Consider the following 60,948-nt stretch of genomic DNA (forward strand, 5'->3'; position numbering starts at 1 on the left):
GTCCGCTATGTCCTCGTCACTCACGTTCCTCAAGTCGAAGCAGTTTATAACTCCTCGAGAGGAGTTCTTGGAGCGGTGTGGCTCCACCGTCAGCGGCAAAGAAACGAGCTTCCGACCGGAGGCACGTCCTTCCGAGTACACGAATCGAGTGGCAGTTAAGGCATTCGTCGCCTCTTCGCTCTTACGGAACTCCACCTCAAGTGCTCCGTCCCGCATGCGGTCGCAGCGGACGATGCTGCCAAACCGGTCACAACCGTCCTTTCGCTGGAAGGGCGACAAGGAGCTCAGCTCCCTGTCTGCGCTCCGGAAGATGAGGATTCTGGGATTTTTCGGTCTTGGAACGTGCAACGTTCGCCCGTCGGCCGAGGCCGGCGGCCGAGAATCGGCCGAAGCGGAGGGATTGGTGAGAGAGGGGGAGGAGGGGTTGGTCAAGGTATCCATGCGAGTCTGTTGGTCTCCGCCAGCTCGGCCGCCGACGCTCCGCAACGGCGCCGCTACAAGGCCTGGGACGGCCGAGCTGACTGTACGGGACTTGGCGGCACCTTCCGAGGGGGAGAGAGAGACTCACCACCCCCCACGGTCGGATACCGTCTCCTCCCTTGACGCCTAGCCGAGTCACCGCCAGGGGCAGCGACAGATCAGTCCCACCGACGGAGGACGAGCACAAATGCCCGAACCCCGCCGGCGACACCTCTCCGACACCACCCCCGGCGGCATCACGACTGGGAATGGCTCCTCAAGTGCGGCGCCCCACTGAGTGTCCCGCCCTTACAGAACTCAGGGCCAAAGAGGCGTGTTGCCCAGCCACCGCGACTGGCTCCGCACGGTGGGGGGCTCAACCTCCAGGATCCCGTTGTCCTGGGGTACGGGTCGGCTCGCCTAGCCTAGTAAAACCGGCTGGTACCCGAGGGGACGCCACTCCCCTTACATTAGCCCAACTCGGCTGTGTTCCTGCGGGTGTAAAAAACAACGAAAAAAGGGGGAAAGGAATCAGAAAGCTGTGATCGAACGAAACGCGGACATCCGGTGAAAAGCAAAGTAAAAGCAAACAAAGACCGCTCAAGAGAAACAAAACCACGGAAACCAAGAAAAGTCGGGCCGTACCATCTGTCCATCCAGTGATCAAAAGCAAATCGTAAGCAAGCATGGGTCAAGCTGGGGCCGAGGGGGCGCTACTCCCCTTGCTGGCCGAGGCCAGGGCCGCCGCGGGGCGAGGGCCCAAGGAGCCCAGTCCAACAGCGACCCACGCCACTGCCAACCCCCTGCGGGGCCAATCCTGCAGACAATCCATCCAGTAAGCAAGGCAAGTCCAGGTCAAACGCGCGTCAAGCTGGGGCCGAGGGGGCGCTACTCCCCTTACTGGCCGAAGTCACAGCCGCCGCACAGCCGGAGCCAGATGACCCCGGCTAAGCAGCAGCTCTGACCACGGTCAGCCCCCTGCGGGGATACTTCTGGCTTGATGCGATGCACAAAACCATGTTCTTCCACATACGCAGCAGTTCTTGCTTCAAAGACTTATATGCTGACGGTGCACGATAGGTATACCTTATACCTCATGCATTTACCACATCCATTCGAAAATATGCACTTGGAATTGTCTCCAGTCAATAGTAATAATTACATACTACGTGATGTAGGTACGTGACCGTAATAGATACTAATGATTCCAGAAACTTCCGAATGGATGTGGTGTATGCATTCATCGATTATATAACCCATCAGTATTTCGTTTCTTGTCAGCGCAAGCCTTTGAGCAATAACTGATGCCAGTCATGATTTTGTGCACCACTTCCAGCCAAAAAATGACCTGTCCGTATAGAAAATATTTCCTGAATCAGTATCGTGGCAATTGAAAACGAACGCGAATCGTAAGTTCTTAAGGTTATCAACGCAAACAAAGCGATTGTAAGGAAGAACAAGTTCGAACTGAGCGTTAGTACACTTACTTGTTGACAATTTGTAAACTAGCAATGCCCAGTCAAAGGCTAGTTCATCAACAAACCAGGGGTTGTTGAACCGACAAGGAAACGGCTATGCCTATCCAGAAGTTGGTAGGTTCACAAGGCCCAGACTAGTACTCAACAAGGTGACGCCTATGCGAATTGGAACCAAACTTGTAGACAAACTGTTAGTTTGTTGGCCAACACGCCTGGGGTTGGTGAATCGACAAGGTGACGCCTATGCGAATTGGAACCAAACTTGTAGACAAACTGTTAGTTTGTTGGCCAACAAGCCTGGGGCTGGTGAATCGACAAGGTGACGCCTATGCGAATTGGAACCAAACTTGTAGACAAACTGTTAGTTTGTTAGCCAACAAGCCTGGGGCTGGTGAATCGACAAGGTGACGCCTATGCGAATTGGAACCAAACTTGTAACAAGGAGCCAACTTGTAGATTTGGTTTACAGTGTATGTAGATCAGTTGGGAGCGGAACCACGAGGGGGTCATACCCGCACCTTCCCTCGACCTCGGTATATAGTTAACACACAGGTTTGGTGATGGTCGAAAAATGATATAAAAAAGACAGTCGTACAAAATAAAAAAGCACAAAGGTCGTGGATCCACATGGCGCGATGTAAATTGAGAAGCGATTGAAACGTAGAAGCTGCGTCTTTTATTCATATGTAAGATCATCACTTGCATGGGCATAGTTTATCAGAATTACTTCTGGAGTAGAAGAGGCACCTACCTAAAATTCACTGATGGGATCATCATTAGCACTAGGCAAACGTCAATGAAGGTAAAAGAATACATCGGCGTACATAACACAATACAAAAGGTCATGCAGCGGTAAGCACTACACGGTTGAGGTACACGCGTCACGCAACTCGTGAACACCTCGTGATTCGTGCACCATCATCGGTTAATGGACCACTGTTCACGAAAAAAGAACTCCTACCGACCCATACACTCAGTGTCCTGAAATTGATTTTTCGGAGTGTGATTGAAGCCGCAAGGACGTCACTATTTCAAAAGGACGTCGATATCGGTGCGGAGCATAAGCCACTGAAAATCCCTTACCTAAATCTCTTAAAATTAGCGATTTTCACTGGCAATGTTGACTAATAGCACCTCAAGGCATCTCAAATGATCATATATATGTAGACACAAAGTAATGCCAGTTTACCCCTAGTACAATACAAAATTAAATCATTCACCACAAACACCAAAACAACACTTTGAAGATGTCTAGTTCTTGTCCATGATCGTACACAACAGTCAACAACAAATATGCTTCAACAAAAATCAACCCAAGAGCCAGCGGCTATCACTAAATATTGACGTCATAAGAGGGACATTATATCGAGCAAGAGGACTGACGTAAAAAACAGACGTCCAAACAAAGAGGTGGAAAACAGTTCGGAAAATTAATTTCCATAGCTTCCTGTTATGAAATTCAATTAAGAAAACTCCAAGGTGGACGCTGAATTTTTCTTGGCTGGAAAAAATGTGAAATCATTGTGCACTTTTCAGTTTTGTACCGACGTCGATTAAATGGGAATGACAAGGTCAATCGACGTCCCCAACATTGCGTGTATTTTTTAAGCCAAGGACGACATACTTGAATTAATACTGTTGAAATTCGGTAACTTTATTTTAATTCAAACAAATAAACACTAAACTTTTTCCCCAACCACTATCAACATATGCAAAATTGACTACTTTTGAAGGACATGTTCCAGGGGCAGCGCTACCCCGTTACTGTGACCTTCTGAGGGGAAAAATAATTAAATATGTTACAGTAGTTTGATACAAAAGGTATGTTGCGTGCTGATAGATAAATGTCGAAGTAATATATTCGCATGCTAAATTTTTATCTATACATTCCACAGTTACTAAAACTGAAAAGTGGAAAACGATGTCCTCAGATCCCTCTATTTCGACATCTTTTCTCCTTCATATGGCAGCTATTACCTTCATATGGTAAAAGAAAAACCTATCCATATCTGACGCACAGAAAACGAACATAAAACCGCGTTGTTTACTGTTGCGGCAGTTGGCCAGCGGTGTAGGAAAGGGGAGTTGAGTGTAAGTGGGTTTGTGAGGACTTAGGATATATTTGTTGTCATTTTGCATAGCCGTGTTTTTAGGCTACAGAGGTGATATTTCTTTTTGTTAGTTTGCTTTTGGTGTTCGATATACCTGCCGACTTTTATCCCGATCCGTAAAAAAATGTCAGGGACGTCGTTTGGCTTTCCGGGACGTCACAAAGAGAATCTGTTAAGGTGTGGGTTTCCACCCAAATTCACGAAAATCAGGACACTGCATACACTTTCAATATCGTGCCGTCACACACGTATCACATCTTTCGATTACCGGTAGTCGCTATGTTGCAACCTCGCAGTGTCAGTCGGCGTCAAGACTGATATAGGAGTTTCGTGAGTTTGGCGGGCGTGGCCGTGGACTCTCCGACTCACGATGCTAACCCTGCGTCAGACTGAGTGAGCTGCAGGACAGCAGTGACGACTGGCCCCACCCAGACGGGGCACCGGACGCCGACTTCCGGAATGCTCACTACCGGTCAGGGTACAAAACTGCATCTTCCGCTCACGCTGCCCGGCCGAGCTGATATTTGAGGACGCCTGGTCGGGTGAGAAGCTAACGAAGGCAGAGTTCTTGCGACTTCACAAGCGGTTCACAAGTCCCGTAACGGTGTTGGCCAGTCTCCCAGCGACTGAATAATTTACAGCTTTACTACTTAAATCTGCCGCTCTAGCGACTGGATGATTTACAGCTTTACTACTTAAATCTGCCGCTCAATATCATCTATAGTTAATATCACCTAAATATCATCTTCATGAACTCGCGATGTCGCTTCGAGAATTGAGTCATCACTCGCTGCAGTTTTAACAAATAAGGAGCGCACCACGTTTGGCATTTGCACACGCATTTTATGCAGTATGCACGGGTTACTACTGGTCCCTGGATAGATCGTTACATGCATCACATGTCACCTGGCAATGTACGAAGGGGGCCGATGGTGACACTAAAAACGCCACAATATCGGCGGCTCCGAGAGCGCATAGGCTAAATCCTCGCCAACACATCGCTACATCAGCCACATCATATTGCTGCAGCAGCCACATCACACCACATCGTATCGAGTGGACACCACCGCTTTGGGGGCACCAGAATCACTACACCAGCCACATTAGCATCACACTATGGACACCGCTAGATGTCACCGGCGTCGCTAGCACGCGACATCCGCACACCGCACAGTGGCCCTTTTTCAGAATTAGCACGCATAAATTCAAAATATTTTTTCTCTTCTTTTGAGTAAAAAGCAGTCTAATCGTGTGCAAAACATTCCAAACTATCCGATGGTGCCATTTTTACCTCCGAAAAAATAATTACCTTTGGTAAAACTGACCGCAAAATCGAAGTTTGTCGAGAGGCGCGCGGACACCACCGGCGGACCCTAAAAAGTAGGGTGAGATGAACATCAATTTGTAAGACTTTCGATGAGAAAATATTAAAAATCAGTGGCATGGCTGTGAAGCTGAGTTTACGTAGAAGCCCTAGAAACCACTATTTTCATTGTATAAACTTAAATAGACCACTTTTGCCGAATATTGTGGACACAATAACAGGACAATTATTAATTGGAGATGGCGGCATACATATGAAGCTTTATGTTAACCCGCGCCCCACTGGGGGGGGGGGGGCTATTTATAGCCCCCCTCCCGTTTTTCTGCAATAACTTCCAAACCGCTTGACGGATCGACGCCAAACTTTCAGTACCTTCGGCTGCATCAATTTGACACCTTGTGTCAAAATTTGAACTTCGTACCTACCATAGGTCGGCCGGAAATGACGTCAGAGTGACGTCATGTTCGTCCGATTTCGACGCAAAACATTGAACCACGGCAATCGCTCCCAAGAGCTCAGTTTTTAAGCTAGATCCAATTTCTTTGCATGAAAAAAACTCAGAATTGACCGCGCTATCAAACTGCTATCTCGGATTTTCAAAATTTTGAAAATTTCGAAAATTTTATATAATAATATTCAAAATTTATATTTTTATATTTTTTCAAAAAGTTTTTGACTTTTCGAAAAAACCGGAATATATGTGACAGAACGCATGATTATGACTAACTCTAGCAAGTTTTAGCTAAATATCTTCAAAAATGGCCAAGTTATACGCATTATTGCAAAAAAATTCACAATTATTAATTTTTCAAATCAATTTTTCAGTACGTATTTGGCATCGTACACCAATATAAATGGCACCATCGTGTTCCTGAGCTCAAACTGCATCCAATAGACACCTTTTTTGTTGAAAAATTTCAACTTCAAAATTTGACCTTTTTTGACCTGAAAGTGACCTGACCTAAGCTAAATTCGACTCAAAATGACCTCGAATGACATAGACGACATCAAATTCGAAATCTATGGCCTAAATGGACCATAAAACATGTGTCACGTGACCGACGCATGATATAATATTTTCGTGACCTGTGATGACCTGACCCTGACCTGAAAATCAAAGTACAAGTTTGGTACCCGCAAGGTATCTAGAGCATCTGTTCACGAGTGTGGAAACCAAAAATGAGCCTGATCTGACTTGTAAGACGGCGGCCAGAGCCCAAAATGTGAACAAGCCAAAGTGCTAATAATTTTTACTTTGACCTGACCTGTGACGTCATCGGTGACCTCGAGGTCAATGAAATTAGGTTTCGCTCGACAGTTTTTCCGGGGCTATCAGACGCCGTTTGAATTTTGACGATCGGCCCAGTAGTTTCGGAGTTAGGAGGGGGGGCTATGAATAGCCCCCCCCCCCCCCCCAGTAGGGCGTGTTATACACAGACCCCAGTGGGGCGCGGGTTAAGTGGAACACTCTGGAACATGTCGTATTATACATCGTTCGAATCGCCGATCTCTTCTGACCATGTCCACCAAGGGGCATCGCGCCATTTTGCGCCATTTTGCTTCTACGGTGGATAACGTGAGCCAGTTCAGTCCGCGAGCGCCTGTGACTCCTGTTCGATACGACTAAGCTCATTGACCTGGCTCGAAGCTGGTGTCACCTGGTGTGCGCCTAAATGTGGCTTGGCTTTTGCCATAAGATGTGCTAATTGAAATGTCATGTAGGCATAACGCTGTGCCCAAGAAAAACTGTCCGATTTCTTGTCGCGTTTGATGTCCAAGCCGCACAAGTCCCGTGGTCGGCTTAAGATCTAACGTCAAAAGCGCCTATGTGTTTGTATTGTTCGCGTCGCGATGACCTTAGTTGCTGCCCGGCCGGGGCCGACTAACAGGGACTGGCAACAGCTGTAGATGCGGTCACGTGACGCCCTGGGGCGTCCTGGCGGTCAGTGCAGCGCGGTCGGCTGGCGGGCTCGCCACACTTGCGTTCGGAGCGGCCTGGGCCGGCGGGCGAGCCGTGCGAACGTGCGCCAAATCTTGGGCCGAGCGGCCTGTCGCTGTTGGGCCGAATCTCCTTGGGCAGTTCGTTTCTTTTCTTCTCTTTGCATTGGCAGGGAATACGCCCTTCATCACGTGGTGATGTCTTGCACCACTTTCAGGTAATGTGGGAATTAATGCGTGCTAATTCTGAAAAAGGGCCACTGTGCACCGGTGACTCCGTGCTTCGAAATATTCGTGCTCATAAAACCTTCTGTTTATTTAGAACGTTATAACTGCACCTGTATAGATTCATGTTTTACTCGCACGGCTTCGGAAGGGCTGGTTTGTTTGTTTGTTTATTGGGGCTTTAGGGCGCGTCGACTGCAAAGGTCATTTTGCGCCCACGGAAGGGCTGGATGACGTCTCATAAAGCTAACCAATAACCATGAAGCAGATAGTGCTGGGGCGGGCGTCCGACGGCTAGTAAGTGGCATTGTCGAGATAAAAAACTCGACCACATACACAGTTAGTTAACACACGCACTTCGCTGGCTGAACAGCTACACATAAATAAATACATCATCGAGCGCAAAAATAAGTCCGCTTCAAACAATCAGGAACACGTCGACATCAGCTGTTATCTTCATGTTATCTTGAGTGGCTGCTTGATTGCATGACCGCAAGTTAATCTTCAAAGGCCTTTCATTGGACGTCCTGTCGAGAATCGCACACACTGTACACAGGGTACACACTAGCGATGTCATTTTCCAAAAAATGTCTGACCGATACCGACCGAAACCAAAATTTGGGGAAAATTTCCGACCGAATACCGACCGATAACATCCCAAGCCAAAATTTGACCGAAATTTGACCGAAATTCTATTTGCTATTACTCTACCCCAAAATTAAAATAATTGGTAAATTCTGATGGAAAATAATGGGAAATGGCATTTCAGTCCAAATCAGTTAATTCCTAACCACTGCAAAATACATTTTGTGGTAGAAGTTACATTGCTAAGGGTAGACTAGGAGCACAATACACATTACACATGGACCTCAGCATTTCACAGATTTGGTTAATTAGAATTGTCAAGAATCTGCTGTGGTCTATGTAAGGAAGAATACTCATTCATGTTGCGAAAGCACGATCAATTAGTAAGTCTAATGGTTGGTAATAGGTATGCTCATGACAACATTCCCTAGGAGAAAAGGCAGAATCAAAACACCACAAAACACATCAACATCAACACTGCTTGGAAACCGGCCTTGAGTCTTGAGATGAGGTCTGAGATACTCTACGAAGAATTTAACACTGAAAATCCAGCTGAAAAGGCAGGTATTAGGTAGGTAGCTCTGAGCCTGAATTTCGTCCAAAAAATGAAATGAAAATTCATTAAACTGGCACCATAGGCAGCGGAACGGGGTGGGGGAGGGCACCGGGGCACCGTGCCCTCCTTTGATTTTGGCATTTTAACATTAGCCCTATGGGTGTTGCATGGAAAATATGGGACCAAAAGTAGGCAGTGCCCCCCTTTGATTGAAGGTGTTCCGCCGCTACTGACTGGCACTTTGTCTTATCTTTATAAGGAAACACAATATGCAGACAAAATTACTACAAAGTGGCGCAAAATAGTAGAACCCAAGTAGAACCAAGGATTGACTTTTAAGATTCTGTCTTCCCTTCCCTAACTAAAGAATGCAAGACGATGACGTAATATTTATTTATATGCCCTTTTGGTTGAATTATTGAAGTGAAATTATTTTCTTGCAGTGAATTACACTTACAATGTTGATTTCATTAGAATTCAATATCGTGTTGGACCATTTACATCAATAAAATCATTCACGAGGCAGCATGTAACAATCCAAAACCTTTTTTGCAGAAACTTAATCAGCTGGTTTAAAGTCTCTGTTATGGCGCATCTGTTTCGAAATCCCTTGTGTTTGGAGATGATGTGGAAGATTCCAGAAAGCGGACGTGGCCCTCTGTAGTTTTTATCAAGATTCCCATGTATTTATGCTTTGGTCATCTAGATTTCAAACATTTGGTTGGTACCTGCAATATTTAAGGAGAATGTGGAATAGTAGAACACCTGTGAAATGTAAATGTGATCACTGCTAAGTGCTTAGTGCTAACTGTCCAGTCTTCAGAAACACATTTCAGTAATTCAAGTTCTTTTTGTCCTTGCATTTTTGATGACTGTAGGTATAATGATTTTTGTAGGCAATACTTCTTTGATTACAGGTGATATCTTAACAGTTAGACTGGAATTGAGTTTCAAAATTGTGTGTACTTGTGGGGCCAACTGAGTCAAAATCAGCCTGCTTGTAGTTGTGGTTGCACAATGGGTGGCTGCTGCCTGCTGGGTGGGATGGGTACTGATTTGAAGTTGCCAAAATGTGGCATCTTTTGTAGCTTTTGGGGGAAATTTTGCAACTCTTTATCATTAACATCCCAATAAATTTCATTTTAACTAGGCAAAAATGGAATACTTTCTCTTTTTGAAAATGGTTTTACTGGCAGGGTGACCGAAAGTGTCCGATTTTTTGGGGGCCTGACCGACCGATTACCGAATCGGCCAGCATATCTTTTCGGTAACCGAAATTTTCGGTAACCGATTGACATCACTAGTACACACCACATACAGACACACGTTGCATCAAATTTACTGACGATCCATTGTCAGATCCCCATTGCGTTCCAGTACAAATCAGTGACTTCATAGAGGGATTCGATTGTCCCCTCCCTCCCTCCGTTTACAGACGGATATCACATTCACTAACGTCGATTCCTTCGTTCACGGGCTCGCTGCTGTCCACCGCCGGCGGCGCAGGCGAGCTAGGGAGGTCAGATGTGGCATTGGGAAAACCAGCCAAATTTCGGCAAGTGTCGAGTGACGACAAGTGTGGTAACCCTGTTCGGCGAGTGTGGTGTTGTTTTTGAAACGTCTAATGCCCAGCCTTCCGCCACTTACAAAGTTGAGGTGTCTGGTGCCGACTACTTTGGAGTGAAGAAAATAGACCCTTGTTAATGGGGTGTGGGGGGGGGGGCAAAATTACATTACTATTTAATGCGGTACACCGGGGACACGGGTAACATGATGATAAAATGAATCAACTTTCTACTATGTCTCGGAAAAAAGTAGTTCGAGGTTCATATAGCAATATTTCCATTCAGGGTAGAATCCAGTGAATCATCGGCTGCGATTAATTTAGGCCTGAAAGTTCCGCATAAGTATCACCAATCACGCCACATAAGTACCGCGGACGTGAAAATTATGAGTTAGGCCAGCTGATATTTTAACACACCGGCGGCTATTTTTCTTGTTCGCGTGGCTTGTGAAACTCGTCGCCGAATAGAAATCACCGCAGTCGGTGACTGCTGTTGGTGAAGCTGGCCTCTGATCTGTACGAGAAACATCTTAAATACTTGACCACTTATTTGAAAAAGGAAATTCGAAAAATGTGTCCCCAGGGCAGGTTTTCTCATGGGCAGAAATGTGTTCAGGGCGGTACGATTGCTGACAGTACTTACCTGAGCTTATGCACCACTGGGGTAAATAATTTGCTTGCGAGTCTGCGTAGCTGTCCGATGGTGTAGAGATATTTCGTGCTAGACTTATGATCATATGAGATCTGATGGTCAGGAGTTGCAAATAAAATGACTAAAATCTAAATTTTTTATCTATTTAAATCGTTTGTTAATTATCATCTTTGATTCGCTACCCTTGACCATCAAACTTCATAAACATGTCTAACAATGCTGAACTGATGAGCATTTGTGCTGGCGGAGGTATTTAATGATTTGGGTGGGGTGATTTTACGAGGGTTTCAGTCGTAAAATCACCCTGTAGTGATTCTGGGTGATTTTAATATTTTACGCTTTAAATTCCCCGGGCCGTGAGCGTTCCCCTCCCTCCACGACGAATAATTGCGATAGCCTCCGAACGCTCAAAGATAGCAGCACGCAACTTTCAGTACCTTTCTCCCATCAATGTTATATCTTCTGGAGTAATAAATTGAACCTAACCCCTTCATGATGTCACACGGTCAACATAAGCAAAAACTATTATATCACCTGCTGATTTTACGTTAAAATACTACTATGATTGCATATAAGATGTAACAATCCTATTGTACCACCTAAAACCTACACCGTAACTCATGTTCCCAGCTCGCTGGGGTAAGGGTCTTTGAAATACCCTAAAGAGGGATCGTAACTCGTAAGGAGCGCACAAGTATCAGCCCGCTGCTAATCAACTTACCCACCCCAGGGCACCTGACATGTACAGGCCACTTCTCACTGCGTGGCAGATCTTCACTTTTGTCCACTAAGCCGATAATATCTCGGATCAGTTTTGTCATCAGTCACTCGGAAATTATAAAGCGAAGACGTGATAGGCCTCAAAGCTAAAATTAGGTCCATCATTGACTACGTTTTCCACAAGTTTTGACAGCAATTAGAGACAACAATTTGTGCATAGCCAAAATACAAACTTTTACTTTTGTTGATGCACTAGATTGAGTTTACTTCGCGATAGACCCAAATGAGATTTAGGAAGTGTGGAGCATCGCGCATGTCTACGTAATGATTTCCGATCGTCTGATAACATTAACTTCCAAGCTATTATCGGCTTTGTTGAAAACAATGCCTATTATAGTACGGCAGTGAGACGAGGGCAGCCGGTATGAAAGGTGGAATTAGGTAGAATTTAGCCCCAGGTAAAAGGCCGTCAGCCACTACAAAAGTACCTAGAAACCTATATAGGAGCATCATTGAAGTACAATTGTGCAAACATCCCACCCCTTACAGGCAAAGGAATACTAGGAGACCTAGATGCGCGGTTTGAATGAACGAAAGCCATTGCATGACAGCGAGGCAGGAGGATCAAATGATTACCAAGCTCATAATCTTAACCTCAATGATGGGACATATTGGGACTTACGGATAGGGTTTTGCTTGTTCCCCAGCTTGGTAACCGTGTTCAGTGACTTGGCCGTAGCTTCGAGTGTTTCGGTCTTGGCCTTCTAGTGGCTTCAGGTCGATGACCTTGATTCTTATTTTTACATCTTCTTGTGATGTCTGAATGTTCTGAGTTTCTGAGTTTCTGATGCCATCCGAACCGCGCACACTTGGTTTTTCAACCCGGTCGAGTTACTTCTAACTTCCGTTTAAGGACTCGTCGATTTCCATCTTAAAAAGAACAGAACTGGTATTAGTGCCAATCTAAAAAGGCCTTTATTGTAACGCCTGAACATGATGAACTGCGCGGACCGAGCGTCGGTGGCCGGTGCCGGTGGGATGACCAGGTGCCGGCCCCGACCAGCCACCGACGCCCAGTGCACGCGCAAACCAAATGAACGTCCGCCGCCGTCCAGGCCCGGCAGACCGAAAACCAATGAGCACTCTCATACCCACAGCACGACACAACACAGTGATGCGGCCGCCCACGGGCGACGGCCGCGCCCCCGTCCCAGGCCACCGGTCCGGCCGCAGCACACTCACACACGCACTCACTCAGCCAGACGCTCGCTCCCACACAGTCAGTCAATAAGACCATTCATACAGCCAGACACACCGGCGACCGGACTGTGCAGTGCACCCCACAGACTGCAGAGCGCTGCAGACTCGCCCCAGTGAGCCGGACACGCAGGCACACACACAGTATGTGGACAGGAGGATCTTCGGGAGAGGCCGGAACGGAGGAGAAGCCGGTAGGTATGCATGTGTGTGTGTGCGAGGGGAGGGTGGCGCGCGGGAGAGAGGGCGCCGCCGTCAGCGGCCGCCGCTGGCTGGCCGCGCCGCGCTCAGTACCTGTACCGACCTGGAAGACGAGAGAGGACAGCACCGGTCAGGCCGGCCGGACCGCAGCGGACCGGCCGCGGCGTCCCACCACCACCGCCTCCAGCAGCGGCACAGACACAGTGACCGAGAGCCCGCCGCCGACGGGCCCAGGACACCGCCAGCCAGCCGAAACAATCAGCCAATGGTGTGCTGCGCTGTCCGTGTCACTCAGTAACAAATGCACCGAATATTTTCGGCACTGTACACACAGCCAAACCCCTTCCTCCCTTAACCCGCGCCCTGCTGGGGGGGAGGGGTGTTTGAACACCCCCCCCTTGTGGTTTTTCGCGAATATCTCAAAAACGGCGGCGCTCCGCGCCGCCGTTTTTGGTACACCTTATCATACATCAATTCTACACATGTTGTGAAAATTTCAGACCAAGGTCATTCAAGGTCAGGTCACCAGGTCACTTGAAGTGACCTCACCTCATAAAAAGTTTCAATGTCTGTCATAGCTACACCGAGTGACCGATCGCTTTGAAACTTTCAGCGATTGCTAAGAGCAATAGCATGTACAAAATGTATATCTCAGAATTTTGATATCGATGACCTAAGGTCAGGTCAATTTTGCGACCTCCCCATTATAGGTCAATGGGAGAAAGTTGAAATGCGCCTCTTTTGGACGAAAGACATTATAAACACTCCCAAACACTGAATTACAAGTGGTTTAGACACACTGAACATGAAAATGGTGTCCGTGACCCCTGTTTATGCCCTGAGGTCATCTTAGGTCACGAATGGTATCTAACAGTTTTTCGCAAATAACTTTTGATAGAGGCATGCTAGAGCGATGAAAACGCCTTAGATGTGTTCAGCTCGACGATACGGATCGACTGATATGCAACATGACCCTTTCCGGTCAGGTCATGACCTTGACCTGAGGTCAAATTTTCAAGTTGACCTTTCAAGGTCAAGTTATAGTTCATTCGATGCGTCTTGACGAGAGGAACACGATGCCGGTAACAGTAAGCTCGTACAAGGTTCGGGTCAAAAGTTATTGCAGAAAAACTGTTTCCGAAAAAAATCGGTTATTTTTGCAGTTTTTGCCCCCTGCAGGCAAAACCGTTGACGTTAGGTCAAATCTGAGACGATTACTCAGAAAGGGCGTTAATAGGGCTATCGATTGCGCTTTTCCGCGGCGCTGTAGCTCTATTGGTTCCCGAGTTATGCGTGGGCTTCTTGGAAATTGTCGACATTCGACCTGGAAATCGGCGAAATTTTGCCTTCAATGACCTCTGGTGACCTGACCTTTGACCTGACCAAAAAATTGACCGAAGTGATTTCGTCATTATTTTTGACGCTCTTTCGAACGCCGCCTTCCGCGTATCGCTACGTGGCCCAGGAGCCGAGTTAGAAGGGGGGGGGTGTTCAAACACCATCCCCCCCCCCAGCAGGGCGTGGAAATCCAGGACCCCCAGCCGGGCGCGGGTTAACTACAATAACATTTAATGGAGAGAAAATTAATCAGTCTTCGTAACAAATTGATCTTCAATTAACTTTTACTTTGGCTTCTTCAGATACACGGAAAATAGCAAACGTCAAAAGGAAAAAAATCAGCACACAAAAGAAATAGCACGACGGAGGCGTTTGCTATTCCACCACTGAGAAGGGACGAAAACTGTAAAGCCTACGGTAAAAACGAGTTGCCCACCTCCCCGAGCATGCAAACCTTCAACCGACACGAAACACATAGCGCACAGACACGGACGGAAGCAGATGAAGGAGATAATAGTTCGAACAGCATACATAGGGTTCTTGATAGGAGTTGCCTAACGATTTTAGACAACTCGCCGTAATTATGGACTCAGCTAACATGATTCGTACTTTTTCCAAGAGATGAAAGGAATGCGATCAATTACTGCAAAAATGCTTCTCATATCTCGAGACTTATATGATCGGGGTAAGGGCAGAATGTAGCATTTTAGGGGCAGGGGATAAGTAGCAAAACTTAAATAGGTAATTTAAACAAAAATTTGACTTCAATAGCTAACTGTCATCGCTAGCAACGGCTGGCAAGTCTTAATATAAAATCATTCTTTGGCACGTACTCACCTTGTTATGCAAGCGATTGTGCACGCTTCAACGATACCAAGACGCCACCTTTATAATTTGTCAGAGGTAGCAGAGTTAACTGCCTGTGCTCAGTTCTCACCTCCGTCATATTCACGGCGTGGCGAGTAGGAGCGGCTGCGCGAGCGGCGGTAGCGCCGGCCGCCTCCGTAGTAGGGCGACGGCGAACGCCGGTAGTCGTCCCGCCGGTAGTCGTCGCGCCGATAGTCGTCCCGGTAGTAGTCGTCACGCCGGTCGTAGCCGCCGCGCCGATCGTAGTCGCGCCGGTCGTCGTAGCGGTCGTAGCCGCCGTGGCCACCGCCGTAGCCACCGTAGCCGCGACGGCCCCGGGAGCGACGGGAGAACCTGGCCCAGTCAACAACCGTTAGAACAGAGTACACTTACACTTCGCAAGTGAACAGTTTTTTTTTTTACGCCAACTAATAAAGCAGGATTTCATGTCAGGATCTTGACAGGATCTATAAGAAAAGGATGTGGATTAGATGCATGAACTGTATTATGTAGCCTATTCGTTGAAAACTTTTTTCAAAGATGAAAAATGATACCATTTCTGATTTTTGGGATAAAAATATTTTTCCTTTAGGTGTGATCTTCCACCCAAAATTTTGAAAAATAAAAAGTGAGGGAGGGGAGAGAGCGAGAGCGAGAGCAAGAGCGAGAGCGAGAGCGAGAGCGAGAGCGAGAGCGAGAGCGAGAGCGAGAGCGAGAGAGAGAGAGAGAGAGAGAGAGAGAGAGAGAGAGAGAGAGAGAGAGAGAGAGAGAGAGAGAGAGAGAGAGAGAGAGAGAGAGATGTGCAGTGTACACACAACACTGTCACAAAGCACCATAATAAGGACTTACTGAGAGGGACGGCCCATGTAGATTCCGGGCGTCGGTGTGTGCGGCCGCTTGGTGATGGAGAAGTCCACGCGGATCTTGCGGTTATCGATCTCGATGCCGTTGCAGTCCTCCTTGGCACGCTTGGCATCCTCCAGATTCTCAAAGTAGACGAAGGCGAAGCCACGGGACCGGCCCGTCTGTCGGCGAAATATCGGACATGTTCTTTCTATTTGTTTGTTGCGGGTAAGGGGCGGATATGTTCTTTCTACGATAGGAATGTATTTACGTGATATAACATAAATAACATAGACTCTTAGACATAAGATCCCAGTAAGATCCCAGTGCTGAGTGGGCTAGCTGCGGTCATTTATATATAAGCCTTGGTTTCGTGCTGTGACGATACTCGCATTGAGGTGAGGCACCGGTTGCCACACGGATAAGAACGAACTGTGCCGGAGGTCGTCAACGGCGAAAAATGACCGAGCAGAAATTCCACAACCCCTCCAAGGGTTCGAGAAGTGATACGTTTATCAAATGAATTGACGACCAACGAACTTTGAAAAGCCCATTCAGTAGGCCGTTACGTTTGGTCATACCTAAAAAATCGCATTCCTTCATTCTTCCCAACACACGACAAAGCGTCATCTCAACGTGTCACTCTTCACATGGACAAATTTAGAAACAAATCGCTCACGAGCATTTAAATAAAACGCGAGTAACTGTCAAATGACTGCAGAAACCCACTTCCCACTACCTTGCCATATGACATAGCTAAGCACAGTTGAATCCAAGATGCTTCAGTAAGAAAGCAAGCCTTGACTGACCTGGGCATCGGTGACGATGGTGATCTCGTCGATGTTGCCGTACTTGGAGAAGACGTCACGCAGGTGCCGCGTCTGGGTGTACAGACTCAGTCCAAATACGCCCAGGCAGCGGGTGGCAGACGGATTTTCCTGTGGCACACCGACCAGCACCGTCAAACCGCATCGAGCTGCGACTGACCACACTCTGATGGTAGCATGATAGCACTCAGCAGCAGTATTCAGAGTTCACACGAAACATGGGAAGAAAGTAGAAACACGGTTTAAAATATTGAGGTATGTCTGACACAACTGGCAATCCCAGCCAGCCCTCGCTGACACTGCACTCACCCTGTCGCCGAGGTGGCGGCGTCGGTTGGAGCCCGGCGACCGGCTGCGCTGCCGGGTTCGCTTCGGCGAGTAGCTGCGTGACCGGTCCCGTTCCCGCGAGCCGGACTTGGACCTGAAACCGGGCACACATTTCAGAATTGTGATTATCGTTGGAGCTTAGGGGCACTGCATCATCTGTCGCACAACAGACAAGAAGCACCTTCGGTGACAGTAGTCACTATTGTAATGTGATAATATGACATTGTAACGGCGATACACTCACCGTGAGGCAGCCCGTTTGTTACGCCGTTCCGGGCTGTACGAGTCCGCTGAACCGTTTGGTGTTCCCTCCTTCACATTTCGCTCCGGTGAACTCTGAAAAAGGACATAATCAAAAGTGGGCTTCTCCAGCAACAAAGAAATTAGATGAGAGCATGTGATAACACACCAGTAAATACCACATCTCTGACAACACTTGGCTAGTGGGTGAAAATGTGCTGCACCCTGTGGTTTTTGCGAGCCCCACCGGCCAGTGTCTCCTTCCAGACAGTAATGTGATCCTCAGCCAAGCATCCGCCATCCCGTCACCTACGCAGACTTGTAAGCGATTCAACTCTGATTGAATCGATTCTCATGAATTGCTTGAAAATGCCGACTCACTGTGATTGAGTCGGTTGAATCACCTCTTGTCACCTCTTGTCACCATATGAATCCTGATTGAATCGGTCACACATGGCAACTGCAAGTGATTGAATCGGCAACTCATCGATTCAAGTTGATTGAATTAACAAAATGATTCAATCACCATGTGCTGAAAATTGAAGTTATGACCATATTTAGTACTATATTATGTACAAATATATGTGGCATTTGCGTCATAGTCACACACAATGCACTGCAAAATTTTTAGGTATTTTGTCAGTATTATAAATGCGCACAGCTATCATTATTGAAAAAAAAAACATAAAAATTTTGTTTTAAGTTTTTAATCAAACTGTAAACACAAATTATACATAAATGTCAGTGCATGTAGATGAAAAAATGAATGTAATGTTTCTTTCCATTGCCCTAAAATCAGTATAGTAATCAAGTTAACAGTAGCAGTAAGCAGGCGCACATTGCTCAACACACATGTTTTAGATATCATGTTAATCTTTATATTTTCAATACCCTGTTTCATCAGGACATTTGTGAGTAAGCAAAACATATTGATGAATACACAATGCATGTTTACATTATAATTTGGTAACCTTATACTGATTTGATTTTGGGGTAAGGGTCATAAATTGCTTGATCTAACCCATGGTCTTCTCACTCACTTTACATTTCCCAGCAGAATCAGCGTTTACCTATCACCGTAAATAATTGGAATACCTTGGCTTATGAGCGTTGATGGATCTGTCACATATTGCCGTGGTGGCTCCCAATTACACAAAAGTAGATACATACCCTACTAGGTATTAACCCGCGCCCTGCTGGGGGGGGGTGTTTGAACACCCCCCCTTGTGGTTTTTCGCGAATATCTCAAAAACGGCGGCGCGGAGCGCCGCCGTTTTTGGTACACCTTATTATACATCAATTCTACACATGTTGTGAAAATTTCAGACCAAGGTCATTCAAGGTCAGGTCACCAGGTCACTTGAAGTGACCTCACCTCATAAAAAGTTTCAATGTCTGTCATAGCCACACCGAGTGACCGATCGCTTTGAAACTTTCAGCGATTGCTAAGAGCAATAGCATGTACAAAATGTTTATCTCAGAATTTTGATATCGATGACCTAAGGTCAGGTCAATTTTGCGACCTCCCCGTTATAAGTCAATGGGAGAAAATTGAAATGCGCCTCTTTTGGACGAAAGACATTATAAACACTCCCAAACACTGAATTACAAGTGGTTTAGACACACTGGACATGAAAATGGTGTCCGTGACCCCTGTTTATGCCCTGAGGTCATCTTAGGTCACGAATGGTATCTAACAGTTTTTCGCAAATAACTTTTGATAGAGGCATGCTAGAGCGATGAAAACGCCATAGATGTGTTCAGCTCAACGATACGGATCGACTGATATGCAACATGACCCTTCCCGGTCAGGTCATGACCTTGACCTGAGGTCAAATTTTCAAGATGACCTTTCAAGGTCAAGTTATAGTTCATTCGATGCGTCTTGACGAGAGGAACACGATGCCGGTAAAAGTAAGCTCGTACAAGGCTTGGGTCAAAAGTTATTGCAGAAAAACTGTTTCCGAAAAAATCGGCTATTTTTGCAGTTTTTGCCCCCTGCAGGCAAAACCGTTGACGTTAGGTCAAATCTGAGAGAATTACTCAGAAAGGGCGTTAATGGGGCTATCGAATGCGCTTTTCCGCGGCGCTGTAGCTCTATTGGTTCCCGAGTTATGCGTTGGCTTCTTGGAAATTTTCGACATTCGACCTGGAAATCGGCGAAATTTTGCCTTCAATGACCTCTGGTGACCTGACCTTTGACCTGACCAAAAAATTGACTGAAGTGATTTCCTCATTATTTTTGACGCCCTTTCGAACGCCGCCTTCCGCGTATCGCTACGTGGCCCAGGAGCCGAGTTAGAAGGGGGGGTGTTCAAACACCCCCCCCCCCCAGCAGGGCGTGGAAATCCAGGACCCCCAGCAGGGCGCGGGTTAAAAAACAACCACCTTCCCATCACGTCCACCATCACCCAAAAACTATTGTTATCATAGATCAACAAACAATCTTTATCCGTTTGGTGTTCTTCACCTTCTAGTTTTGAGGACCGCTAACAGTTTTGCATTCGATGCTAAATTCGGATTAGAGATTTGCCAGACTGCTCGCAATATTTGCCACATGCAAACCACGCAAAATACGCTTTCATGTCGCAGTTGCGTCAATATACGCTGCAACTACCTAGTGCTGGGCTAAATGCATATTGCCAAACCAATTTAGATTTCTACTGTTGGATATTTTTTCTTTAATGAATTGGACAGGATAAAAAACTGTTTTACACGCATGCACAAATATGCTTAATTGAATCTAAAAATATAAACTATGTATTTTATCCATGGTTCTGCTGCTAAATTAAAGATGGCTGCCCACTTAGCGCATGCGTACTTCAGTACTAAAGGCCTGGCTACACTATGCGTGTTCTGCGTGCGTTTTTGCGAGCTTGCATGTTTTGCGTATATTATATAAACGTTAATAAAGCCTTTTATGATAATTTAATAATTAATTTTTTTATAAAGCAATACTCAGTCAATTGGTTCATTTAATAAACATATCGTTGAGTACTGGAACATTTCCTGAAAGTATGAAGATGGCTGTGGTGAAGCCATTATACAAATCTGGAAGTAAAAATATATTTAGCAACTATAGACCCATTAGTATCCTTCCCTATCTTTCCAAACTTCTAGAAAAGATTGTACACCAGAGAATCAATGCATACCTCATACAGAATGACATATTATGTAAGGATCAATTTGGCTTTCAAAAATCCTTATCAACATACATGCCTATAGTACTCCTGCAAGAACGAATAACAAAAAGCATGGAAAATGGGAAAATGTCCTCAGCGGTATTCATTGACCTTAAAAAAGCATTTGATACAGTGAACCACAACATACTCATCAGCAAATGTCGTAAATACGGATTTACTGGTCGTGCTCTTCGCTTTATCAAGTCATATCTCACAAACAGACAACAATGTGTAGAATTTAAAAGTACTAGATCCTCTTTTCAAAGTATTAAGCTAGGAGTGCCCCAAGGCTCTATCCTAGGCCCCTTACTCTTCCTTATATACATAAATGACTTGGTGAAAATACACAGGAACTACAAGAAAATATGAATAAAGAACTTGAAGCTGTATCCATTTGGCTTCAAGCAAACAAACTCACACTCAACGTACAAAAAACCATTTACCAAGTATACAACCAAATGGGTAATATCATTAATTTGAACATTATGATACATGGTGAAAAAATTGAAATAGCAGAAAAAGTAAAATATCTAGGCATCACTATTGACCCTGCCTTGAAGTGGAAATACCACATCGATAACATAGCAATCATTATCAGTAGAAATATTGGAATCTTGAGTAGAGCGAAGTACTTTCTTCCTGAAAAGTCATTACTCTTGCTCTACAACTCACTGATTCTTCCTTACTTAAACTATTGCTGCCTAATCTGGGGTTTCACATATCCAACTTATCTCCACAAAATCGAAGTATTACAAAAACGAGCAGTTCGAATTATAGTAAATGAACATCGTCTTGCACATACTATGCCCATATTTCGTAAGCTCAATGTTCTTAAAGTAAACGCACTAGCTAGACAACAACTTATCATGTTCATGTATCGAAAATTCGCTTCACATTTACCATCACAACTTAACCAATTGTTTGCTACAGTAGATCAGGATAATATAAGAACAAGAAATAGACAACATTTTCACGAACCCTTCTCGGCAAAACGTTATCGTGCACAAATAGCATCATGGATAGGACCGCGTGTCTGGAATAATGTCGTTGCATCCCAATTCTCTATAACAACCATTAACCCGCGCCCTGGTGTGGGTCTGAGCCACCTTCGCCCTGGTGGGGGGGGGCCAAAATGACCCCCCCCGTCTAACTCGAAAACGAAGAGGGCTAGGAAGACGCAGAAAAAAGCAAACGAAAGCCCATAACAAGTACGTTCGAAAGTATTTCGGTCATTTTTTCGCTAAGGTCAATATTGAGGTCGCTAGAGGTCATCATAGGTCAAATTTCAGTGTTTTCGGTGTTGCCGGACATATTCCGCTGTAGCTCGGAAACTAGAAGAGCTAGAGAGCCGCGGAAAAAAGCAATCGATAGCTCTTTTCAAGCTCTTTCGCCAAGGTTCGTCAGATTTGACCTCAGCTCAACGGTTTGGCCTACAGAGGTCATGCAAGGTCAACTTGGCAAATTTCGTTGAAAATGTTTTTAACTATAGCATGCATTCACGAGAAAATAGAGAAACGATTCATGCACCATCGTGCTTGGCTCGTCGAGACGCGTCGAATGATATATAGTTTGACCTCGAAAGGTCATTTTGAAAATTTGACCTCAGGTCAAGGTCATGACCTTACCGAAATAGGTCATGCTGCATATCATTCGATCCGCATTGACGAGACAAACACGATAAACGTCGAACGGAGTCTCTATCTCTATTCAATAACAAGTAAGTGCAGAAAAACCGCTGGTGACCTCTGGTGACCAGGGAGATGACCTAGCGTGACCTCAGCGAGGTCACAAGCAAATGGTTTCACATGGGCTGTGATTTGCTGACCCAAGACACTTCAATAACGAAATATAGGAACAATCACGCCCGATTTAGCTGAAAAACAACTACTTTTCGATTCTCCCATTGACTTATAATGGGGAGCAGCGATGACCTGACCTGACCTTAGGTCACATTTATAAAAAATCCGAGATAGCCATTTTGTAGAGCTGGGTGACATCTTCAAGTACTGTAAATTTTACATCGATCGGATAAAAGCTGTGCCTTTGAGAGAGCTTTGAACTTTTTTAGAGGTGGTGTCAGTTTTGGTGACCTTGTGACCTGACCTGACCTGACCCGAACCCCCCAAAAAAGGACATGATGTAAAAATGTTGAATAAACAGCTATACAAAGTTTCAGGGCGCTAACTCAAGTGGTTTCTGAGTTATCGCTGAAAAACCACAGGGGGGGGGCCAAAATGGCCCCCCCCCCACCAGGGCGAAGGTTAATCAGATGTCTAAATCTCAGCTAAAAAGACACGTCAAAGCATACTTCATACAAAATATGTAAGCTTTCTCGAGAATTTCCTCTTGAATTCTCGCTATCCTTTCATTGCAACTTAATTTCAAATGTACTTGCCTCAAAACTGCACTAATTGCAAGTAAATCACGTTTCATCGAAATTATTTTCATCATCGTCACCATGAATAACTCTGGCGCTGGAGCAAGGAGCCTGACCAGCAACAAGCTTCGCTTAGCTGGAAAGGCTTTTCTGCCCTCAGCATTGACCGGCCGAATTTTTGACCAGAGCGAATCCCCACGTATGTTTGCATGACGTGTGAATGAACGATTAGTTTTTTTCTACTCTAGATGAATGCATGCCCTTCTGAGTGAAAGTTGCTTTCGGTATCGTAGTAGAGAACAGTCATCTGTCTGGTTTCAGCAGTGGCTACTTTCGCATTCTGTTCTTGTCTCCGCCTAAACCCGCTACCCCTTCTCTCATTTGCTTTTTTAGTTTTATTTCCTTTCTTAGCACTTTAGCAGGGAGTGCCGCGACTTATCAGTTTATTTTATCTGGTGTTAACGTAAGGTTCTGCTAGTCGCTGGGTTTGAGGGCGGGGGCACTCCTGGTCACCTGATCATGGGTGGCGGAGTAGTTCGAAAAAAAAGATATAACAAAAACAAAACATAATATTGTTCCTTTCTAGAACCGTATTATGCAAATCACGCAAACTCGCAAAAGCAAAAAACGCACGCAGAAAACGCGTCCTGGTAGCCAGGCCTTTACGTGGGGCGGGCTTGGAATTGTTGTTTTGTCATTGAAAATATGGATGGTTGAGGTAGTTTTATCATGAGAGCATTCAGTTTATATTATGTAACTATTGAATAACTTCGTATGTGTCGATATTCCGTATTCTTGATAGTAAAGAAAACTTGTAGCACGCCGAAAATGTCTAGTCCTATGTAATGCTTTACTGGCTTTACCACTGCTTCATAAAGTATCAATCAATATTTTTTTTTTTTTTGAATGGCTGATCACCAGCTACTTAAGTTTGGTATCACAATTGATTTGCAAATTTTGTTCCTTTTCGATGATGCTGATAATATGTGGTAGTGTCCTGTGCAATTTTGCATGTTTCCTTTTGCAAGCGCCAAGCAGATAAATGAATTTTTATAAGTCTCTGGTAGCTTCATTTGTAACAGAGCTTGTCTTTTCTGTACTTAAATTATCATCTTTACACCGTATTTATATGAATATCTACAACTTTGTTGAGTTCAGTATAGATTTAGTACTTTTCTATGATTTTTGGTATTTTCTTAGTGTATTTGGTTGGTATCTGTTTGGTATCAGTTTCCAAAAATGACTTAAATTGATATCACATATGTATAAATTTTAGATAACAACTTGATTGAATCACGTTGAGTTAAATCATGAGTTGAGTCATTCCCTGAATCGCTGATAATGGGATGAGTCGTGATTGAGTTGAATCACAGGGTCCATGAGTCGTGATTGAATCGCTTGGAAAATCAGACTGTTTGATTGAGTTATGATTGAATCGGTCATTTCATCAAGTGAGTCGTGATTGAATTGATTGAATTTTTTTGAATCGTTTACAAGTCTGCACCTACGTGCTGCAAAAGTGGCTGCAGCTCCAAGCCAAGGTAGCCCCATGGAGCAAAAATAAATTTTACACAAACTCAGCATCCATCCCAGCTAGCTTATCCTCAGTAAAGTTCATCTGAAACCAGTTCGGGCGCAGCAAAGCACCGCGAGGACTTAGTTTCGGCTCCTGCAACGCTGTCTGCTGAACGTAATGCTTTCAGAGCCACACAGTCCCATTTCTACGCTCGACCTTACGATCCAGATCGTTGTCGAATACAATCCCTGCTGATGAAATATGATCCTTTCCCGTCGGAGAAGCACAGGACGGTTCCAGCGTAGATGGAAATACAGCTGTTTCACTGTGATATTTGAGACTTTCATCCCTACTGACGATGCAAGATATCATCCCTACTGACAATGCAAGATGTGGGCAAACATGTTGGTATTCAAATGTTTTGTATCACACACATTCTAGGAAGCAATTTGGAGTTACTGTTGGACTCAGCAAAGAGCAACGAGATAAGCTATACTTCAGCCTATTAGGTGCTCAACTACTCTACTTCTTTCAAGTCGATGATGATGATGAATTGGGGTTTTTGGGCGCCCGGACTACAGTGGTCATCTGCAGAGTTGGCCTGCGCTACGCTACGTTACGCACTACGTTACGCTACGTTTGCTTTTTTGGCCAAAACTACGATACCGAATTACGATACGTTATATATTGCTACGTTACTGAATTACGGTATTTGTTAATTAACGCAGCAAATTATTTTATCGTACTACGTTATGCAATATGTCATCATCCACTACCCAGTGGAAACGGTTAGTCTCTAGAAAGCCAAATACTGCGCACAATGATCGCCGGCTTTGCAGCATCGTCGGTGCGGCGGTGCCTACGCGCTACTCGCTAGATGCGCTGGACTTCCGAGTTCCGACAGGGAATTCCCTGGGACTCCCCAGTGGGAAATCCTCGGTGTCGGTCCGGCCGGAAGAAAGACTCAGTGGTATTCATATAGCAGGCGTCTCACATCCGTGTAAACGGCCGGAGGTCTGGTGACGATATGAGTAAACTGAAAAAAAATTATGTACCTTATACAAATACAGCTGACCTGTAATTGCTACGGAATCCATTTCGTAGTTCCTACGTTATTCTATTATTTTCCGTACTACGCTACCGAAACATCCCAATTACGCTACGAAACGGTACTGACAGCTACGGGTTACCGAAAACTTCAAAATAACGTAACGTAGGCCAACTCTGGTCATCTGCGCTTCTTTCAAGTCTTCCTAACAACTTTTAAAGTTGCAGAGAGCCAAGTGAATACCATACTATATCCTCAACAAAGTCCATTTTCTACCATTATTTTGATTTTTGATGGAGTGTGTGGGTCTTGGACCACCATCAGTGACAGTGTTTGTGCAGGCCTGAACAACCACTTACTATAAACTTCATTTCATTTTTTTGTGTGTCTAAAATGGGCTGAAGAGCTAAAATGAGCATGAGCTGAGTGGGCTAACTTCAACTTATGCCAACAGCAGTATCTTCTTAATTCTTATACAGTGAATATCTGTCTACCAGCAGCAGATTTGTGATAATACATCGATTTGCAGCCAGATTGACCAGCATAATGTTGTTCACAGTTTTGATAACAGACTCCTTCTAAAAAATAGCAACACATAAGCAATGTGATTTTGATATCAGCATCCATTAAAAAAAAAGAACAACACGTCACAAGAACAATGTGCAGGCACATTAGGTACCTAGGTATTTGATATCAGGGCCATGATATATCAGGGCCAGGACAACATACTTTTGATTGCATTGAAAGGGACACTCAGTACCATAATGATGGGTGGGCACCACATCACAATCACTTCCTCATTTAGGTGCAGTTATCCTGTAACCTTGCCAAGATTGCTTTTAAGCATTTTTTTAAAGACTTAGTTTAAAAGAAATCCTTCAAACTAGGTACTAGAAATGAGGCAACAAGGTCTTTGATAAACCAATACGAAATGAAAAATTTATTGAAAGATGATTTACAATAAAGTACCTAAAAATTTAACACTAGTTTGCTGCTGCTGCAGGGGGTTTCAAAATTGCCTATGTCTTCAAAACCATCCATGTCTTAGCATTAGTAACTTGCTCCTTTTTGTCACTAGAAAATGAATTGGGCTTTCTATTTACAACAAAAGTTGAACAATATATGTGAAGTACCATCAAAAATATCTAAGTGGAGTTAGTCATTTTTACATTTATGAGAACGGGAGGGTATCGGTAACCCTGGCGTCACCGGTAGCGTTTTCGTTCAAGGTTAAGGTTTCCTGTATTAGGCAGTATTAGGGCACCGTGCCAAGCCGAAGCATGTTGTGACGTCACTGGGGAAGAGAACGTACCACGCTATCAGTATCGACTGAGACTCAGATAGACTCAGAACGACTCAGGCAGACTCAAACTGACTCAGACCGACTCAACCGACTCAAATAGATTTCGATCGACTCAGACCGACTCAGAACGACCCAAACTGACTCAGACCGACTCAACCGACTCAAATCGATTCCGATCGACTCAGACCGACTCAGAACGACTCGACCGACTCAAAAAGATTCCGATCGACTCAGACCAACTCAGAACGACTCAAACTGACTCAGGACCGACTCAACCGACTCAACTTGATTCCGATCGACTCAAACAGACTCAGAACGACTCAGGCAGACTCTAACCGACTCAGGCAGACTCAAACTGACTCCACCGACTCAGAACGACTCAAACTGACTCAGACCGACTCAAACTGACTCAGACCGACTCAACCGACTCAAATCGATTCCGATCGACTCAGACCGACTCAGAACGACTCAAACTGACTCAGACCGACTCAACCGTCTCAAATCGATTCCGATCGACGCAGACAGACTCAGAACGACTCAGGCAGACTCTAACCGACTCAGGCAGACTCAAACTGACTCCACCGACTCAGAACGACTCAAACTGACTCAGACCGACTCAAACTGACTCAACCGACTCAAATCGATTCCGATCGACTCAGACCGACTCAGAACGACTCAAACTGACTCAGACCGACTCAACCGTCTCAAATCGATTCCGATCGACGCAGACAGACTCAGAACGACTCAGGCAAACTCAAACCGACTCAGGCAGACTCAAACTGACTCGATTTGAGTCAGTTGAGTCGGTTTGAATCCGCCTGAATCTGTCTGAGTCGTTCTGAGTCTTTCTGAGTCGCTCGAAATCGATCTGAATCAGTCTGAGTCTGCCTGAGTCGGTTTGAGTCTGCCTGAGTCTGCCTGAGTCGGTTTGAGTCTGCCTGAGTCTATCTGAATCGGCCCGAGATCTGCCTGAGTCGGTTCGAGTCTGCCTGAGTCGTTCTGAGTTTGTCTGAGTCGCTCGGAATCGATTTCAGTCGGTTTGAGTCTGCCTGAGTTGTTCTGAGTCTGCCTGAGTCATTCTGGGTCTGCCTGAGTCGCTCGGAATCGATTTGAGTCGGTTTGAGTCCGCCTGAGTGGTTCTGAGTCGGTCTGAGTCGATCGGAATCGATTTGAGTCGGTTGAGTCGGTCTGAGTCAGTTTGAGTCGGTCTGAGTCAGTTTGAGTCGTTCTGAGTCGGTCGAGTCAGTTTGAGTCTGCCTGAGTCGGTTTGAGTCTGCCTGAGTCGTTCTGAGTCTGTCTGAGTCTATCGTAATCGATCGGAATCTATTTGAGTCGGTTGAGTCGTTCTGAGTCGGTCTGAGTCGATCGGAATCGATTTGAGTCGGTTGAGTCGGTCTGAGTCATTTTGGGTCGTTCTGAGTCGATCTGAGTCGATCGGAATCTATTTGAGTCGGTTGAGTCGGTCTGAGTCAGTTTGAGTCTGCCTGAGTCAGTTTGAGTCTGCCTGAGTCGTTATGAGTCTATCTGAGTCTCAGTCGATACTGATGGCGTGGTACGTTCTCTTACCCAGTGACGTCACAGCATGCTACGGCATGGCACGGTGGCCTAATACTGCCTAATGCAGGAAACCTTGAACGAAAACGCTACCGGTGACGCCAGGGTTACCGATACCAACGGGAGTACCCCTTCAAAGAATCAGGAGTGACGTCACAGCATCCGCCTATGGTTTGCGGGCGAGTGACTGCACTGTACATATTGACAGCATTGCTTGATTTCTTTTCGGCATTACATGAGTGGATAATACACCATAGGTGAGTACCTATACCCTACTCGCCAGCCCCAACCAACAAACCAACAGGTATAGGTAACCAATGGACATTTATTTCATTACCGTACTAGCAAAATTCCAGAACAATCATCAAATATGATAACGGTTAGTTTATTTCTTTCGTCGAAAGGACGGTTAACAATAGAACTTCATTAAGATGACGGTGAATGATGCGCCAGGAATGCCGAAGTATTTCAAAGTATAATTAAAGACGACTTACAAAGAAACGAATTAGGGCACTTCAAGCGAACATATTCATCTCAACTAACCTCTCGGTCGCTCATCTTCAAATTTCACTACGAAACGCACTTCAAGAGAAAACGTGAACGCCGGGACAGCACACCACACCGACTCAAAATGGCGGCACGCGGAATTCTCAACAACGACGCCGACGCCGCATGGCGACGGTCGGACGCGACGGATCGCTAGATGGGGACACTGTACCAGCTGGCCTTGAACGTTTCCATTCATAAATGACGTCAGCTAAGAAACTATTCTCAAAACAAACCATACGATGGGCAAATTAGATTATTATTTCATCTTCTAAGGCTTTGAAGTATATTACTATACTGTCCTGATTTTTGCCTTCAGCTCTTTCAAAATAAAATGATAAGCTTTTCCTTGAAACACCAACTGTAAATGCTATGTGCTTCACTGAAGTATCATGTAGCTTTCAAGCAAGGTCATTTATTGGTTTGAAAGAAAATAGGTAGCTTTTTGCCTTTTACCACCATGAAAATCCTTCTGAATCGCTCCCTAGCCTTGAATAAATGTTTTTTCATTAAAAAGACGTCATCATAAAAAGAGCGTGGTGTTAAGAACACTACAGTATTTTGGGAAACCTTGCAAGGGAATGTATTTACGTTCGTGGCGCAATAGTTGCAAAACTCCTTGAAAAACATTTATAGGAATTTTGGAAAACATAACATAACTTAAATAGGCTTAAAAGTTAAAAGTTCATCGGTAACAAATCGGTAAGTAGATAGGAAGATGCTGGGTGTCGCCTTTCCTTTAAATACATGTGAATTTGATTATTATTCATTAGGTGGAGTGTCGGTAACAACTGACAATCAGAACAAGAACCTACCGCCCTGGCCCAGACCGGAAATTGGAAAACATACACCTTATGCTGAAAATGCCCGGCGTAGTGGCGTGATTGCGTCAAAAATTTCAGCACATTCCGGCGAAACTTCACATGCGTCAGCTTCAGCCTTCAGTGCATAGCAGCGGCTGAATTTTCTGGCGCAAGGTGGCTACATATTTTTTTTGCGAAAGTCGGTTACTGAATTTAGTGGGAGTGCTGGTCAATAAGGAGCAGAATCGCCCTGCGGGTGACTCTAGAGAGGTTTGGGGATGAGACATCCCCGCCCCGTTCCCAGACTGGAAAACATCTATACACTACTCCGGATGCCCATGAAACCCTCTTGCTTCGAAATATGGTGTAGGTGATTTTGCGCTGAAACTTCTGCATGATTTGCGCTGAAAATTGGGTGCATTTTTGTGCCTAAATTAAGCCAATTTATATGAAGCACATACACATATCTACCAATCAAGGCTATATCTAATCAACCAGACCAGACAGATTGTTTCGGGGCCTTGCCAGTCTGCAAAACGTGGCAGCCAGCTCGACGAGGTGTTTGGGGCAGCCGGAATCCTGCCCCAAATGGGGCAGTTAGCCTCCCGGGCAGTCGAATTTCTGCCCCAAATGGGGCATCTAATTGGGGCAGGTTAGATTATGCCCTAAATGTACTATATATAGCATAAAACTACATATCAATACATCACCCGCGCAAATTTAAGTCGGTCGCGGTAATGAGACTCGAACTTGACTCGAACAATTTTTTGAACGAAAGGATCTGATCATTGGTCAAGGTTATATTATATAGAGCGGCTAGTGTTCCGGTTAAAATGTGATGATGACGCAGTTGGGGTGCAAAACTGCCTCATGTTGCCATGGCAACGTCGAATCAATCGGCAGCGAGCCGCGAGGGGCGCATTTCGTTTTTGCAACCAAAGAGAGGCGCTACTCGGACAATGCCCCAATGCATCATTGAAAAACTGATATTACACCTCGTCTCGGCGATGATCAATGATCATCTAGTTGGTGGCTTAGTTTTAAGTGTGCAGAGTATGCTCGTCTCTTAATCTGTAGGTCGCGGGTTCGCAGCCGGTCAGTTAAGCGTTTTAGCACGCGTTCGTTTCTAAGTAGTAATGTGGATTATCATTTGGCCGGACGGCAATCATCGTGAGGGCTATACAGCACATTTACGAGTGTTCGATTAGGTCAGGTTTGGTCTGGTTCGGTTTGGTTTGATTTGGTTTGGTGAGGCTAGAAAGGAGTATCTCCGGGTAGCGCCTTTCCTTGGTTGCTAATACGAAACACGGCGTGTGAAACATTCATAGCCCCGATGAAGGGAAAACTCGAATATGGTAACAGTTACAAATGACAATTTCTGCGCTTCAGCGACGTTTGTAGCGCAGCTCACTTTTTCCAACTACGGACGCTTGAGCCCAACGAGGCTATGCGCCCTAACCCAACAAGTACAAGTAAGTCGCGCGTTTCAACAATACTCCGCTTCTTTATTTTCCACCGGTAGCGTGCACCCCGCCCCGGTCCGCCCCGACTCAGACCGCAAACGGTCTGCCCCGGAATTGCCGAACTCTGCCCCGATTTCTCAAAAGCTGCCCCGATATCTGCCCCCGCCCCACTGTGTCTGCCCCGACGAGATCTCGTCGAACCCTGCCACGTTTTGCAGACTGGGGGCCTTGGACGCTCTCCCATGTTTGAGCGTCCGAATAAGTTGTTAATTCCACCGAATCCCAATACTTCAATATGCTTAGCGCAATGTAGGGTCGCAATTTAGCGTCATGCCGTGAAACAAGGCCGGAGCCAGAATTTCCGGGGCCACAAAAATCAGCAGAGCAGTATGTTTGAGGCTGTTGGGAGCCAGCTATGGCCGGGCAACGGAGCAGCACGTGCTCCGGCACAACAACCTCTTCTCGGCACACGGCGCAGAGCGCCGCGGGGCACCTCTTGTCTGGGCACTGCTGACCAACTGCTGGCACACCGCAGACTGCAGAGTGGAGAGAGCCGATTCGGGGCACGTACTGGAGCGAGGGGCCCCAGTTGCCCGCCGGACGCCCTCATCTGGTGCACCGACACGGCGTCCTCTCGGTCCTCTCGTACTCTCGGGGGATAGGGAGCGGCGGCGTGCTCTCGAAGAGTGGCTGGAGTAGTGACTCGGACCAATTGTCGCGCCATTGATGCGAGGCCGCACAATGAACCACCCTGGTCAGCGAGCGGGCGTTTGAAGGCAGCGGAGGCCGGCCGCTTGTTTCACCAGGTCGCCCGCGCTCTCATTTCTCTCGATACTGCACTGGGTAGGAACCCATTGCAGTATTACTTTACGAGTTACGACGCTCGGCGATGTTCAACAAGGTCTTCCATGCCTATCTCCACGCCGAGGGTTGAGGCCTCACCTGGGCGGCCGCTTCTCCGCTGAGTACTCAGGGCGGCTCGCCAGTTCGAGCACGCGACGACCGGGACGGAGATGTCGGGCCGATGTCTCGTCCCGAAACCTCTCCAGAGCCGCCCGCAGGGCGAATCTGCTGCTAGATAGACCGGCGTGCCGACTAAATTTAGTGACCGTCTTTCGACAAAAAATTATGCGGCCGCCATGCGCCAAAAAGATCCGCCGCCGCCATGCGCTGAATTCGGCGCATGCGGAGTTACGCCGGACGTGCGCTGAAATTTTCGGCGCAATACCGCCACTACGCCGGACAAATTCGGCATAATAACGTGTATTTTTTCCAGTCTGGTCCCGGTCACTGCAGCTCGCCGTCCTGACTCACGAGTCTACTCTGTGCCCACTGCCCAGCGCCCAGCGGAAGAGCGGCCGCCCAGGTGAGGCCTCAAACCTCGGCGGGAAGATAGATACCAATGGAAGACCTTCTTGAACATCGCCTAGCATTGTTAACCCGCGCCCTGCTGGGGGGGGGGGGGGTGTTTGAACACCCCCCTTGTGGTTTTTCGCGAATATCTCAAAAAAGTTTTTCGCGAATATCTTTCGCGTTTTTGGTACACCTTATCATACATCAATTCTACACATGTTGTGAAAATTTCAGACCAAGGTCATTCAAGGTCAGGTCACCAGGTCAGTTGAAGTGACCTCACCTCATAAAAAAGTTTTAATGTCTGCCATAGCTACACCGAGTGACCGATCGCTTTGAAACTTTTAGCGATTGCTAAGAGCAATAGCATATACAAAATGTGTATCTCATAATTTTGATATCGATGACCTAAGGTCAGGTCAATTTTGCGACCTCCCCATTTTAAGTCAAAGGGAGAAAATTGAAATGCGCCTCTTTTGGACAAATGACATTATAAACACTCCCAAACACTGAATTACAAGTGGTTTAGACACACTGAACATGAAAATGGTGTCTGTGACCCCTGTTTATGCCCCTGAGGTCATCTTAGGTCACGAATGGTATCTAACAGTTTTTCGCAAATAACTTTTGATAGAGACACGCTAGAGCGATGAAAACGCCTTAGATGTGTTCAGCTCGACGATACGGATCGACTGATATGCAACATGACCCTTTCCGGTCAGGTCATGACCTTGACCTGAGGTCAAATTTTCAAGTTGACTTTTCAAGGTCAAGCTATGGTTCATTCGATGCGTCTTGACGAGAGGAACACGATGCCGGTAAAAGTAAGCTCGCACAAGGCTTGGGTCAAAAGTTATTGCAGAAAAACTGTTTCCGAAAAATCGGCTATTTTTGCAGTTTTTGCCCCCTGCAGGCAAAACCGTTGACGTTAGGTCAAATCTGAGAGGATTAATCAGAAAGGGCGTTAATAGGGCTATCGAATGCGCTTTTCCGCGGCGCTGTAGCTCTATTGGTTCCCGAGTTATGCGTTGGCTTCTTGGAAATAGTCGACATTCGACCTGGAAATCGGCAAAATTTTGCCTTCAATGACCTCTGGTGACCTGACCTTTGACCTGACCCAAAAATTGACCGAAGTGATTTCGTCATTATTTTTGGCGCTCTTTCGAACACCGCCTTCCGCGTTTCGCTACGTGGCCCAGGAGCCGAGTTAGAAGGGTGTTCAGACTTCAGACCCCCCCCCCCCCAGCGGGGCGTGGAAATCCAGGACCCCCAGCCGGGCGCGGGTTAAGAAATACTGCAGTGGGTTCTGCATGCTGCGGTATAGATGGGAATGAGAGGCGAGAGCGTGGACGACCTGGTGAAACAAGCGGCTGCCCTGCCCTCAATTGTCCACTCGCTGACCAGGGCGGTTGATTGTGCGGCCTCACATCAATGGCGTGACAAGTGACAACTGGCCCAAGTCACTATTCAAGCAACTCCTCGGGAGCATGCCGCTGCTCCCTATCCCCAGGGCCCAGAGAGGACCGAGAGGACACCGTTTCGTTGCACCAGATGAGGGCGGGCCACTGGGGCCGCTCGCTCCAGTGCATGCGCTGAATCGGCTGTCTCCACTCCGCGGCGTGCCATCAGTGCCCAGACAAGCGGTGCCCCGCGGCGCTTTGCGCCGTGTGCTGAGACGAGGCTGATGTGCTGGAGCACGTACTGCTGTGCTGCCCGACCCTCGCTGGATCCCCTCAGCTTCGAACACACCTCTCCGCTTATTTTTGTAGCCCCGGAACTTCCGGCTCCGCGGCCTTGTTTCACGGCACCACGCTACAGTGCGTTAGACGTGTTATTGAGGTTATTGAGGCTTCCGTGGAAAAAAAAACTTATTCGGACGCTCAAACACGGGAAAGCGTCCAATGCCCCCCCAGTAAACATGCCGACGTCGGCCCGACGTCGGCCGACGTCGGGGTGACGTCGGCAACTCGGCATCGGCATGCCGACGTCGGCCCGACGTCGGTCCAACCTCGGCACGACGTCGGCTGGATGTCGGATATGCCCGCATGTTCCGACGTCCAGCCGAGGTCCAGCCGACGTCGGACCGAGATCAATTGCTGAGGTCCAGCCGACGTCGGGACGACGTCGGACCGACATCGGCCGCTGTTTTGACCGTTAAAATAATATAAAATACATGTTTCATGTTTCATAAAGAGCTTCTGTATTCAAAATATCCTCAGGAAACTCAAATCTTCCTCCACGCCGCAACCCCCCTGATCCGGACTGGACGGGAAACTTTATCCCATTTGGGATTGCCCGTAAGCCGAGCTCGCCCGTAGCCGGGTGCGGTGAGTGCTTGGGGGCTGCTCGGCCTATCCTTTGGTCAGGCTCAGCCCCGGCAACTCACCAGGGCCGGGCCCAGTTCATATAGAAAGGCCAATCGGTAAGTGTCACTTTGCCAAAGTGCCACTTATCAAAGGGACACTTTGGGAAACGTTGGTGCAGGTGTGTAAGAGTGGCTATATGAATCCATTGTGGGGTCGCCCTTTCCAATAAGTGTCACGTAACAGCAATGGGACCAGGGACTCTATATGAACTGGACCCAGGGTGCTCGCCAAGACCAATGTCTCCATCCTATCATCCCTCCGGCTCTGAAATGGTCTTGTCAGACCGAAAGGTCATAACCCAACAAAACAATCTAAATTCGCCAGCTGGCTGCGTGGTGTAGTGGTTATCGCACTGACCTCGCGTTCGAATGACACGGGGTTCGCATCCTATCGCCGGCTGATGCTTTTGGCGTGTTGTCCCAGTAAACATGCCGACGTCGGCGACTGGGGGGCTCGAATCCCGCCGCCGGTTGATATTTTTGGCGCGTTGTCCCAATAAACATGCCGACGTCGGCCCCGTCGGTCCAACGACAAACGATCTCGTCAACCTCGGCAAACGATCTCGGCCCGACGTCGGCTCGACGTCGGCTGGACTTCGGCTGGACGTCGGAACATGCGGGCATATCCGACGTCCAGCCGATGTCGGGCCGAGGTTGAACCGACGTTGGGCCGACGTCGGGCCGAGCCTCGGCCCGACGTCGGGCCGACGTCGTCATGTTTACTGGGCCGGAACGCTCTGCCTGGTTGATATAGCTTTGGTTGGTGGATGTGCACATGTGCTTTACATAAAAGTTACTTAACCCTCGCATGTGTGCGGCATTTGCCAGCGTCTAGCGTGTAGGGGAGGGGTCGGTTGGATCCCTCCCCCCCCGTTTCGGCCCCTGATTGAGCTAGAGCTTCGCGTAAAAAGCGAGCGTGTTGCCCGCGAAGAGAGGAAGCCGGCGATACCTAATTTAAGGTCATATGTCATTCCAGGTCAGGTCAATGGCCCAAAAGTCTGGAAAAATGGGGACCTGCTAGAACTTCGTACAGTGAAGCTGTTTGTTTTTTTTTTCGGAGTGCTGATCATGTATTTTATGTTAGTTCTGAATGATCACAGATGATGTCTTCATGCATTTAGGCATGGTCGGGTCAGGGTCAGGTCAACCAGTAGGCGTCCTGCCGGCTATCCATAGTAGGTGTCAACTACCACTGACGACGTCGTAGCATGTTACGAAGGAACCAAAACTACTTGGTAAATCATCCAATGGGTGGTAGATTCGAAATCAGCTCCAAAAAACACCCTAGATACATGCAAAACTCGGAAAAGTTAACCAAGGTCATCAAAGGCCAATGACCTTGACCTGACCTTCGCGTGCCCTTGACACCCACTGTAATGCATGGGAAGAACATCATTTCACACGGTTGGACGTTTACAATCACACAAAGACTGGAAATGCGCGGATAGTGTGAGCTGACATGCTGAATCGCGATTTCGGCCAAACATGGTCTCGAAAAATAGGTCACAGGTCAAAGGTCATTTGGGTCAGGGTCATGATATTTTCAGGGTAGGTGTAAAATTGATCAAACTCTAGGGTACTGAAAGTTTCGTCGCGATCGGCCGCTTTTTGCACGAGTTATTCGCGAAAAACCATGGGGGTCCATCCGACCCCCCCCCCTACACATGCGAGTGTCAACTTGTGCACAAATGGGCACCCAATTCTCAGTGAAAATCATGCAGAAATTTCAGTGCAAAAGAATTTCGGCGCAAGAGGGTCTCGCGGGCGCTCGGCGTAGTGTATAGATGTTTTCCAATCTGGCCTGCGGCCGCTCATTCATGTGATTTGTCCATGTATATGACACAAGATCTTGGAGAGGTTGATGATCAGTAATGGCTGGGATAAGCTTTCACCATTCCCAATGGGAGTACGATTTCATCCTCCCAATCGTTATGCCACTTTGCCCACAGATACTGAGGCAAGGCAAACCATGAGTTTCTTCTTACACTGAGAAAACCCTTGGCTGACAAAATGACTTCTGCAAATCCATCATTAGCCAAGGAAAAGGTGGCTGGTCTTGTGAACGATTTTCTGGTGAGTGCTCAATCTTAGAATGCAGAAAGTGCAGAGGACAATAAATGTTATTAAAGGCAGAAGGCATAGGGATAGGTATGGCTTGTTGGCATAGGTACCTGTAAATATAGCCAAAGAATGCTAACACTGAGCCTGTAGTGCATGCTATCAATGCTCTCTAAATAATGTGTTTTGAATACAGGTTTCAGGAATTCTTCTGCCGTTAATCATTTTTAAGTAAATACATAGGATATTTGGTCTGACAATCCTGCACCCCGCCGCATTTCAGTGTGTTGAGGCCGTCGAGGAAGCACTAAACAGCTACCTGGTGCACCATGATGAGAATGAGAACTCCAAGCTGCAGACCTTTGAGCAGGAGCTGTCACGGCTTCTGGTCAGCACACAGCAGGAGGAGCAGGAGCAAATACTGCTGGCCTTTATTGGTCAGTGAACACAATACCTAATGCAGTGACGCGTGACCAGTCATCCACACGCAATTACACAGAGACTTATGCAGAATGCAGGTGACAAAAGTGCATAAAGTTTACTGTATTAGCAAAAAATCCTGGTGTAGGTGTTGCACATGAACCAGGAATTTCTCGAGCAGCCTGCGTTCCATCACCCGCTGTGTTTCCTCGCTTACTGTACTGTCGGGCCCGGATGCAGACATGTGTGCTTTCCTCGTGTCCCGACCAACCCTTCCCCTACAGGTCAGGTGTCCGAGCAGTCGGGCAAGCGGATGCGGAAGCTGCTCGCCGTTCTGGAGCGCTGCGTTCTCTCGGGAGCACTGCCTGCCAAGTGAGTACTTTTACCAGCCATATCCTAGTTTGCACGTCTGATATAGGTACGTGATATGTTGTTCTTCTCGTTCACCGCTGCTGCTTCTCCGCAAGAGACATTGGGTGTCTGAGTCAACAATGCTCCAGCAGATTAAGCATTGCTGCTATCCAAACTGGTGACAGCCACGGCCCGAGAGATTTCCTGCTTAATGAAGCTTCATCCGAAATGGACTGAAGCAGAACATCGCATTCGTTCACCTTTGTAATAGTGAGGGTTCGAACTTCACGCCAGAAGTTCGTTGTCATCTGGAAGTGGTGCCGCGAGCTGCTCGCCCTCGCCCAATTGTAAGTCGACCCAACACTACCGAACATCATGTATCATTTCTGTACAATCTGCTCACAGTAAGCCAAACGTATGAGGTCGCTCAGCTTGTATCTAACTCTCCTGCTCCACAGGCTTCTGTGCGATAACCTGCTCGAAAACAAACAGCTGGCCGTGAGCCGTCGAGACCTCTGGACGGAGACGTTCCTGCTGCTACGCAGAATCGTCCACAAGGTCGACTACAAGGGCGTGCGCGAAATAATGAAGGTGGGTCAGGCACTGAGGCTGGCTGGCCTTCGCTGAAAATACTTGCTGCTCAAGGTACCTTGTAAGTTTGTTCCTACAAATCTACCTAAAAACCTACAAGCTGAAGGTAGCTTGTTTGTGCGTTCGTTGACGGACATGTCAGCTGTGCAATGATCGGCCGTCGCAAGCTGCCGGTTAAACTGGCGATAAACTTCTCGGTCGTCACTAAGAACGCCCGTGTGTCTCAGGAGTCCGGACAAAGTACAGTGGCTGAGGCCTGATGGTGAGAGAGCGGCGTGCGATAGCGGCGTCGGTCGGTGACGCGTGCTGACCTCTCTCCGACAGCTCTGCCTGGATCGGGCTCGCCAGCTGCCGGCGGACATTGGTGACGACATGTCGGACCAGTTCCACGCCATCTACGGCGTCATACAGCACATCTTCGACCGGGAGGCGGCCCTGCTGCCGGCCTACTTCATCGTCAACGAGATCATGCGCTCCTACCCGGACTGCAAGGGGTTCCCGCACTGGGTGAGACAGAGGCGCACCTCAACCGGTAGGACAGAGTAGGCACTACAGAGGACGTCATAATCAAAGAGATGATATGTGTCACGATGAGGTCCCATACATGGAGCTGCAGTAGAAGGTGTGTTTCTGTGCTGTATACAGAACAAAGGATGGTTCAGACTGCGGTTGGGTCCCAAACGTCCTTGCTGCGCTGTATGAGAAAAGTGTGGTAGGGCGTGGGGCTGAAACCGATATTTTGCAGTCGGCACTAGGTCTGAATGCAGTCATAGTGTTACCGTGGTCCCTCTAGGGGGCTGGAGGGAGAACAACGACGAAGACGAGCCTACCAGCAGGCTGTCCGTCTATTGAATGGCTTATAGTGGGTTTATAAGGCATTAGACTGCCTCCTTACGCCATCTCGGCCTTGTTTTGTCAGCCGTCTGCTGTCGACAGTCTGCTGGCATGCGCTGTCAGCCATCTGCAGCTGACGTATCTTGACACCTTGACGTGGTGTAGACTGCGTACTGACTGCTAACACCGTCTCCCTCCGGGTGTCTGCAGAAGCTGGCCGGCCTGTTGGAGGGGTTCATCGGATCGTTCCGCAGCACGGCACAGATGGTGACCATCATGGGACGCCAGTACATGCTGCCCATCGTCGAGCACGCCGGTACGTGGCCCGCCGACCGATTAGACGTTGTTACATCCGTCGGGCATCCTTACAACTACTTGCTAATTTTCCCTGATAAATTGCCATCATCGTGGTCCGTTGCAGCACCCGTTTGTGGGGTGTTGCAAGTTACGGAAACGCTTGGTCCGTCCGAAAGGCAGTCTTTCATTGGTTCTCTCATGATGTGTGGCACAGTCTTTTCTATTTTGTAGGCTCGTCGGACCTACGTGTTAGGATACTGACTTCTCGGGCTGGCCCGTCTGACATCTCTTCTCCCCTCCACAGTTCAGCCGGCCAACTCGTGGAAACTGGACCCCGTCACGCTGCGGTTCCAGGTGAAGGGAAACCTGCCGTACGAGCGGGCGGTGCTGCAGCCACAGAAGGCGCTCCTGATGTACATTGTGCGTCAGCCCTACAGCCGAGAGATGGTCTGTTCCGTGCTCGGACTGCAGAAACAGGTGCGTGGCGGCACATCGCTTCTGATAGCGAACCGACAAGCGGCACTGAAAGGCTGGTGGGAGACCGTGTGGGGGGTAGCGGTGAAGGGACGGATGGAGTGATACAACGCGTACCCGAAGGTTGTTTCTTCATTAGACAAACACTATTCTTTAGAATTGTGTTTTTCTATTGAAAAACAAACTGAGGGTGTTTCCATTTCGGGATTGGATTCGTGTTTGGTGCAGCGAATTGGGGCACCTTGCACCGTTTGCACACGAACCGATAGATTTTGATTAAATTTTCAGGGCAGCTGCCCCCGCAGATTATCTACCACGAAACACCCTCAGCTAAGAATATAATTATTTTTCTTGCACGTGGCACGTGCACGTGTTTTAGGCCCATAGGCTTCAACATTAGGTGGATTTTTGGCATCGTATTTCTCGCAGACGGGTGCTTGTAATGCGATGGGCTTCTATGTGCTGGGTGGCCGCCCCGGCATCTACCATGAGCCGGCGGCGGCGTTTCGGCGGCTTCGGGAAGGGGGTGCAAATTGCACGTGCAGCCGCCATTGGTTTAACGTTACGAAATGGGCCAAAACGGGTTTTCTCGATTTGCTCAAAATCGGCTCGATAGATTTTCTTTGTTTTTTGAGTACCGGTAGACGGTCAGGGGGTACGTTCGTCAATGTCAATCGCTTGAAATATAATTAACTTTTTTGCACTTGGCACGCGCACAAATTTTCACGTGTTAAGTCAATGGGATTTCTTGAAAAAATTACTTAAATTGATTTTGCTCAAAATTTCCACGTTAGATTTTAAAAATGTTTCAGTATGATATGCACCCACATGTCGCCTACCAGGTGGCATAGGCCATATATGGGGCGATTGAAATGCACGTGCACGCCCCGCACTTGTTTGAGGGGACCACCTCCGTGAAAATTTGACCACTGCTGGTATGATGTTCTGTGCCGCGCAAACAATGCGCGCCAGCGGAACCAATCGAGGTCAGTCGTCAAGGGGATGCCCTAGGATAGTTGTACACCTCATCACATGGTGCACGTGTTTTCGCACGTGCGCCACGTGGGTGTAGCATTTTGGGAAAGGTAGCCATTGGTGCATAATTATGCTCAGGTGATAACCTCACTGCATGGGTTTGAGCCAGAGTTCCAAGTCGGTTGCGATAATGACCAATTGTGTTGGGTCTACTACGTGTCAAACACGTGGCCGCCCGGGTTTCTCCATTCCGGAGATATTGTGACCGATAGTGAGGTAAGCCCTAATTTAAAGATTGGCCAAGTTTGATCGGCCGCTGGGAGACAATGGTGGCGCACCCGAAAGTCTACCCATGGGCACTGACGACCCCTTTCATCTGGTACAAAAGGGTGGTCGCTTTATGTCTTAAGGCCACACGTGGCACGTGGCACCCCACCTCAAGTGACCACGTGCACTCTCAATGTAAGGCGTTTTGGCCATAACTTTACCATTTATGGGCCGATTTCGACGAAAATTGCAACATTGATGCATTAAAATGACCTGTGCCACAAACGGCGCTACAAATACAACAAACTCATGTGCGTCGTTTTTGTCTCTAGTGCGCCACTTAAGCTACAGTGGCTAAAGTCGAGGAATATTACGCGTATTTATTTCGACGGGCCAATTTCTTCGAAACTTGCAACCGTAGTGCACAAAACTAGGCAGCGACACATATGAAACGAGACAAAAATAGGCTGTTGTGCGCCATTTTTGTCTTAAGTGCGCCATTAACTGCCTGAAGTGGCTAAAACTAAAGAATCTCATCATTTTCATGCATTAATAAATTACTGTGAGGTATGTATAATGCATGTAACGTCTCGCGTTACTTTGGTCTTAATTGCGTTGGCGTTTCGGGCGTGCAATTTGCGCGTTTTACGGTGATTGCGTTTTGCGGCGGGCGGGCGTTTTGTGTTTTTTTTTGCGGTGTTTGTGTTTGGCGGCGGGCGGGCGGGCGATGCGGGCGTTTTTTTTGCGTCCTTTTCGGTGTTATTTCTTTCGGTTTCCGGCGGCCGGGCACTTTTTGCGGTGTTCGCGTTTGGCAGCGGGCGGGCGATTTTCAGGCGTTTTCGGTTGGTTAGCGTGCGTGCGATGCGGGCGGTTTATTTTTTGCGGCGTTTTTGCGGTTTGCGGCGGGCGGGCGTTTATTTGTATGTTTTTTTTGCGACGTTTGCGTTGGCGTTTCGGGCGTGCGTTTTGCGGTGTTTGCGTTTTGCGGTGGGCGGGCGTTTTGTACTTTTTGCGGTGTTTGTGTTTGGCGGGGCGCGGGCGAGCGATGCGGGCGGTTTTCTTTTTTTGCGTCGTTTGCGGTGTTCAATTTGTTTGCGGTTGGCGGCGGTTGGGCGCTTTTTAGGCGTTTTCGGTTGGCGGTTAGCGTGCGTGCGATGCTGGCGGTTTTATTTTTTGCGGCGTTTTGCGTTTTTTTTTTGCGGTTTGCGCTGGTCGGGCGTTTATTTGTTTGTTTCTTTTTTGCGACGCTTGCGTTGGCGTTTCGGGCGTGCCTTTTGCGCGTTTTGCGGTGTTTGCGTTTTGCGGCGGGCGGGCGTTTTTCATAATTCAAAGTCCCAACCTTCGGGCCGCAGCGCTCCTCGAAAAGCGCTGCCCTCGAGTATAGGAGTGTGTGGGATTGCTATGATAAGTCAGTAATTGACACGTCATCATGCCACTACGATCTGATAGTACGTTGAGACTGGCGGCCCGACTGCTCACATCAGGCTGACCCCATTTGGAAATTGGAGCAGTCGGGTGTGTACATTGGCTCCGTGTCGGGTACGGGATGGAGGCTGCTGTGGGTGGAACACTGATGCGCCTCCCTCATCTGGTGGCTGTTTGCTCCGTCCCTTGTAACAACTGATGACCATGCTCAATATTCGCAGCACAAGCAGCGCTGCCCGACTCTGGAAGACGTTCTCGTGGACCTGATCGTGACTTCCATGGAGCAACTGGAAGCCAACACCACGGACGACTTCCGGGAGCGGGCCGCCCAGCTGTGGCAACACATCTCGGCTCAGCTCATCTATTTCGTCGTGTTCTACTTTGCCGACTTCTCCCAGCTGATGTTGAAACTGCGCACTAAGGTAGGTAGCGGTCGTTGTAACGACTTTGCCCCGGAACACCGCCCACCACACTATGAGCTTGGATCAGTGAGTTCAATAAGTGCGTGGTGTCACTCAGTGCATTCAGTCACAAGGGATTTATGAAAATGCATGTTGCAAATTTTGTTTAGGATTATTTCGATTGCCCCCTGACAACCTCATGCATGTTCTTTCACTATCCCTTTCGGGATTTATAAACGATTTACGGCATGGGACATCGGCCTATATCAATGTATTGCCCTCTTCGAAAACACAAGCCTAGTTTTCAGTCAGGCAGTGTGCGCTGTATTGATCGGGTTACGAGCTGTTTGCCGTCTTGAACAATGCACTGTCTCAGTCTCAGACTTTGGTGATTGATCCGTGTGCCCACTCCTCTGCAGCTGACGGGACGGAAATGGGACAACAGCAGAGATCACCTGATGTGGATTCTCCTTCACTACATCTCCGGGAGCATATCAAAAAATGCGGTAAGGCCATTGAACGCTACCGTCCGTGCAAAAACTGTGAGAGATTTGGGATGTGTTTGTGCAGTTAATAGACTCATGCTGCTAATGGCCTCTGCTATACGATCTTTTTTGGTGTTGCTTGCTGTCTTCAGTGCTTTATTATTGCCCATATCTTGGCCTACGCTAATGAGATGAGGCTTCCGTGTTAGGCTGGCAATCGGCAGAAGGTTTTTTAGGACTATTTATAAAACATTTAGAAAGTACTTCGATCAAACTCCGGTAATCCTGACTCGTCTCTGTCCGCACACTGCTCGTCCCGCCGTGACCGGGTGTACCTGTGTTCTCCCGCCGCCGCCAGCTGTCGGGCTTCCTGCCGCTGCTCGGCCTGCTGAAGGACCTGTACGCGGCAGACGCCGGCGCCGCGCCCGTGCCCGACTGGAAGCGCGCAGACGCCGCCATCCAGATGGCGGCCGTCAGCATCTGGACCCACCTGCAGAAGAAGGCGCAGGCTGAGAAGGTGGAGCTGCCCATGCGCGCGCTGCCCACGGCCCTCCAGCCGCGCCTGGAGCTGCTCCACCAGCTGGCCGCCATGGGACGACCCACGGCGCTCGAACGCGACTTCCGGCTGGCGCTGGTCTGCAACGTGGAGAACATGCAGAACGTGCTCACTGAGGCAATCATGGTGAGGAGAGATAGGGAAAACGATGGGAGAGAGAGATTGGATTAACTATAGAAGGAACAACAGAGAGGAAAGAGAGGAACAACGATTTAGGTATATAATGGCCTGTGGTTGATAACGGTCGTCAACTCCGGACGAAACAGGGTTAGCTGCATTTTTTGGAATTTTATTGATAATGACGATAATTTTCTAACGCTCGACGCCGGTACCATGAGTGTTAAGTGGTGTACCCGTACTAGTGAACCATGACTCTCTATATGTGTGTAACCAGACCGCTGTGCGCTCGTGTGTCATGTATAACCGGGCAACATTACCCAACGTTCTTCGTGTGTGCTGCCAGGGCGGAGGGCAGCAGCGGACCACGGTCAGCATGCCGGGCACCAACTGCACGGCCAGCGCGCCCACCCAGCCGCTCAGCATGGCCATGCTCGACTCGCTCACCATCCACGCCAAGATGTCGCTCATCCACTCCATCTCGCACCACATCAAGATGGCGCCGCAGCAGCACAAGATGGGCGGCGCCACGGTGGCTCTGCCGCCGGCGCTGATTGAGACTTACTCGCGGCTGCTCGTCTACCCGGAGATCGACACGCTGGGCATCAAAAACCTCACCAGTACGTAACGCAGCGGTCGTATCTGAACTGAGGCCTCTTGCACCAAACTACCTAGCTAGGTAAAATCAAAAAACCGGTTTCAGAATAAGCTAATCTAAAGGTGGTAAATTTGTTTGCAATAGCCCAATACATAATCCTACATGTGCTTGCTAAATTTTGCACGCAAATTGTTACATTTAAGACTTGGACTGGGTATACGATGCAAAATAATCCAAGCATTGGTGCAAGAGGCCTCAGGTCTACCCTGTGTCTGCAGTTCGGCTTGGTCTATTTTACCAGCTGGTACGCAAACTAGTAGTGTGTCTGTGTCGAAACGTCCGGCCGATATGAGCAGCTATCCCTCCCCCCGTCCCTCAGGTACCCTGCTGCCGACCGTGTTCAAGGCGCAGGCGCTGGGCATCCTACACACCCTGCTGGAGATGTTCTGCTGCCGACTGCGGCACGTGCAGCCCCACTACCGGCTCACCCTGCTCAGCACGGTGCACAGTCTGTCCAACGCGCCGCAGACCAACCATACGCAGATGCACCTGTGGTAAGCCGCTGACCAACCATGCGCAGATTGACGCAGAATATGTGCAGATGCACCTCTGGTGAGCCTTGCGGCTTGTCAAGGCACCGGCTCGCCAGCATGACACCCTCCTGTGGCATGGACGAGACTACCGGAGGATTTCAAATACAGGCCTATAATGTGAATGTAAGATTAATTTCAATGATTCCAACATTTTATTTGGACACTGGATAACGTAATGTGTAATGGTACGCTACCTTTGTTATGTTGGTCATACGTTTACAGTTAGGTATCTGTCTTGAGTTGGCGTTAAAGAGGCTGCTCCTATCTTTACTAGAAGGTTGTTATGCCGCACTAAATACCGATGGTGAGACGGACAGTCTGAAAGAGGTTACCCATTTGTGTCGTGTGTGCCGCCGCCAGCCTGGAGAGCACAGCACTGCGCATCATCACCGGACTGGGCAACTCCGAGATCCCGGCGCAGCTGGCGCGGTTCATCAACGAGCCCAAGTCGATCGTGTCGTCCGACTCTGAGGAGCTGAATCGGGCGCTGGTGCTTAGCATAGTGCGCGCCCTACACATCACAGGTGGGTCATCCGCTGCCGTTCCTTCCTCCTCCCCCACCCGCCGGGGAGGTACCCGGGGCCGTGCTGCTGGCTTTGTGCGCTCTGCTGGCTGGTCTGCGGCCGCCGCTGCGTCCTGTGTGTGTATGTGTGGGTGCGCGTGTCTGCCAGCTTTGCCGACGGATGGCGGGTGTGGTGAGGCGCTGGCCGCTGCTGACCTGGCGTGTGTCTGCGTGTGTGTCCCGCAGGCTGCGACTCCCGGCCAGGTAGGACTGGCGCCGAGGGCCGGACGGCTCGACGGCTGTCCGCCGTCCGCTGCAGCGCTGTGTGTAGCTGAGCGCTGAGCGCTGACCGCCCGCCGCTACAGCCTGTCCGATACTGCCTCTGTGGCGTGTCCACTGTCCATTGCTGCCTCTGCCGCCGCCCTCACTCCGGCCCGTCTACTACATTCTCTAGTCCCCAGTTCCTCCTCCTCTCTCACACTCTTATAATACTCTTACTTCCTCTTTTCGTCTCTCCGATTCTCACTATATCTCCCATGCCCGTTTTCTCCTCTCTTACCGTCTGTCGCACTCTTCTCTCCTTTTCTCTCGCACTTATGCTGCTGCGATTCTGTTCATTGATGCACGGCCTTGGCATGGAGTCTCCGGTTAGCGCTTGCTGCCATCTTGTGACCGTCTGCTTTGTGATTCTTAGGTAATCGCGCTGCCTCCTGCCTAGTGCCAGCCTGGTGATGGGTGTGCCTTGTAATTACGTTGCATATCGTGATCGTCTTTTTCTCTTGCAGATCTGACTCATTCCACATTCTGACTTTTACTTGCATTACAGGCCGGGATATCTCGTCCGCCTAGTTGATGTTTCGGTCTTCGAATGCACCCCTTTCCTCAGCTACAGCTCTGCAGTTGTCCACTCTATCGTTGTCCGTTGATCAGCATGTACACTTTTGATTGACACCTTTTATCTACTTGCATCTTTAATAGTTCGTCGTGCTGCATGACCCTAGAATGTACCGTCTACCTGTCTACACAAAGTATTATCTACCTATATTTACTCTTCCGGTCAGGTTGTCGTTTGTGATCTTTGTACCGCGTTACTTCTTTTTAATGACGGATGCATATCTTTCTTTTTAGATATTGATGTTACGCTTGTGGTTCAACTTCCGCGTGGCCAATAGTGGGCGATTGGTGCCACTCAATTGTAGTTGATTTTACTTTTTCAGCTTAACATGTTAATTCAGCTTTTGTGTAAAGTATGAATATGCGATAGCTTCCTAAGCTTTCATGCGACGGAGTAGATTGTAGATGCCCCCTCCCCCCTTCCAATACACACACACTGACGCCGTGTGCGCGCGTGTCGCCGTGCCGTGACGCCAGGTAACGACGGCGTCACGGGTCTGGTGTGGTGCCGCGAGATCCTCAGCGCCGTGCTGCAGGCCACGCCACACGGCTGGCCGCGACACACGCTCGAGCGGTTCCCGGCGCCCGTGCGCGAGCTATTCGCCCAGTACGGCGGCCAGCGCGACGACAAACAGCAGCTCAAGGTGGGCACAGACAGTAGCTAGATATAGAACAAGCTTTCAATGGTATTCAATTTCAATTTCAATGAACAAGAACGAATGGTATCCTTGGTGAGAATGCACAACAGTAGATGCTCAAGCTTAGAGAGTCGCTACAAACAATAGGTGAGCGCGTGCGCTAGGACAGTGTGGTGAGATCAGGGATGATTGTCCTTATTATACCTCATTCACTTCTTTCTTACAATGGCCCAACAGCATAAACTAATAAGCATCGCCGCTATGTTACAGAGCATGGTGAATGAGGAGTACCGCAAGTACATGTCGATGAACAACGAGAACGACATAATCGGCCACTTCACCATCCAGGGCCCGCAGCCGTTCTTCGTGTGCCTCCTGTGGCAGATGCTGCTCGAGACCAACCGCATCACTAGCATCGCTTACAAGTCAGTAATCTGTGGGGGTACAGCTCTGCTGCGGACACAGTAATGCCTGTTCTACAAATCACTATTGCAGGCCTCTTCTCGTAAACGGTTTGGCTGACTTACGTCCAAATAATTGATCTTCTTTCCAGCTCTCCCGACCTAAATTGACACCCAGCAGTACAAACTTTAAGTTTCAAGACCGATGACTGAAAGCTTATTTCCACCTTCCATTTATTCTGCATCGCCAAGCCTGCATTGGTGCCGTGTCTGATTATACGCGGCAGACACGGTTCCGAGCTGCGTGTCTGCTGTGTACGTCCTCATTCTCTATTGTCTGTGTTCCCTCCTATCGTCAGGGTTCTGGAGCGCGGCGGTCCCAAGGCTCTCACCGTACACATCCGCACGTTCTGCGACTACCTGATCCACGTGCTCAGCACCTCCACTGACGGCGCCTTCTTCAAGAAGTGCGTGGACGGCGTACACAAGCTGGTCTGGACGTACAACATCGTTCCCATCGACCGGCTCATCCTCTGTCTGGTAAGTGAAGGGCTGGAATTTTCGAAGAAGTTGCAATTAGAATGCGCTGCGCTATAACGTCCTCTCCCAGACTTGAATCAATACATCCCTTGCGGCTGTATACCGTACGCACTGCCGTTTTCCGAGCAGGGTTGTGCTCGACTCAAAAAAATTTGCTGACTCGACTCATCATTCAACTTCAGAAATCCCTGACTCAACTCTGACTCAAACAAGGAGCTGATTTTTTCCCTTGACTCGACTCATGACTCAAGCGGCTCAATGAAAATATGAGTCGACTCAAACTTGACTCAAACTTTTTGTTCAGTCAAGTGAGTTGACTCAAAATTGACTCAGATAAAAAAGTTGTTGAGCGGGGGGGGGGGGTGGAAAAAATCTGACAGCAGGGCCAGGGCTAAGTTGTTAAGCGGGGGGGGGGGGTGGTGAATGCTTATATTATATTATATATATAGTTTCTAGAAAGTTGAGTCAGCTGACTCATGTTCCTAAATGTTTGACTCAACTCTGACTCAACTCAACGCCTTAATATTTTTGTCCGACTCAACTCTGACTCAACTCAACAGCTCAACATTTTATCCGACTCGACTCAAATCTGACTCATTTGAGTCAGAGTTGAGTCAAATTTCTGACTCGACTCATGAGTCAAGCACAACCCTGTTTCCGAGACGCCAAGGGTTTGTCGTCTGTCATGTCTGGTGCTGTGAAGTTAAGGAGTGGGACCATTGCAGGCAGCCGGCAGTGTCGTTATGCTTATATGTACGCTGTATCGCTTTATCGTCATGAGTGCGACAATCCGTAATTGCCCTCTGATGATGTGTACGACGTACCAACTACCATGTTCTTACTGTGCTCTCCCTTTTCCCCTGAACGATAGGTACTCCGCCCGAACGAGGCGAACGAGCTGCGGCTGTGCTCGATCCTCATCCAGCGGCTCATGCTGACGCCACCCTCGGAGTTCATCGAGCGAGTGCGCAAGTTTGTCGCCGAGAACGACCCGCGCTACTGGGAACAGGACAACTGGTGAGTCGTTTGCGACCGAAGGACAAGATTCCCCTGTTATGCTGGGATAACGTATATGTTGAGAATTGAGTATCTTCTATTGGTCTCGTCTTCCCTCAGTTCGATACTGAAATGTGACTCCCGTCCATTCTCGAAAGCTAAACCGTTTCCAGCTCATATTTCGCTTTTCCCCGGGCTTTAGTAGCATCTCACTGTCGTGATAAAACGCTACAATGATTTTGCCCCGTCGGCAGGCACGAGAAGCACCTGGCGTTCCACTCGGCGTTCCCGGAGCGATTCGCGCCCGACGACGTGCTGGCCGAGCAGCAGGGCAAGAGCGCGCAGACCTACCAGAGCCTGCCGGTCTACTTCAGCAACGTGTGCCTGCGCTTCCTGCCCGTGTTCGATCTGATGATCCAGCGCTTCCTCGAGTGCCCGCACATGCTCGGCGACTCGATCGGACTCATCCTGGACCAGATGGGCAGCCTCTACAAGTTCCACGGTGAGCGGGCGGGCTTGATTTCTTAACAGCCGCGAACTGACTCAATTTGTCAGGAGATGCCTTTTATTTGATGACCTAGCTCCTTTTTTCACCTACTCAATCCTTCGCCTTCTGATTTGCTCATTTCTCCACTCCTCCTCTCTCTCTCTCTCATGCTAGCCATTCCACTGCGTTTACATGGAGGACCCTGTGTTGAGGCTATTGACCCGCCCTTTCCAGCACTGTGCCGATGTTACTCCGTGTGACCCGTCTGTCCCGCTGTGTCCGCAGAGCGGCCGGTGACGTTCCTCTACAACACGCTGCACTACTACGAGCGGCCCCTCTCCGAGCTGCCCAACATCAAGCGCAAGCTGGTGACGGTGGTGGTCCAGTCGCAGGCGGACGTGCGGCCCAAGGGCTGGTGTCTGACGGAGGAGTTCGAGACGTACCTGAGCAGCGCGCCCGCCGCCGAGGAGCGCGGCGACGCGCCGTGGCGGCCGCAGCTCGACTACTACCGCCGGCTGCTCGACCGGCTGGTGGACACGCTGGCAGAGCGGCCCGCCTTCCCCAGCCTCGAGTGGCGCTTCAACGAGTTCCCCAACGCCAGCGCGCACGCGCTCTACTGCAGCTGTGTGGAGCTGATGGCGCTGCCGGTGGCGCCGGCAGAGGCCGTCTCCAGCCTGCTGGAGGTACTGCTCACTGGGTACGTGACGGTGCCGCGCGCGCAGCTGTCGAGCTGGTTCAACGCGCTGGGCGTGCTGCTGGCCTGGCTGCCGGAGCCGTACTGGCGCGCGCTGACGGAGCGCGTGCTGTCGGCGCTGTCCGCCCTGCCGGCCGACGCCGACCCGTTCGAGGAGCTGCGCCTGGAGGCCCGGCTGGCCGTCCTGCAGTGCACCGAGCCGCTGCTGCTGCTGGCCGCATCGCACGCCTTCTGGAACCACGCCACGCAGGGCCAGATCGCCGCGCTCCTGGCGGGCCTGCGCACCAGACTGCGCGAGACGGTACGCACCGAGACCCAGTTCATATACGTGTGCCACCTGGTGGCGCCGTTCCTGGACCGTCTGAACACGACGTCCGTGTTCGAGCTGACCAAGACGCTGTACGACATGCTGGAGGAGGTGGACCGGGCCAGCGGAGAGCTGCGCTACATGGACGAGATCAGCGATCTGCTCTACCACGTCAAGTACATGCACACGGGCGACTCGACCAAGGCGGAGGCGGAGCGGGTCATCCGCGCGCTGCGACCCGCCCTGCAGCTGCGGCTCCGGTTCATCACACATCTGAACCTGGATGAGATCCCTGGGCTGGACGAGCAGCAGCAACAGCAGCACCATCAACTTCAGCAGCAGCAACAACAGCAGCAGCATCATCAACAGCAGCAGCAACAGCAGCAGGATCAGCAGCAACAGCAGAAACAACAGCAGCAGCAACAACAACCACAGCATCACCAGCAGCACCAGCACCAGCAGCAGCATCAGCAGTCCATGCTGCAGCCGTCGCCAGTCTCCCAGTGACGTCATTATGTGGCTCCAGTTGGCAGTCACGGGCAGCAGCGGGCCTGACCCAGTGGTGGTATAATACCCGCGGACCTGTGCTGCGGATAGAGCCGCGACCACGGGCACGCTGCCTCAAAACAATGCTAGCTCAGCTGCAGCCGTGACTGCCGAGTGTTCAGGGTGGGGCCGCTCCTTTTGTTAATTTGTTCATTCATCCTGTCTTTGCGCCTCAGTCGAAGTGTTTGCGGTGTGTTAACGATGTCGCGTGATGTATGTATTTTTGTACGCGAAAAGGTGTGTGGGTTCGGTGTGTCTGCTGAGCTTGTTCTCGTATTGTGCGTGCACCAGTGAGGTGCGCGGTCGGATCTCGGCGCTGGCCACCCCACCGTCCGTCAGAAGTTTCCGGAATGTAGAAACAAGGGGTGTGACACACTTACGAAGGCTATCGTGTGTGAGTTTTAGACCTGAATTGATGTAAATGCTATCCGCCAATTTATTTCACTGATGGTTTTGTATTAATAGCTATGTCGGATACGGTTACGGCCCGTGACATGAGATGCGTTGTCTATTAGCTATTAACAGAATATTTCAAGTGAAACATTCTGTTGTTAACTAATGACCCACCGGAGGAGAATAGTCATGCATATGTTGATTGTGTCATCCTTGTTTCTTGAAAACTGCCCGGAAAGTCGTGACGACGGTCAAGTCTCGATACATCTGATTTGCCATATCTTGTTCTGTTGGTACGCATGGTCTGGGAATGACAGTACTGTGCTATGTTGTGGCCACTGTCCCGTTCCGGCGAGCTATCACTGAGTCGAACAGCCAGTTCCGAAGTGATGCCCATCCAGCATCTTCACCGAGCCGGTGAACGGTGCAAATACAATGTTGTTAATAGAGCGCTCCTCTTTTGTGAGATCTTCTGTTGACGTCGGTTTCGTTCACAGTGAAAAATGTGAACGAATCTAGTCTTACTATAAGCGATGCAGCTTATACGTGATGTACAATAGTGGGTTGCCGAGTACAGTCGTACAGCCGTCATGCATAAAGCACCACTTCAACACGAACATTGGCGGAGTTTTACCAGCGGAAGCAAGATGGGAAGAACGGGGCGAGTCTTCCCCATTGTACCAACATGAGAGATATAGTCAGAGAGCAGCCCGACTCTGTTGTTGAGACTTTATTGCATACTGTTGCGCGCACACTGTAATGAGACGCGGTCATGAGTGAGTTCACTGCCACGTCTATTCAAACGCCACTTCGCTTCGCTGCCCTTGTTTTGACGCATTTATCCAGCACGAGTATGCGTCCGTCGCCCAGCGGTAGGTAGAAGTCCTTGAGGACGCACTCATACAATGTTGGAAATAAGACCCTTCGCTGGTCCCAGTCGGGTCCCAAAGATTGTGTTCTCCTTTACAAATGTATAGGTACTCTGGCACTTAATATCTTCCAAATTTTCCAGCATGTGTGATGAAAAAACTGACATTATTACACCTAAAATATATAGCAATAGCATTGAGAGTAACACATTTTATCAGCTATCACGGTTAGTAGGCCAAAAATATGATTTTCCTGTTGGTTGCTCTAAAAACTGACTGGTTCTCCGGGCAGATTTTATTCTCCGGGACCAGGACCGAAAACGACTATTCCAACCAAGGCCCTAAAATTCCAACATTGCACTCATATCGACCCCGCGGCTCGCTTAGCGCTGGACTCCAGCTGCCAGTCCGAGTCCCGCTCCCGACCCATCCCAATCAAGTCCCGCTGGCACCAAACAACTGATGCAAATGTTCCCGCTTCTTGGACAAAAAAAAATCCTTGTATTTAAGACAACCAAAGCTTGCATACATTTACCGAGCATCCATACGCACAAGACATTGATGTTACAAACAAAAGCATTCGCATCTGAGATGCAAAAGTTAACCTCAAGCGTATCGCCGCTACCTGGAAGCCCGCTTTCCTTGTCCCTTGGGCGGTGGTCCCTTGCCACGCAACCGACGCAGTCGCTTCATCTCGTCACTGAAGTCCCAATGTTCGTCACGGTACAGGCCCAGTTCTCGCAGATGGAGCATTAGATAGTAGGTCTCGCGAAAGCGAGGATAATAGTCCACAAGTTGAGGATCTTTGTACCGTGGCTGTTCAGATAGCAGCTGCATAACTTTGATTGACCTTTGGGAGTTAGCTGTAGGCACCATCTCACCAAAGATGCGGCTGCTCAGTCGATTCATCCTTCGAGCATATTCAGTGGCATTTTTTGCCAGCTTGGCATAACTGTAGAAGCCAGATGTCATTGCCAACCTGCAGGCAAGAAATCATGTCATGCACAGGAATAAAAAAGCTATATTTTACAGAGTTTGTCATCTTTTGCCCCCAAAATTCTACAAAGGGTTTAATGTAGGGCTTGAAGCTTAAGTTTTAATTGTTTAAACATTTGGAATTCAACAAGGCTTCAGACTTCAGTCACTAAAATAAATTAAAAAAGTTCCTTGAACTAAATTTGGTTTATTAGCTTTGGACCTACAAAACCTTATCAAATGCTTCAAGAAGCACATTAACTTATGCTTGCAAATCAACAGCACTTAAAGGGACCCTCCCACCTTCAAAAAAATTAATGAATTGGCATGAAAGTGATGTCCCTCGGTTAAGAAAGAGCAAAAACGAATGTCTACCAAGTTTCACCGAAAAATATTCACTGGTTTTCAAGATATTGGATTTTTACTTTTGTTTTACTTTTTGGGATATCTGCTGTTCCTAGCGACTCATTTGGAAGCAACAATTTGGCAGTTGAAAGTGTGGCACTTGTTGCTCGCAAAGCAGCATATACCACCGCATGCTACCAAACGTTTTAGTAAAAGATTTAAAATCGTTAGATCTGCGCTGATGTCACACATTCAGAGGGGGCATTTTAATGCATTAGCCCCTCTGAATCAAAGTGCTGCAACTCTGACATTATATATTTTCTATTTGAGGCATTTCTTGATGTTGTGAGTGCTCTAACTGGTAAGTGTAACAGTAAGCCAGGGACCACATTTTAACTATCTCAACTCAAAACTAATGCAAAGGTGGGATGGTCACTTTAACAAAGTTTTAGATCCATGGTTTAAGCTTTTAGCTGAATCAGAATTATTTTACATTACAATTAGTAGGTATATACAGTGTAACAAAGAAGCAGGGAACTTACTTAGTCAACTTACCCGAGCTGGGGACACTCCCTACGAGAGCCCTCCCTACTTACTCTTTATTGCAATTTCTGATTGGTGATCTGAATCCAAAACTTGCCCCGTTCACAGTACAAGTGGGTTAAACTTAAAAATAAAAAAATGTTAATTTATCATTCTTGCGTTTGCTGGGAGAGCAGGAGCAGCGAGTGGAGCGCCGAAAACAAAGTTCTCGTACGTATCACACACTCCATTGATGGCGCAGAATGATGCTTCCATATTTTAGGTGCCTGAAGGTTTTTCTTGACAGGTTCCTCAGAATATCCAAGAATATCTGTAAGTCTTGCCTTAGAACTTGATTCTTGTTAAATTTTGCACAAATAGTCAATCTTCAGTGCCCTGTGATCGCCTTTTTTCAAACCATGCAGTGCTGTAATCAATATGCGTGCATGCTCACGCATTTTCCGAAATTGACATTATGCTGCATATGCTCATGCTGCATTACGCAGCTTCAGTCGCTTCAGTGAACGGCTGTTTCACAAACGTATTTCACCACACCTTGACTTTGACAAATGTGAAGCTTGTGGGCATTTATATTCGTTTTGGTGGCGACGAAAAATTTGATTTCATAATAGTTAGGTCTATTCTAGGCGCAATTTCTTCGATAAATCGATCATATTCCAGCCATCACTGCAACGCCTTTGCAGCTTATATCGTGTCGATCGACTTTCACTGGCATGATATCGTCCACCTCTTGTCTAAGAATCAGAAAAGACTGCCTTCCGTTTTTCGAAACGGTTACAGTGGTTGGAGTAAGTAAATGCCAATTTCTTGTTTGTTTTGCAATGGTGGCACCACGAAACCATTCAGTCATTTTATCTAAGTGTTGAGAAAGTTAAGTCAGTAAGCTTTTAGCTTTGACTCCTGAATTTTAGGTGGATGATTGATCAACAAAGCCCTTCAAATTGTCACACTTTTCAAGTTCTCGAAGAAATTTTGAATGTTTGTTGATGTATGATATATCCAATTATGCTGTTTTACTGACTTAAGAAGTGCTGAAATGGTGTCTTATGAGCTTGAGCAGACTACCCAGCCAAGTGGTTTTTATCTTAGAAGTCTGAAACTTTCTAGTTTCTGATTCCAGAGTTGGAGACTGAAACTTATCAATCACCTCAGATTTGTCAGTAGTAGGCATTGGAATAGTGAATCCCTAGCTTTCGCAAGTGTTTGGTGCTCAGCATATGCTGATGTCCTGTTCATATTGCCTTATACTCATCTGCGAAATGGTATAGGAGCAGGAGAAAAGGAGTTACACATATTTTTCACCTTTTCTTTGTATGCTAGTTGCCATTTTATCAGTTATCTTCACCAGTGCTTCTCTTTTCAGCTCACAAAAGTCATTTGTAGCATATCAAACATAATGCTAGTCTTCATGTTGACCAGGATTATAGAGAAAAACATTTTTTAATGAGTATATGCTTTAGTAATTAGTTGGTGAATTTTAAGCTATTGAAGTTTTGACACCATTTCAGTATACTTATATCTGATGTCAGATGTATTTATGTATCTATGGATAAAATGTATTTTAACAGTTGATTGGTTTGGCTACAACTTAAGCATTATACAAGTGAGTCACTGTTTCAATCAACAGCAATCTCCAATAAAGTTATCAGTTATTGCCATTGGTCATGCATTCATCATCCCTATCACCATAATTCAGAAGTTTCTGCATTGTTTAGCTAGAGCTGGAAATGTTTAACTGCTGCTGTGGAATAATGTGCGGTAAATGTCAAGTTTAAGTTTGCTGATGACACGAAGTTGTACCGCAGCATTGATTCTCCCAGTGATGCATCCCTGCTCCAGCTCGACATTGATGCTCTCACCACCTGGTCCAAGAAGTGGCAGCTTGCGTTCAACCAGAGCAAGTGTGCGTCCTTGAACGTCGGGGCCAAGAACTCTGGTCACTCCTACTCTATGAACGGTGTCTGCCTCGCCTCCACCTCAGCTGAGAGAGATCTGGGTGTCATCATCGATCCCGAGCTGAAGTTCAGGAGGCAGGCTTCCTCGGCTGTATCAAAGGCTTCACAGATTCTGTCTCTGATCCGGAGGTCATTCTCGAATCTGGACGAGATCACCCTGCCGATTTTGTTCAAGGCATTTGTCAGGCCCCACCTTGAATACGGCAACCTCATATGGGGCCCGTTCAATCGTGCAGACATCAAGCTTGTGGAGCGAGTCCAGCGGCGCGCTACTCGATTAGTGTCCGGCATCAGGAGCAAACCATATACTGAGAGACTGAAATGCCTGAAGCTTCCTTCACTGCTCCACCGAAGACGCCGTGGTGACATGATTGGAATGTACCAGCTGCTGCATAACGAGATCGATATCGACTCGGACAAGTTTGTCAAGCCTGCGTCCACGAGGTCCAACCGTGGCCATCCCTGGAAGCTGTACAAACCACATGCCAAGTCACGAGCCAGAAGACAACTATTCACTATTCGAGCGCTCAACGACTGGAACTCCCTCCCTGCAACAGTTGTCCAGGCCCCATCCCTCAATGCCTTCAAATCCAGACTTGACAAGCATTGGGCCAATCTGATGTACCTGACTCCTACTCACGACTAGAGATGACCACCAGTCACGAGCTCGACGAGAGCGGGACCTACAGGCGAGTTGCCTTTCAAAATTCCCGATAGTGTAAGGTAAGGTAAGGTAAGGTAAGTCCTAAGAAGATTTCATTGATTAATTTCACATATTTATACATTATTTGACATCCTGAATCCAAAAATGATACTCATATGTCTCGCAAATAAAAGAAAAAAACATAATCAAACCTGACCTAACCTTACCTACTTACCTATAACCTACCAACCTACAACCTACAAACCTACCCTAACCTAACCTAACCTACAAACCTACCTACCTACAACCTAAAACCTACAAACCTACAACCTAACCTAACCTAAAACCTAAAATTTTTGCTGTTTCATATTCGTATCAACAGCGTCACAATTGTAGTTAGGACCTAAACTTGACATATACCTAATGTGCCCTGGGATCCAAAAGCCATTATTATTCAGGTACAGATATTCACTTGGTACCTACCCCCAGTGCAGTTAAGTTGATAAGGTAACCTGATCTGAAGGCAATAAGGCATTAATATATAACTCAGTCTGAGAAAATAAACTTAATGATCACTAAAATATATATTATCTTCCCCTTTTGCTCTAGGAGGGAATTAATCATCTACTTCTAGGCTGCCTACATAGTTCATACAATTTGCATTTAAAATTGCAGATGCATTCCTTAAGTTAATTAGTAATATAAACCTCTGTACAGTGTACAGAGGTCTATGTATCAGCACTTGCATTATGAATCATTAATCTAATAAGCCAAACTAATGCTGATAATCTGTCATGTGATGTAGTCTTTTGCAGTATGCAAATCCATGGAACTTTATTGTCAGGACTCAGGTGTCAGGTTTCCATTCTTGCATTGTAAGTGGAGCCTGTCTGACTAAAAATGTATTCTCATTGTAGAGTGATTCCATAGAAAAACCATATAGCTGCATTGGTACATCCCAACAGGTTATTTGGGACACTTGTATGCTGAATGGTAAACAAATTTCATTAAAAATTGAACTATCTTCCTTATGCATTACCCTGTAGTTGAAGTGAACTTCTTTAGAATGAACGTTTTTTTTTTCTGTGCAAAATGACATTTTATTAATTTTGGAGGCTGCATGGAACACTTATTTCCTAATCGCCTTTCCTTTGATGTTTTTGCTTAGTTACATTGCCTCTACCTGCGTCAAAAGTTTCTTTGGACATGTCATTCTAGCCAGCATTTCATTGTTGTTGTAATGGCACTGTTGGCAGGTGTGTGAGTGATCCGCGCTGGACCTGATCTGGTGGGCGGTACACGTCCTAAGGTGCCGCAACATGCCGAGAACCCGTCGCCGCGACTCGCCCGAGCGGCTCTATGAATCTCGCAGCCGGTCACGGTCCCGCTCGCGTCACCGGCACCGTCAGCCGGAGTCGTACCGTCACCGCGCCGAGCGGAGCCGCAGCCGGCGGCCGAGCCCGCCGCGCCGGCACCGGCTGCGCTCCTCGCGCCGGCAGCGCCGCTCGTCGTCGTCGCTGCGCCGCCGGCCGCACCGGCGCCGCGAGCCGACCCGCTCGCCGTCCGTGGTGGACGACTCGGACGGCCACCTGGTGTACCGGGTCGGCGACCTGCTGCAGGGTCGCTACCGCATCCTCAGCACGCTCGGCGAGGGCACCTTCGGAAAGGTGGTGCAGGTACGCGACTCGCAGAGGGACCGCGTCAGCGCGCTCAAGATTATCAAGAACATTGACAAGTACCGTGAAGCTGCCAAACTGGAGATCAATGTTCTGGAGAGGCTCGCCTATAAGGGCTCGGCGGGCCGCCACCTCTGCGTCCAGATGTTGGACTGGTTCGACTACCACGGCCACATGTGCATCTCGTTTGAGATGCTCGGTCTCAGCGTGTTTGAATTTCTCAAGGATAACAACTACCAGCCCTATCCGATGCCGCATGTGCGACACATGGGCTACCAGCTGATTCAAGCGGTTCGCTTTCTGCACGAGAACAAGCTGACACATACTGACCTTAAGCCAGAGAATATCCTGTTCGTCAACTCTGACTATGACATAGAGTACGACTCGCGACGGAAACGCGACGTGCGCCGGGTAAAGAACCCCGATATCAAGCTGATCGACTTTGGCAGTGCCACGTTCGACCACGAGCACCACTCGACGGTGGTGTCGACGCGCCACTACCGCGCCCCCGAGGTGATCCTGGAGCTGGGCTGGGCGCAGCCGTGCGACGTCTGGAGCATTGGCTGTATCTTGATCGAGCTGTACCTGGGCTATGCCCTGTTCCAGACGCACGACAACCGCGAGCATCTGGCCATGATGGAGCGCATCCTGGGCCCGCTGCCAGCTCGCATGGTTGAGCGCACCAAGACAAAGTACTTCTACCGCGGGAAGCTGGTCTGGAGCGAGAAGTCCTCCTCTGCCCGCTATGTGCGCGACAACTGCCGACCGCTGCGCCGTTTCGCGCGCTCCGACGAGGCCGAACACCGCGAGCTGCTGGACGTGGTGGAGGCCTCGCTGGAGTACGACCCGGCGCGGCGGCCCACGCTCGCCCAGCTCATCCAGATGCCGTTCTTTAGCTCTGTCGACCCGCCCACGGCGCCGGTGGCGGAGAAGGAGCGCACGTATAGTCTGTCCCGGTAACGGCGGCTCGGCGGCGGCGCGGCGCACACAGAACCGGCCCGGCTGGCTGGCGGTGTTACGGCGTTGACATTGGTGTCCGGTCGGCTCCGGACCAGCAGTGTAGACTCGCGATCCTCGACCGGTGTTCGAGCTTGACATGATATCGCTGGTGTGGAGCACTAGGTGTGAATGGTGTTCCCTGTTTGGAATCAAGTGCTGCTAACGTCTGTCTCGCGCCATGCTCGACGCTAGAACCTTTGTGCGTATTACGGGGAATGAATGAACTGTAGTTTAGACGTAAAAAGGTTTAGAGGCGTCCGCGCTTTGAGTAAGTAAGACGTTCGGTGATAGCAACTGTGGGAGATCGCTGTTTCTGTATTGTATTTTCAATGGTGTTCCGATTCATGTGACTAGATAAGCCACTGCGAGTTGAGCTACACTTTCCCGAGCGAGGGTTCGCTCGGAGGCTCATGAGTTCTTCATTTCTGTCGTGGTGAGCATATAACTTATTTGCCCTTGTTGCGTAGCGCTGTCGTGTGGTACTTACGTGAGGTTGTGACGACACCGTCACAACCATACTGCCAGCCGTGGACCGCTGTCATAACGCTCTGTTTGGCTTGATTGCTCGACTCATATCACCCGCATTCGGATGGGGTCCGGCCCGGTGGGCAGCTCACCCCCCGATCATCGACATTTTATCGTTGACGCTCTCTGAGTCGACTAGAAGCGAGTTTCTCTTTCCTTGCGCTCGCACGCGTACGGTCAAATGTGTATGTGTATGGTCAAATAAATTTTCTTGCGTAGGCATACAATGTTAGGAAAGATCTAATGCTAAATGTGCCTAAGTATGACCTCTTATACGGTCTTACCTTAGACTTTTAGGGCCTTGCCTTTGACCAGGATGATCTAGGTTATTCCACCATATAACGCGACACGCGGATAATGGCGATGTCTGCCAAGAAGCAGCCTCCTCCCGAGACGAGACTGCTTCTTGATCTATAGCTTGGTGATCAGGCAAGATTGCTCGTTAGTTCGTTTTTGTTGGGACCCTGTTGGGAGCGAGCTCTTTCGGCCTGAAAAGGTCATTGCAGAGGCTATGGGATGGTAGGATAGGGCGTAGACATCGGGCTGTGTGGGACACCCGACAGTGCTCCGCGAAGAC

General features: G+C 48.2%; 3 protein-coding genes and 1 long non-coding RNA gene across 6 annotated transcripts; 2 read left to right on the forward strand and 2 right to left on the reverse strand.

Moving 5' to 3' along the window:
- Positions 1-12,559: 12,559 nt before the first annotated feature.
- On the reverse strand, positions 12,560-29,167 carry LOC122377416 (transformer-2 protein homolog alpha-like). The gene is made up of 7 exons (XM_043357420.1): positions 29,015-29,167; positions 17,496-17,587; positions 17,234-17,345; positions 16,907-17,035; positions 16,104-16,279; positions 15,346-15,608; positions 12,560-13,173 (listed from the first exon to the last, which is right to left on the reverse strand). Exons 1-7 carry the CDS (start codon positions 29,027-29,029, stop codon positions 13,157-13,159), a joined length of 804 nt encoding a protein of 267 aa, XP_043213355.1. The 5' UTR covers positions 29,030-29,167; the 3' UTR covers positions 12,560-13,156.
- A 433-nt stretch (positions 29,168-29,600) lies between these two features.
- LOC122377410 (mediator of RNA polymerase II transcription subunit 23-like) lies at positions 29,601-52,290 on the forward strand. Of its 3 annotated transcripts, XM_043357410.1 has the most exons (22): positions 29,617-29,719; positions 32,560-32,649; positions 36,951-37,074; positions 37,343-37,496; positions 37,764-37,851; positions 38,289-38,421; positions 38,746-38,928; positions 39,466-39,571; positions 39,857-40,029; positions 42,915-43,115; positions 43,514-43,600; positions 43,938-44,261; positions 44,599-44,872; positions 45,230-45,404; positions 45,804-45,967; positions 46,192-46,209; positions 47,317-47,483; positions 47,748-47,902; positions 48,238-48,418; positions 49,290-49,435; positions 49,669-49,916; positions 50,187-52,290. In XM_043357410.1, exons 3-22 carry the CDS (start codon positions 37,012-37,014, stop codon positions 51,407-51,409), a joined length of 4,263 nt encoding a protein of 1,420 aa, XP_043213345.1. In that variant the 5' UTR covers positions 29,617-29,719; positions 32,560-32,649; positions 36,951-37,011; the 3' UTR covers positions 51,410-52,290. The 3 variants fall into 3 exon arrangements, with proteins under 3 accessions (XP_043213346.1, XP_043213347.1, XP_043213345.1); XM_043357411.1 differs by lacking the exon at positions 32,560-32,649 and having other exon boundaries at positions 29,601-29,719; XM_043357412.1 differs by lacking the exons at positions 32,560-32,649; positions 46,192-46,209 and having other exon boundaries at positions 29,601-29,719.
- A 246-nt stretch (positions 52,291-52,536) lies between these two features.
- Positions 52,537-55,088, reverse strand: LOC122377418. Its single transcript, XR_006255861.1, has 2 exons — positions 54,627-55,088; positions 52,537-53,689 (listed from the first exon to the last, which is right to left on the reverse strand). It is a non-coding gene; the product is annotated as an uncharacterized LOC122377418 (long non-coding RNA).
- On the forward strand, positions 55,088-60,593 carry LOC122377413 (dual specificity protein kinase CLK2-like). The gene is made up of 2 exons (XM_043357416.1): positions 55,088-55,361; positions 58,428-60,593. Exon 2 carries the CDS (start codon positions 58,491-58,493, stop codon positions 59,805-59,807), a length of 1,317 nt encoding a protein of 438 aa, XP_043213351.1. The 5' UTR covers positions 55,088-55,361; positions 58,428-58,490; the 3' UTR covers positions 59,808-60,593.
- Positions 60,594-60,948: the final 355 nt, after the last annotated feature.

Source organism: Amphibalanus amphitrite, unplaced genomic scaffold (assembly GCF_019059575.1).
Source record: "Amphibalanus amphitrite isolate SeventyFive unplaced genomic scaffold, NRLGWU_Aamphi_draft 000044F_arrow, whole genome shotgun sequence".
Classification (NCBI taxonomy): domain Eukaryota; kingdom Metazoa; phylum Arthropoda; class Thecostraca; order Balanomorpha; family Balanidae; genus Amphibalanus; species Amphibalanus amphitrite.

Bases quoted from the DNA above. Each gene is read 5' to 3' on its own strand.
- LOC122377410 (XM_043357411.1), top strand. From the start codon at position 37,012: ATGACTTCTGCAAATCCATCATTAGCCAAGGAAAAGGTGGCTGGTCTT. The intron at 39,572-39,856 runs GTACGTGGCCCG...TCCCCTCCACAG, and splicing joins GCCCATCGTCGAGCACGCCG to TTCAGCCGGCCAACTCGTGG. The intron at 47,484-47,747 runs GTGGGCACAGAC...GCTATGTTACAG, and splicing joins ACGACAAACAGCAGCTCAAG to AGCATGGTGAATGAGGAGTA.
- LOC122377413 (XM_043357416.1), top strand. From the start codon at position 58,491: ATGCCGAGAACCCGTCGCCGCGACTCGCCCGAGCGGCTCTATGAATCT.
- LOC122377416 (XM_043357420.1), bottom strand. The intron at 17,036-17,233 runs GTGAGTGCAGTG...GGTGTGCCACAG, and splicing joins GCCGCCACCTCGGCGACAGG to GAAAATCCGTCTGCCACCCG. The intron at 15,609-16,103 runs GTAAGTCCTTAT...TGACTGGGCCAG, and splicing joins TACATGGGCCGTCCCTCTCA to GTTCTCCCGTCGCTCCCGGG.